General features: G+C 41.7%; 1 protein-coding gene across 3 annotated transcripts; it reads right to left on the bottom strand.

Annotated features, from left to right (window-relative positions):
• Positions 1–26,482: 26,482 nt before the first annotated feature.
• fyb1b (FYN binding protein 1 b) lies at positions 26,483–52,088 on the bottom strand. 3 transcript variants are annotated; one of them, XM_074689720.1, is made up of 19 exons: positions 51,949–52,088; positions 45,512–46,508; positions 37,692–37,821; positions 37,544–37,614; positions 37,198–37,220; positions 37,019–37,077; positions 31,851–31,974; positions 30,780–30,939; positions 30,454–30,574; positions 30,018–30,037; positions 29,864–29,939; positions 29,634–29,720; positions 29,184–29,224; positions 28,281–28,362; positions 28,048–28,147; positions 27,645–27,807; positions 27,297–27,330; positions 27,176–27,207; positions 26,483–27,091 (listed from the first exon to the last, which is right to left on the bottom strand). In XM_074689720.1, exons 1-19 carry the CDS (start codon positions 51,949–51,951, stop codon positions 27,069–27,071), a joined length of 2,346 nt encoding a protein of 781 aa, XP_074545821.1. In that variant the 5' UTR covers positions 51,952–52,088; the 3' UTR covers positions 26,483–27,068. The 3 variants fall into 3 exon arrangements, with proteins under 3 accessions (XP_074545821.1, XP_074545822.1, XP_074545823.1); XM_074689721.1 differs by having other exon boundaries at positions 45,512–46,503; XM_074689722.1 differs by lacking the exon at positions 29,634–29,720.
• Between the last annotated feature and the right edge of the window lie 397 nt (positions 52,089–52,485).

Raw genomic sequence — 52,485 nt, 5'->3', positions numbered from 1 at the left:
AGAATTCAAGCTGGAGAGGTCTACCAGACAGGGCTGCTGTCTGTCCCCTACACTGTTTTCAATCTTTATTGAGACACTAGCTCAAGCCGTAAGGCAAAATGAAGAAATAAAAGGTGTGGAAGTGGGAGGAAGGGAGCACAAGATTGGCTTATTTGCTGATGATGTTCTGATCCATCTAACGCAACCAGACATCTGTCTCCCAAAACTGATGAAACTTTTGGAAAGATATGGTTATATTTCAGGATATAAATTAAATGTGCAGAAAACGCAGATCATATAATTTAATTACTCACCAACTAAAGAAACACATCAAACATACAATTTTAACTGGAACAAGAAAGCAATTCATTACCTAGGGTTAAACATTACAAATACATCGTCCAAACTGTTTGAAATCAATTATAAATCCTTTAATCAGGAAATGTTTAAGGATTTGGATAGATGGTCAGTTTTTTTTAGATTTCAGTTCAAGAATTGAAATCATCAAAATGAATCTGCTTCCTAGACTCTTGTACGTGTTTCAGTGCTTGCCGGTACAGATCCCTTCCTCCCAATTCCAAGAGTGGGACAAAAAAAAATTCAAGATTCATCTGGATTGGGCATAAACCAAGAATTAGATTTTCTACACTTCAAATACCCAAAGATGAGGAAGGATTGGCACTGCCTAACCTCCAAGAATATTATTATGCAGCTCAACTCCGTCCCTTGATAGGTTGGTGTGATGCAAATTATTTTACAGGATGGAAGGAGATTGAGCTGAACATGGAAGGATGCCACGTACAGAGTTTGATTGCAAACAGAAATATGTATAAGGAAAAGGAGGGGTTATCAAATCCAGTCACAAGGTTCCCTCTGGGAATCTGGTTTAAAATAATAAAAAAAAAAATACAAATTAGAGAACGAGGCAAAGATTTTGAGTTGGATGGCCTATGACTCCAGTTTTAAACCAGGAACCCTAAACCCATCCATCCATCCATTTTCTATACCGCTTATCCTGTTTAGGGTCGCGGGTGGCTGGAGCCTATCCCAGCAATCATTGGGCGAGAGGCAGGGTACACCCTGGACTGGTCGCCAGTCAATCGCAGGGCTGACACATAGACAAACAACCATGCACACACACACTCACACCTAGGGACAATTTGGTGTGACCAATTAACCTGGTAAGCATGTTTTTGGACTGTGGGAGGAAGCCGGAGTACCCGGAGAGAACCCACGCATGCACGGGGAGAACATGCAAACTCCACACAGAAAGACCCACCGGCCGAGGTGGGGATTTGAACCGGTGACCTTCTTGCTGTGAGGCTGCAGCGCTAACCGTTGCACCACCGTGCAGCCCCCAACCCTAAACCAAAGGTTTAAACAATGGGCATCTAGAGGCATAACAATAATCGACAGATTAATTGAAAATGGAGAAATAAAAAGCTTCACTAAACTGAGGAGAGAATACGACTTGGAGAACAGAGATTTTTAAATGTACCGTCAAATAAGGGATTATTTCAACAAAGAGATAAAGCCTGATTCCCCATGTGAAATAAATGGATTGATTACAACATTATGCAATGCATATAGAGGCACAGTCAGGTGAGTAGTTTCAATGCTGTACCAAAACGTGATAAGAAACAGAACAACTTCCACTCTCTACATTCGAGACAAGTAGGAAAAGAACTAAAGAGTAAAATAACTTAAGAAGAGTGGCATATTATGTGAAGCAAAACATCAAGCTCTAGAACATGGAGGGAATATGGCTGGAGAAATATAATTAGATTTTTCATCACCCCAAAAATCAAAGGAAAATCCTCACTTGTCCCACAACCTTGCTGGAGACAGTGTGGGGTGTATGATGTGGACCACGCTCATGTGTTTTGGCAGTGTGTAAAAATGAACAAGTACTGGGATGAAGTGTGGAAAGCAATGAAAGCAATCTTGGGTTATGTAATTCCTAAGACATGTGAAGTGTTGTATTTGGGAAACTTAACACAATAAATTATTCAAAACAAAGACAGATACCTGGCTGGAATATTACTTGTGGCATGTAAGAAAGCCATAACAAGAAAATGGTATAAGGAGGACCCTCCCACTTTGAATAACTGGATGGACATTGTGGAGAATTTACATGACATGGAGAGCTTTACACACAATTTGAGACTTCAACAACCTATTTGTCAAAAAAAAAATGGAAAAAGTGGATGGACTTTAAAATCCACCTGAAAGACTGAGGAGAACTGACTATTTACAAGGAGGCTACATGAACTTTTGTTAACTGACACCAAGTTGTTATACAATTTGTTTGTTTGTTTTTTTGCTCTAACCTCATTAAAAAGCGAATAAAATATAAGTATTAAAAAAAAAAATTGTTAAAGTTGAAGTATTGACTTGAGTTTTTTTTACATAAGTAAAAGTGAAAAAGTACTGGTTTCAAAACTGTTCAAAGTATGAAAATAATGTAAGGGGGAAAAATGTCATTAAAGGTAAGGTGATCATATTTTTTTTCTAAGCATTTTTTTTTAATAACCGTCAAAAAGTCATCTATACACTGGTAGCAAGTCATACACACAGTGCACTGACACTGTGATAAGAAATGTCTGTGGTCTGTATCAGCAGCTTCCTTCCTTCGGTACCCTGGCTGCGCCTAGAAATTCTGTCCATAAAGTTATGAACAGAATGGGTGACAAAGGGCAGCCCTGGCAGAGTCCAACCCCCACTGGAAACGAGTCCAACTTACTGCCAGCAATGCAGACCAGCTCTGGCTCCGGCCGAATGGGGAACTGAGGTCTTGTAACAAGCAGCCTGACATACTATACCCCATACTCCCAGGGAACTCCCATAGGACTCCCCAAGGGACATGGTCGAATGCCTTCTCCAAGTCCACAAAACACATGTGAACAGGTTGGGGAAACTCCCATGTACCCTCGAGGACCCTGCTGAGGGTATAGAGCTGATCCACAGTCCCACGGCCAGGACAAAAACCACATTGCTCCTCCTGAATCCGAGGTTCAACTATCCTATGGATCCTCCTCTTTAGTACCCCCAAATAGACCTTACCGAGGAAGCTGAGGAGTGTGATGACCTGGAGTGGGAACACACCCTCCTGCCCCCCTTCTTAAAAAGAGGGACCACCACCCTGGTCTGCCAATCCAGAGGCACTGCCACGCGATGCCGCAAAATTGTGTCAACCCCGTCAGACCCACAACATCCAGGGCCTAAAGGAACTCTGGGCGGATCTCATCCACCCCCTGGGCCCTGCCACCGAGGAGCTTTTTAACCACCTCGGCGACCTCAACCCCAGAGATTGAAGAGCCCACCCCTACATTCCCAGGCCCTGCTTCCTCCAAGGAAGGCGTGCCAGTGGGATTGAGGAGGTCTTCGATGTATTCCTTCCACCGATCCACAACATCCCAAGTCGAGGTCAGCAGCGCACCGCCTCCACTGAACACAGTGTTTACAGTGCACTGCTTCCTTCTCCTGAGATGCCGGATGGTGGTCCAGAACCTCTTTGAAGCCGTCGGGAAGTCGTTCTCCATGGCCTCACCAAACTCCACCCATGTCCGGGTGTTGCCAACCCCACAGGCACCAACCACCTTATGGCCACAGCTCCGATAGACCGCCTCAACAATGGAGGCACGGAACAAAGCCTATTCAGACTCGATGTCCCCAACCTCCCCGGAACACAACAGCTCTCCCAGAGGTGGGAGTTAAAGCTCTCTCTGACGGGAGACTCTGCCAGACGTTCCCAGCAGACCCTTACAATATGTTTGGGTCTACAAGGTCTGACCAGCATCTTCCCCCACCGTCGGAGCCAACTCACCACCAGGTGGTGATCAGTTGACAGCTCCGCCCCTCTCTTTACTCGAGTGTCCAAGACATGAGGCCGCAAGTCTGATGACACAACTACAATGTCAATCATTGAACTGCGGCCTAGGGTGTCCTGGTGTCAAGTGCACAACTGGACACCCTTATGCTATGTTCGTTATGGACAAGACGTGATGCTTTTAGCATCACACAAAACTCTTGTTTAAGGAGACTGTTTGGGACAGCTTTTCAAATGCAAATAGATTACAAATTCTCAGTAAACAAGGTACACACTGTGGCCTTGGAGAATTCGGTCTAAGAAAAACCCAACTTTACATATCCCTCTTCATCAATATGCAAAATATGTGGGCTCTAGAGGGGTCTGAGCCCCCTAAAGTGATATATGAGACCCCCTAAAAGGCTCAATGGCAACATTTCCAGAGGTCTTTTAAGAAGTACATTTCGCCATACCTTGTTTAGCTGAGTTCATCTCTTCACATGCGTGTGAATTTGTGGGCACATGCCCCTGGGGGACCATGAGTGTTGCTGTCCTGTTTGGTTGCAGAGAAGAGCAGTACTTGCATTGTCCTGTAGCTGTACGCATGGTCACACGAACTCTCCTCCGCTCTCTAAGTAGCGCATGGCAAAGTTCCGGCCCGATGCACACACAGCCATAACCACGTGTGTGCGCACACACACAGAGACGAGCAGTCCGTACGGTGGACAGCTGCAGAGAAAATAATGATGAAACCATGGCATGCTTGTTTCCACACTTTTTGTGCTCAATGCTAGTTTGGACATTTTTTAATCATTATTATTATTTCTATTTTGTGCTTTGCTTTTTGTTCCTCTTATCACGCCTCCCCTGAAACTCCCTGGCGCCCCCTAAGGGAAGTGGGCCTCACACTTTGAAAACCAGTGCTCTATCACACTTAAAAGTAATCTGTCTTTCTCTGCAAGTTGTTCCTCACAGATTTGTACCCCTCTTTTTACTATTTTGACTCTTTTTCTGTACAGCCTACCCTTTTTGATCGAACTCATCGCATTTTACCACGACAGCGGTAACAAAAAAAAGGGAAAGATCCAAAATGTGTGGTTACTTTGTAACCTTGGTTCTCTGAGTGAAGAGACTATCTCTCCACTCCGTTACATATTCCATATGTACGGGGATGTGACCCCCGCTGCTTGTCAGGGTACTTGGATAATTCTTTAAGACACATCGGCTAGCCCGGCCACACCCTATCGCGTAGCTATAAAGCGCCAGCGCAGGCGTGCGTTCATTGATAGTTTGGTTGAAACGTGTCTCTGAGCCTAAGGACTGGAGAGATAGTCTCTTCACTCAGCGAACCAAGGTTACACAGTAACTACACGTTCTCTATCGTCTCGAGACTGTCTCCACTCCGTTACATATTCCATATATAAGGTATAGACCTTTAAGACACCCCGTGAGGAGACAGTGCAGCCCACAATCCCACACAATGTGCAACGAATGAACTATGTAGAAATATACAATATATACAAGACCCAGGAGTAGGCCCCGCCAGACGCTAGGGCCCATCCTGAGAGGGAAAGGGGCGCTATGGAAGCCTGCAAGACGCAAGACAACCAGCGGGAACCAGCCAGAGGCCCCGCAAGACACAAGGGCCAGCTGGCTGCAGGGAAGCCACTCACCCGTAAAGGTCGACGGGGATGGCCATGTGGCGGCAGAGCAAATGGAGGCAAGTGAGGCTCCTCGCCACAAGGCCCAGGAGGCAGCCACACCCCGAGTGGAGTGCGCCCGGACCCCTGATGGGACGGGCACGCCTGACAGAAGGTAAGCCTGACGGATAGCGTCCACCACCCAATGTGACAGTCTGGACTTAGACAAAGGCCTTTCCAGCGGACTGATCCTGCTAGGCATCCCCACCATCATCCGGAGAGGAGAGAGACCTAAGCTCAATCGATTGAGACAGGTGGAAATCAGTGAGGACCTTAGGGAGAAAGGCTGGGTTGGGTCTCAGAACAACACTGGAACCGTCTGAGGAGAACCGGCAGCAGTTCCCATGCACTGACAATGCATGAAGTTCACTCACCCTCCTGGCCGATGTAATGGCAAGCAGGAAGGCAGTCTTAATGGAAAGCCACTTCAGATCAGAGCCCCCTAGGGGTTCAAAAGGGGGACTCTGAAGAGCCTCAAGGACGATATACAAGTTCCATGAGGGAACTGCTGGACCAGCAGTTTGCACCGTAAGCCTGTGGGCCCCCTGTAGAAACCGAGAGATAAGGGCACAGTCCTCAGCGCCCAGTGCAACATCGCAGATTGGCACTGCTTTGATTACTTCCACCAATCCAGTGTTACCGCAGCCTTCCGGGCCTCCAGCTGAGACTGCAAAAACTGCAGGATATGCTGAGCTGAGGCTAAGTAGGGGTCTACCTGGTTAGACCCACACCAGGCAGCAAACAGTTGCCAACGGTAGGAATACGCCGCCCTTGTGGATGGAGCCCAGGCCTGCTGAATCGTTGCCACGACCGACTCTGGTAACCCTAAGGCCAGAAGCCTATCCCTCTCAGGGGCCAAGCCACCAACCTGAGCCCCACTGGAAAGGGGTGGAACAGGGCTCTGTCCGCCTGGGAGAGAAGGTCCCTCCAGCACGGGAGCTCCCATGGTGGTTCGTCCAGCAGAGGAGGAATGCCCGAGAACCATGCCATGTGGGGCCACAGAGGCGCCACCAGTATCACCCGCACATGCTCTACCTGGACTCTTCGCAGAAGAGGCTGGAGAAGAGCGAAGGGGGGGAAGCGTAGAGCAGAACCCTGGGCCATGGATAAGCCAGAGCATCCCAGCCCAAGGGGGGATCGTCCTTCCTCAGCGAGAAAAAGAGCTGGCAGTGGGACAACTCCCTTGATGCAAACAGGTCGACTTCTGCCCTGCCGAAGCGACGCCATATCTCGGACACTACTTCCGGATGGAGCCTCCATTCCCCCAGCTGAGGGCCCCCCCTCAACATGATGTCCGCCGCGGAGTTCAGTACTCCCGGCACATGCACGGCTCTGAGCGAGAGGAAGATGGGGTGGGCCCACTGCCAGAGAACTGTCGCCAGCTTGCACAGGACCAGAGAGCCCAGCCCCCCCTGCCTGTTGATGTAAGCGGCCATTACTGTGCTGTCGGTGCGGACAATCACATGATGACCCTTGAGTCTCGGCAAGAAATGACGCAGAGCGAGAAGAGCCGCCCTCAGTTCCAGGACATTTATGTGCTGACCCTGCCACCGGCCGGTCCAGACACCATTGACCCCCCAGCCTTCGTGTACCGGGCCCCACCCTGCCGGGGATGCGTCGGTGTACACCAGCTGGCGATATGTCACTGGACCCAGATCGCGGCCCGCCCTGATGTTCGCGGGGACCTTCCACCACCGTAGGGCCTTGTGGAGCCTCCGGGAGACCCGTACTTTGGTCTTGTGGGACCTCTGAGGGCACAACCCCAAGCTTAGCAGACACCTTTGTACAGGCCGCATGTGCAGGAGGGCGAGAGGAACTACCTGCACCATGGCCGCCATTAGGCCCATGAGGCGCAGGCAGAGGCCCCAGTTGACCAGATCTTGCAGCTGGAACAGGGCAACACAAGACGTGAAGGCCAGCTGCCTCTCCTGGGTCAGAGCAACTGTACCGCTCCTCGAGTCCAGGACCATACCCAAGAAAGAGGTCACCTGGGCTGGTTCGAGCCTGCTCTTCTTGTAGTTTAAGCGCAGGCCTAAACTCTGAACGTGGTCCAGCAGCAGGGCAACATGTTGGTGGCATTGCTCCTCTGAGACTGCGCAAACCAGCCAGTCGTCAAGGTAGTTCAGGATCCTGACGCCCCTGTGCCTCAGGGGGGAGAGAACCGCATCCATACAACGAGTGAAGGTGCGTGGTGCCAGAGAAATACCGAACGGCAGCACCTGAAACTCGTATATCTTGCCTGCAAAGCCGAACCACCGGAAACGCCAGTGACCCCTCCAGATTGGTATCTGGAAATAGGCGTCCTTCAGGTCTATAGTGGCGAACCAATCTCCTGCAGAGATTGCCTGCCTCACCCTGGGGACCGTCAAAATCCAGCATTGCAGGGGCCGGAGATACTAATTCAACCCCCTGAGGTCCAGAACTGGGCGAAGCCCTCCGTCCCTCTTTGGGGCCAGAAAGTAGCGGGAGAAAAACCCAGCCCGCTGATCCCCTGAGGCCACCTCCCTTAAAGCCCCTTTTTCCAGAAGAGCGGACAGCTCTGCCTGCAGAACCGCCCTCTGGTGAGGATCAGCCGCTGTTGTAAACATGGGTGTCCTTGTAACTGGCGGTCGGCTCAAAAACTGGATGCGATACCCGTGGTTCATGGTGGGAACCACCCACGGGTCGGCCTCCAGGGCCAACCAGGCCATCCTGCGAGCAGCGGATGGGGGAGCCTGGTTGGCCCGAGTCCGATAATTGTCAGGAGGGTTGAGGGCGCTTAGAGGACCCCTCTGCTTTAGCAGTCAGTCCTCTGCCCCTGCCCCTATTCTGCTGGGAGGCCTCTAGCTGGAGTCTGAGGTCCCCTTGACCCCATGATGAGGCCTCAGGAGCTGCTGCTGGTCGAGAGCGAGGCTGTCTAGGCCTGGAGCCTGCGGCACGCTTGACAAGGCCCCCCGAAACCTCCTTAGCACAGCTGCGGCTTTCCTGCACCTGCTGCAGTAAGGCAGTGGCGTGAGGGCCAAACATGGCTGTGGGTTCCAACGGTACCTTAAGCAGACAGTCTCTATCCCCCTGTTGCAGCTGGGATTGAGACAGCCACAAGTGGCAACTAGCTACCCAAAAGGAAGCTAAGGTACTGCCTGCCGCCTCAGCCTGCTCCCTTATCACTGAGGAGAGGCATGAGGAGGACATCTGCAGCTCCTCACCGATACTAGTGTCGAGCTGAACCTGCCGAGACAAGTCACGGAGGTAGAGAGACAAGATAGCCCCTGAGTCTGCACCGACATGGCTTTATGTAGCCTGGCGAGCAGACTATCCATGACCCTGAAATTTTTACTTGAGCAGGTGGCGTTCCCAAGTATGGCTGAAGAGGAGGTAATGGAGCCTGCCAGGCACCAGAACACTCCCCCCTCCCCTCCGAAGCCACAACCACTCTACTAGTTTTAGGCTGTGGTCCCTCATAAACCTGAGCACCCATACGCTTTGTAGCAAAAAATCTGCAACGGGCCTCTCTGGTACATGCAGGCAGAATAAAGCAGTCCACGCATGACTGAGGGTTTTCTCTTGAGACAAAAGCATGTTCATGCCCCAGACATAAAATGCAGCTATCATGCCCATCCTCTGACAAGCCGCAAGCAATACACTGGCGAGAGGACACCACCAGGGCCGGGAGCCGAAGCGTCAGCTCTGGGCCGACCCTCAGACGATCACACTGTAGCTGTCACAGTCAGTACCTCACCACCGAACGCGTCAGCTCACGAGCCGTGAGCAATACGTTGGGGAGAGAGCACCGTATCGAACAGTCAGCACCGGGCGTGTATCCACCGAGCGCGTTAGCTCACGATCCGCGAGCAATACACTCAGAGGAACACAGCCACCCCCCCCGGCAGCCGGAAGACCTCCGGCTCACCCAGACAGGATGACTTTGTTGACGAAAAACAGACAAGAAGAGCCCAAGACACAATAATCCAGGGAGGCTGCCAAAGACAGCCTCCCAGCCTCCCTGACTTACAACAGGTAAGCGGATTCGACAACTGCACCCTGGCTCTTTCTTTAACCTAGACTGAGAGATTCTGCACCCTGACGCACACGTGGAGATCAAACAATCAGTGATCACACGACTGCGCTGCGCTTTATAGCGATAGGGCGTGGCCGGGCTAGCCGGTGTGTCTTAAAGAATTATCCAAGTACCCTGACAAGCAGCGGGGGTCATATCCCCATACATATGGAATATGTAACGGAGTGGAGAGATAGTCTCGAGACGATAGAGAACTACCCATGACACAGCCATGACACAGCAAACCAAAAGTGGAAAAAAGGGACCATTACCAGGGAACAGCTGCTGCTCTGGGGCCCCCAGCACCTGTTAAGAAAAAAGAAAAAAGAAAATACAATTAAAACATGCAACAAAGGCAGCTCTCATACCACAATAACCACAATATGAAACACACATACCCAAACCAAAAGAACCCACCACTGAACAAATGATCTAAAATAGGAAACAATATAGTTAATAAAAAAAATATCAACCACTCAACTAAGGCGCTGTTTGTGATATTTAGAGAAAAAAACGTCAGGACTTGTGGCAACACAGCGAACCTCCTTAAACATTTTGGGTTGAATCACAACTAAGAATATGAGGCATGTATGATGAGGGGGGAAATCAATTGTATCAAACATCACTGGTGGCCATATTCAAGGACCGATTTTGCTTTAGTTGGGATGAATAGTTCATCCTACAGGATGAAATGTCTCCTGTGTCTGCTGAAAAAACAACAAAATACTGACATTCCCAAACTCGCCGTCAAACCTAAAAAAAAGCACATTGGGGTAAGTGAATAAACCAGTTGCAGTAATAAATATCATGTTGTCATTAACATAGTTTGCAAACATTTTACTCATTACCCCCACTAAGCAGCTAGGAGTAGCCATGCTAGCTTACAAGCCCAGTGCACGAGGGCTATTGATTGCATTAGGCAACATTTTCTTGTTTCACCTGTAAGAAAATGAATAGTGATGTGTCCCAGTTTGAAAAACGTTTGGTCCTTTCAACATATATGACATCAGTAATCTTACAGAGCGGTAACGTTTTACTCTGGTCAACAAAATCGTGCTGTGTGAACTTCAATAAAACCACTAGCTAACATTTGATCGGGTGCTCTTCCAGTACATAACGTTACATATGTTAGGAAATCGCTAATGCTGCTGTGGTGTGGCTGTCAGTATCAATTCATTCTGTTTAAGAAAGTTGTCAAACTGATTTAAATAACTGAAATATCACTGTTGGAAAAAAATCTTTGTCTGGCTGTCATTGCAATAACTTTTGTATCAAGTCTTGTATGACATATAAATCAGTTGAAAATTCTTATGCCAAACTAATATCTTTATGATCACCTTCATTTAATGCAGAGAAAGCATGTTAATCATGTAAAATGTATAAAGAGTTGACGTCACTAAAGAAAATGGCTCCCGATAGTGAGACTCCCTCCCCCAAAACAGACTACACTGGTGAATGCCAGATCCATGTCTCAGAGCTCAATCGACAAGGCCATGAAGTACATTGGCTCTTATCTATCAAACCCCGTATGCCTGAAAAACGGGTGTACCCTCCTTTCCATGCACACATCGGCATTTATCAATCTGAACATGGGCGTCTGGTACGCTCAAATCCCTCGCCAGGTCTGAGTTTGTGGATGCAAGTTTCATGTCAGTAAGGAGCGTGGTGCAGTGAGGGAAATTAGTCTGTGGAGAAGAATTATTCGATCATATGAGCACAAAACATTTTCAGAAAGAAAAACTGATGTTCTCAGATTAATATTTAGATCGCTGAATTAGATATGACACCAAGAATGTTTCTAACATTTCACTCTTCTTCCACAAATCTATAAAATACATCGCTATGAAAGAGCAGCAGCGCGAGCTGTCAGCTGATTTCTCCGTAAATAAAAAAGGGGTTCCCTCTATCAGTTTATTTTAAGAAGAAGAGAAAAATAGAGAGGCTGTTGTCAGTTTCTAATACACTCCCATGTCCATGATAAAGTCTCCACAGAGAACATCCAGAGGATGCTGGATCCAAATTTTAGCCTCGATTTTTTAAAGGAAGCTGTATCGATCACAGGATTTATAGTGAAGATGATTATTTCACTCCTCATAATACTATCATATAAACGTGAACTGTGTGCAAAAAAAGTGACTATTCCATAACAAAAAGTTGTTCATTTACATGAGATCAGAACCTATGTGCTCGTCTTGTGGTTCAAATAATCATAGAACTCCGGTCTACCGGTGGGTAATTGCTCTCGATCAACACGCTTCAGCTCCACTCCCTCCTCGGTCTGTGACAGGTTCAGGCTGGAGTCTGCAGCTTCTTTCAGAGCTCAAACACATTTTTAAAAGACAACTTACCATGTTTCTGGACCTGAACAGAAACATTTGATTATATTGTGGCTTCTTATAGTCAGACACCACAGATTAATTAGTCAATGTATAAACTAAGGCTGTGTAAATTAAATGTTTAAAGCTCTGCTGTATTTTACTTTGTCACATCCATGCTGCTGAATCACTGCAGTGATTTCCTTGCAGGAGAGTGGTTTCTGAATTTTTCTACTTTCCTGCCACTTTTCCGACTGCCAAACAATGCAGCGTCATTTCCTCTCTACTTCTGTTGCTATGGCTTTGCTGACTACCAGCAGGGGGAAGTTCCCTTTTTCCTCTATGTCGTAAATTCTGAGGGTTCCGCCAGTTGAACCTTGAACATTTAGGGGCATTTTATTTAAATTACGATTGTTTTCAGCAGCCACATTTATTAACAACTAATCAGGCGTACGCCATGATTGGCCCTGGTTCGTACATTTCATAAATCACACACGAACGTTGCCATAAGCAACGTAAGCAGTTTTGCGCCAATTCCCACGCAAGATTGATAAATGAGGGCCAGTGTCACAGGGCTCCAGCCATTTGCTGTTGTTGAACAACATGCATTTAGAAAATTTATCAGCGATCTTCAGCCTCCTGCAAAGATCATCTCCAGGCCCACCCTGCATTTAAGAATTGAATATGTTGCAAATAAAATGAAAAAGAGATCACTGAAGCCATGATGAATGTGGACCACATTGCCACCACCAGAGACTGCTGGTCAGCCTGAAGAAGGAGCTTTATTGGAGTGACTGACCATTGGATTGACCCTGACAGCCTAACTAAAAATTCAGCAGCACTATCCTGTTGGCAGCTGAGAGGCTCCCACACTTTTGATGTTTTAGCGTGCGCGCTCAGTGACAGGAGGAGCAACGTGGTTTCTATACTGGCCGTGGAACTGTGGATCAGTTCTGTACCCTCAGCAGGGTCCTCGAGGGTACATGGGAGTTTGCCCAGCCTGTCCACATGTGTTTTGTGGACTTGGAGAAGGCATTCCACCATATCCCTTGGGGAGTCCTGTGGGGGGTTCTCCGGGAGTATGGGGTGTCAGGCTGCTTGTTACGAGCTGCCAGTTCCCTGTACGATCGGTGCCAGAGCTTGGTCTGCATTGCTGGCAGTAAGTGGGACTCGTTTCCAGTGAGGGTTGGACTCTGCCAGGGCTGCCCTTTGTCACCGATTCTGTTCATAACTTTTATGGACAGAATTTCAAGGCACAGCCAGGGTGTCGAGGGGGTCTGGTTTGGTGACCTCAGGATTGGATCACTGCTTTTTGCAGATGATGAGGTCCTGTTGGCTTCATCAAGCCGTGACCTTCAACTCTCTCTGGATCGGTTCCCAGCCCAGTGTGAAGCAGCTGGGATGAGGATCAGCACCTCCAAATCGGAGTCCATGGTTCTCAGCCGGAAAAGGGTGGAGTGCCCTCTCGGGGTCAGGGAAGAGATCCTGCCCCATGTGGAGGAATTTTAGTATCTCGGGGTTTTGTACACGAGTGAGGAAAAGATGGAGCGAGAGATCGGCAGGCGGAGCAGCGTCTGCAGTAATGCGGACTCTGCACAGGTCTGTCGTGGTGAAGAGGGAGCTGAGCCGGAAGGCGAAGCTCTCTGTTTACCGGTCGATCTTCGTTCCCACCCTCACCTATGGTCGTGAGTTTGGGTAGTGACTGAAAGAACAAGATTGCGGGTACAAGCAGCCCAAATGAGCTTCCTCCGTAGGGTGGCCGGGCTCTTCCTTAGAAATAGGGTGAGAAGCTCGGCTATCCGGGAGGAGCTCAGAGTAGAGCCGCTGCTCCTCTGCATAGAGAGGAGCCAGATGAGGTGGCTCGGGCATCTGATGAGGATGCCTTCCTGGTGAGGTGTTCAGGACATGTCCAACTGGGAGGAGACCCCGGGGCAGACCCAGGACAAACTGGGGAGACTATTTCTCTCGGCTGGCCTAGGAAAGGCCCAAAATCCCCCTGGAAGAGCTGGTGCAAGGGAGAGGGAAGTCTGGGCTTCAGGGATGAACTACATCAAAGAACACATGGAGGATCCTTCTTTGTGGTCAGGAAATGCTCCTAAAATCTAGTTCATCTGATGAAGAGGATTTTTCTCTACCCTGAGGTCATCTCATACACAAGATCCAGGCCACTCCAAGCAACAAGATGCCTACCTGGCCTGTTCAGCAGATCATATGGACCTTCTGAAACCGTCCCCTGCTATCTGCAGGTTGTCTGTGAAGCTGAACACACCTTTAGCTGCATCTGCAGCCTGTGAGCCACTGTTCAGCATTGCTGGACTTGTATTCAGCCCACAAAGAGCACGACTGAACTCTCACAGCTGTGAAAACCAGCTTCTGCTCAAAATGAATTGTAGATTCATGGACTTGAATTAAGGGAGAAAGGGAGCAGGAAGAGGAAAGGAGAGACACAGAGAGAGGGAGTGAGTAGAGTAGAAGTAAGGAAGGGAGAAGGGAAGGAGGGAGCAAGAGGAGAGGAAGGGAAGGGAAGGATAAGAATTGAGGGATGGAACAAGTGCTTTTATTGTGGGTTTTTATTTATTTTTTATTTTTTATTTTTATTTTCTGCCAGGGCTGCCTGTTCAGGCTGCTTAACTTCTCTCTTGTGGAGAAAAGAACATTGGTTAAGTTGTTACCTGAAGGTGAGTTAGCTTCTGATGAGTCCTCATTGTGCGGTCTCCTGGCCTTGGATAAATCCTCCTCGTTGTCCTCCAGAGTGTCCCTGTTGAGATATTAACTACTTTGGGCAGATTAGGTTTAGATCGGTGAATGTTAAAGGATGAATGAATGAATACGCACACCTAGTCTGAATCTTCCGTCTCGCTTGCTTACCAGTAGGAAAACCAGGCACTCGGAGTAAACCTGGTATGAAAAGCTGCTTTTAGCTGTTTAGCAGCTTGTGGGGTCACATCACTCATGATGAGCCTCCCTCCTCCTCCTCTCCTCCAGCATTCTGGCTGCCCTAGGCCTCAAGGCCTGTCTGAACCTTTCCCAGCCAGAAGGTCTTGCTGTTTCATCCACCTCCTGGGCTGTGGGGCATTCTGCTCTGTGCTGCAAAGTCTCTGTTCTCCTTACCTCAGCCCCTGTCTCTGTTCTCCTGGCCTCAGTCCCTGTGTCTGTTCTCCTTACCTCAGTCCCTGTCTCTGTTCTCCTTACCTCAGTCCCTGTGTCTGTTCTCCTGGCCTCAGTCCCTGTGTCTGTTCTCCTGGCCTCAGTCCCTGTGTCTGTTCTCCTGCAGCAGTTCAACCTGATTGTGTTCATATTTTCAGTATCCCTCTCATGTGACTCATTGGCCTCTGCGAGTTCTTGCTGCAAAGTTTCTATTTGTCCCCTCGTCTGTTCCTCATTTTCTTTGAACAGCTGAATATTTCTTTTTAACTCAGCTTTTAGTTTTTTATTTTCCTCCCCAAGCTTGTGGCAATTTGACTCGCTTTGTTTCAGATCTTGAATATCCCTGTTTCGAAATGTTTCTGTCCTTGCAAGATCGCTCTGCAAAGCTTCTATTTGTGCTTCTGTCGCTGTCTTACTTCTACTATACATCCCGTTTGTTTCATGTAACTCAACCTGTAGTTGTTCAGTTTTCTCCTGAAGCCTGTGGCAGTTCGCCTTGCATTGGTTCAGAGCTGTAATATCCTTCCCATGAGATGTTTTTTCCTCTGCAAGTTGTTTTTGCAAATTTTGATTTTCCCTCTCCAAAGCCTCCACTTTTTCACTTTTCCTCATTAACTTTTCAGTTAAGTCTTTGTTTTGTCTTTGAGATTCTGCCTTAATCCTGTCCATGTCAGACTTGGCTTTTTCTAGGTGTCCAAGACAGCTCTCATGTGATTCCTTTGCCTCTGCAAGTTCTTGCTGTAAGGTTCTTATTTGTGCTTCGCTATTTTCCTCATTTTCACGGTGCAGCCTTTCCTTTAGATCTAACTTGTCTTTTAATTCATTATTTTCTTCCTTAAACCTGTTGCATCTTTCGTTCAGATCTTCAATTGTCCATCTGGCCTCTTTGAGTTTTGCTTGTAAGGCTACATTGTCATCAGTGTACTGCCTGTTGTCCTTCATTGTCCTGTTGTTTCTTTTGTTCAGGTCTTCAATTTCCTTCTTATGTGACTCATCGGCCTCTTTAAGTTTTACTTGTAAGGCTACATTTTCATCAGTGTACTGCCTGTTCTCCTTTATTGTCCTGTTGTTTCTTTTGTTCAGGTCTTCAATTTCCTTCTTATGTGACTCATTGGCCTCTCTAAGTTTTGCTTGTAAGGCTACATTTTCATCAGTGTACTGCTTGTTCTCCTCCATTATCCTGTTGTATGTTTCGTTCAGATCTTCATTTGTCCACTCGGCCTCTGTAAGTTTTGCTTGTAAGGCTTTAATTTCAACAGTGTACTGCCTGGTCTCCTTTATTGTCCTGTTGTTTCTTTTGTTCAGGTCTTCATTTGTCCACTTGGCCTCTTTAAGTTTTGCTTGTAAGGCTATATTTTCATCAGTGTACAGCTTGTTCTCCTCCATTATTCTGTTGTTTCTTTTGTTCAGGTCTTCATTTGTCCACTTGGCCTCTCTAAGTTTTACTTGTAAGGCTACATTTTCATCAATGTACTGCCCGTTGTCCTTCATTGTCCTGTTGCATCTTTCGTTCAGATCTTCATTTGTCCACATGGCCTCTCTAAGTTTTGCTTGTAAGGCTACATTGTCATCAGTGTACTGCCTGTTCTGCTTTATTGTCCTGTTGTTTCTTTTGTTCAGGTCGCCAATTGTCCTCTGGGCCTCTTTAAGTTTTGCCTGCAGGGTTTCATTTTCTTTTTTCATCGTTTCTGTTTCGTCACTGCCCTGCCTGTTCTTTTCCAGACTCATATTAATTGATCTCTGAGGTGCAGAACCAGACTGCTCTGCGGTGTTTTCCTGAATCTGCTCGTGCTCGTCCTGTGTTCCTACACTTGCTGTCTCTTGCTCTTCACTGCTCTCAGTTTGTCCTATTTTTTTATCCATTTTGAGGGTTGAACAGGGTTTTAGATCTCTGAATTTGTGTCAATGCTGTGCTCAATAAAGTGACTGTCAAACAGTGACTGTGACTTTATTTGTACGATTCTGTGATCCCTTAATCTCTGTTCCCTTCATCTCTGTGAGGCCCTTGATTTCTGTTCCATTCATCTCTGTGACGCTTCATGTCAGTGAGGCCCTTGATCTCTGTTCCCTTCATGTCTGTGATCCTTCATGTCAGTGAGGCCCTTGAGCTCTTCTGTTGCCATGGTGATCAGAACTTATCAAATGCTGTCTGCTGCTTTCCCCTTTGAAATGAATGGGAATTGACTCTTCCTACTAAATTTTCCTCAAATGAGATGTTAAAACTACAGCATACTTCCACTTTTCATTTTGTGCTTTGAAATGTTCACAAAACTTTCAGCAAATATCCTCAATAGTTAAAAAGATTTCTCTGTTTTAGCAACCTCAACTTTCACAAAAATGGCTGCTCCTAGAGTGAGGGACGTCTTCAGAGTGAAGGCAGCTGCAGCTGAGGAAGTTACAACTTTCTCAAGCAAATTGTCAGAACTTCCACAATCTTCACTGTACACTGAAAAAAAGGATTTTTCAGGACAGTTATTACTTTTGATTGCTGATTAAATTTTACATGGATTTCTTATTCCTATTTGTTTACTTAAAAAACCATAGTATTTTTCAGTGTGCTACTTGATATTTACTTGTATTTTTTTTAACCTTGTTATAAAACTAAATATGAATGAAATGATGAGGTAAGATTTACTGCGCTAATGTATCCAGTGGTCAACTTGTTAAAAGCAAGTAAACTTTACTTTGAAGAGGTGCACGGCAGCCTACTTTGAGGAGGTTGATGTTCAGGTAAGTATGTTTTTGTTCGTTAAACTGTATAAATCGCATGCAGCTCTTGTCAGTGTGGTGTTATTAATTCAGGACAAATGTTTACTAGCTGTGTGGGCTTTCAAGAACACGGTCTGTGCTTAAGTGAAAACAATAGCGTTTGTTGCCACAATTTACCAATTAACTCATTTTAGATGACATATTTCTGCTAAATAGAACTGTAACGCAGCAAAATTGCTCGTCACTTCAGCCTGTCTGAGCACCACGAGAGCAGTGAAGGTTTTTATTTACTTCGACCAACAAGTTATCAACTTAGCAGCAAAGCAGCATGTAGCATGGCGTCCATCAGAAGCTAAAATACGAAAACGCTTCAACACGCTCTTTCATGGCTGCGTGGATGATGCGTTAAAAGTTAAAAACAGAGTTAAAACGGCCGTACGTCCGGTGGAAAGGAGAGCAGCTTTCTGAAATCATAAAAATAAATTACCATACATCTGTATTCATAACCGGCTGAGAAAAAAACGTCTGCTAATATAATGTAATGTAAATATGGTCTTTTCTTATAAATGTAACTTCTGCCCGTTCAAAATAGTTTCTAAAAACTGTGCATTAAGTGTTTTGATCCGTGCTCCGTTGGCCAATTTCTGCACGTAAACGTCAGCAGAGGGGTGTCACAGCAACCTGTGTGACCCCTCAACGAGACAAACAGAAGAAAGCTGTGACAATTATGTGTTTCTTTATGAGAGTGATGAAACTAAATTTAAATTTGAATCACATTTGAATTGCACATTAGGTACGGCATGTAAAGGACATAGTTAATTATCTCTCTCTCTCTTTCCTTCTATAAAGATATATATAGTTTCAAAAGTAAAAAAAAAATCCAGTAAGTATTTAGTTTCATTCATTTATGACGTAGCTCAAATTGTCATTAATTTATTAGTTATCTGATTACAGCTAAGTATCTGTATTATTTGTCATAGCATATTTCAATTTATGTTTTTTTTTTTTTTCAGTGTGTCTTACTTGTCAAAAAAATTGCCCATCCATGAGTTAATTAACTTTCAGCTTGATTTTGAAATTAGTAATTGGGTGAAGAATCTTGAAAATGAGGTCTGATAAAATCTATTAATTATAGGAAATTGAGTGTAAAATAAAAATCTGTTAGATCCTAAACTACGTCAACAAGGGTGCTGCATTTTGTAAATATGAGCACCTGTTATGGTTGTAACCAGGAAAAGGTTAGCCATACTGCACGTGCATTTTAAAGCCATGACTGTACTTTTAAATATTTCTATTGGCGTTAATCTGGTATTGATACAGCTTGTTCAAGTACAGGATCTGAAAGTTTTAATTTGACATTTATATTTGTACTGTGTTTTCTCCTTCCCCCAGCAGCAAGTTTCTGCCGTGGGATGAAACAACAGTGCCTTCTCGAGGAGCAACTTTACCAAGTTCCACAAGTTGGACCTGTGGCTTTACAGGTGAGTAAAGAAAATAATGAAAATAATAATAATACAATGTGTGTGTAAACTATTGTGTAAAGCTGGGTACTTTATTAGAGAGTAAATCAAACCATCATCACTAATGTTTATTACAAAATATACTTTTGGTTTGTTTGAAGATTAATGTTGCTTGCAGGAAATTGGCCAGTTAAGCTGACAGTTGGCTTCCTTGTATTTACAGACAATCATTTGTAATTTGAAGTATTGAAAATAAACTGTAAATGACTTTCACTTTTTTAACTTGAGACTCATGTACAGGATGATGCTGTTTTAACTGTCTATGAATTAACGTGTGTACATTCTTCTATTCTAACAGCAAAATGTTGAAGCTCGACGGGAGGCCATAATCCGCTGCCTGATGGAATTCCTGGGGGAGTCTTATGGAGAGCTCATCAAGGACTACATGGTAAATTAAAACATTTTCAGATCACAAAAAAATCAGATGTCACTTAAATAGAATATGGATGGAGATTGTAATCTGTTTTTAAAGTGCTCTGTTGGTCATTATTTAAAATCCCAAATTCAATACCATTAAATCTTATGCTCAATCCTGTAATGCAGTAGTTTGCTTTAAGCCAGGTCACAGTGTTAAAGTTCATTCAAGGGTTATAAACATCAGCTGTCCAAAATGATCACAAAAAAAAAACTTGTGAATAAATTGAACTGCTAGCCAAAAGGAACATCAGCATTATGCAACCCTTTGAAATAAAATGCAGCACCTTTTTTTCCTATCAACAACAAATTGATTTTAAGTTGAAAGCTGACATCTATGTTGAATTGGCAAAATAAAAGCTAGTAAGCTTACCAAATGAGATGAGACAAGGTTACATGATATTTAAAAATCAGGTCATTAATATGACCATTTGAAATCAGTCAATAGAGTACAATAATGTGTTCAGTTGCATACCAAAAACAAAATTCAGAATTCAAAATTCATTTACTGACATTGTTTATTTTTTTTGCTGATATAATAAAAACTTTAAAATACTTGCTATACTGTCCATTTTTTTCTTTCCCAAGTCAACATTGTGACAATCTAATTTCTGCTAAAGTTACTCCTTTAACCTAACAAGTAACGTGTTTCATGCTCAACAACTGGAATAATAGTGAAATTATGAACCTGAATGAGGATATTCATGTTTTTTACAGGACAACAGCAGGGAAGCTGTGAAAGAGGACCAGGCTAAGCAAGTTTTGAAGATCTGTGTCTTCCACAGAAGTGAGGAACCATCCTATATTGATGTGTGCATTGTTGTCAAAGGAACTGAGGTACTTAATTGATGTCAGAGTGTGAGCAAGGCTTGCCTGCTGCTTATGGGCATCATCTACGCTATCAACTTGAGCTACCCACCAAAAGTAAAATACACTTTTGAAGTGTTTCAGGAGCTCTTTCTTGAGCTTGATGTTCTCAGACTGTCACCCAAAGTACAAACTTTGCGAAACAAACTTGAAGTGTGAGTGACACTGTTTCTTGGTTTGAAATACAGGTTCAGGTAGTGTATACAGTAGTGTAAATGTGTTTGAGCTTGTATTGTTCTTTTTTATTATTTTGTTAAATAATGTGTTTTTTTTTAGCATTAAACCGTCAAACCACAAAAGAAATGACATTGTAATGCTAAAACAAAGAGATTTGTTTACTTTATTACTTAGAATACTCTTCTTTGGGCTGATTACTTTAGATGCTGTGTAGCACAGTTCCTCTTGGTTGTAAAGGGATTAATAAATGTCAGTTTTATTTTGAAGTGTTAGTTAAAAAAATGTTTGTGAATTAAAGGCCAAAAAGCAGAAGTAGATGTTACATTTTCAGGCAAAAATAATGAAAAAGACTTGTCCATTCAGAAAATTGGAAAAGGTTTTCAGAAAAGTTTTGCTTACTAAGTTTTGGAAAATAAAGGTGGTGTTGTTAAAACACAGCTGCTTCATGTTTTGTTTTATTAATCTGTAGTAAATCAAGTATGTCATAGAACAAAGGCATTAAAAGAACACAAAATGTTGGACAAATGTTACTTAAATATAGCTCTTAAATAAATTCTCAATAAACAAATAGAAAAGATTCTGAATAGACATTTGTTTTAATGTGAATTTTGCAGTTTGATGCATAGTGAGTCTAAGTAAAAATGCTGATTATTAGAGGATAAAATTCAATACCAACATGTAAAGTTGCCAGTAAAGTCTACTTGAGTTTTTCTTGTAGAAATTACTTTCAAATTAAAATAAATTTTACTTGCATATGCCCCCTGTAAAATTTACTCAGAAAAATAATACAATACATTAAAACGTCTCCTGGCTTCTCCTGCTTCTCACAGAGGAAATATCTTAGTAAACGGTTATACTGTTTGGCCAAAAAAAGCTTTTACATACACTCATATACTGATACTATTTTTACTATTTCAGTGCCTCACTGGACCATACCATCTACTCTAACTTGCTCTGCTAGCTCCACTAATTATTATACAACTTTATTTTTATACTACTAATACTACGGCGAAAGTTACTGTTACTTCTCCTAGTTTGACTTGTATTTCTACTACTGTTACAACTCCTTCTGCTTGTTCTTTTTCTGCGTTCCACATTTTTAGCTCTGTTTCACTGCTTTCAGCTATTTAATCTCACATTTTCTTTCTTCAGCTTCAGCATTTGAAGGGATAGTTCAGTTTTTTTGAAGTGGGGTTGTATGAGCTCGATGTGACCACTAAGGACATTAGATACAGTAGAAAGGTGTCTCCTCTCCCTCAGTAAGACACAAACTGTAATCGCTGGTGATGAGGAAATAGACGCCAACAGGAAAATATCGTACCAAATTCAAAGGCTATTTTCTCTGCCTACAAGAACTAAAATCAAAAAGTAATTCCACAGTTTAAAAGTACGCTACATAAAATATTCTTTAAGTGCATTAAGTCTTCGGAAATATAAACATTTATCTGGACCTAACTAACTGGTCATGTATCCTTCTGCACAGCTCTAGTGCGCTCCGTCCCCCCTCCTCCTTTCAGCTGTAGGGAATGTAAACAAGCTATGCTTCGGGCGCCGGTTGTAGCCTCGTGTAAGTTTGATCAAGTATCGTAATTCTTTTGTTTGTACTCCAAGGATTGTGAGGCAGCGTAGGAAATTCAAAATGAGTGACTATGACAGCGACGATGAAGTTTCATTCACTTTGGAACCAAAAGGATACCTGTATGAACAGAAGTAGCTACACAGAAGAAGAGCTGCTACAGATGGCGACTGAAAGGAATACAGAGGAGACATCCACGGACACTGGACATCAAGATGCTGAGTGTTACTGCTGCCACGACTGTTGTTGTTGTTGTTGCTATTACAGGACACTCCAGAATTTAGAAGAGCAGGGATATCTGTGTGATGAGTTATACAGACGGCTTGAGAGCCAGCAGTGTCCTCAGACAAATCCTGAAGAGTGTCTGTAACCAAGTTCCACTCGTGACAGCAGTAACACTCAGTATCCGAGGGCATTGAGTCACAGCTCAGACATTTACACCACAGAGTATTTCCGACTCTATCTTGATATCTCCTCTGTATTCCTTTCAGTCGCCATCTGTAGCAGCTCTTCTTCTGTGTGCTCCGGTTCATACAGGTATCCTTTTGGTTCCAAAGCTAATAGAACTTCATTGTCGCTGTCATAGTCACTCATTTTGAATTTCCTACGCTGCCTCACAATCCTAAGAGTACAAACAAAAGAATTACGATACTTGATCAAACTTACACGAGGCTAAAACCGGCGCCCGAAGCATAGCTTGTTTACTTTCCCTTCAGCTGAAAGGAGGAGGGGGGACGGAGCGCACTAGAGCTGTGCAGAAGGACACATGACCAGTTAGTTAGGTCCAGATAAATGTTTATATTTCCGAAGACTTAATGCACTTAAAGAATATTTTATGTAGCGTACTTGTCTCTTTTATTTCTTTGTTCCTTAGGGTGATCACCATAAGGACGTCACATAGGCTACTGCTGTTTGTGGAGAAGGTGCGCTCCATTTGCTTACCTACTTGTCCAGGAATGATGCTGATACTTTCAATGACTATTCTGTGGGAACAAATTAGTATTTCATGCACATTTTATTTAAAAATTTTGTAGGCCCAAAGAAGTATTTTATGGGAATGAATTTGTATTTCATTCGTCGCCAGTGTTATCACAAAGTCAGCTCGTTTACCGTCTTCAGGTGGGTCAGCTGACCCAGGGATGACCTGGTAAACAAACGTTTGACGGTTGTCCTTACCGGTTTGAGCCTGAGTACACGGACGAGGAGCTCCATGAAAGAAGGATGCAGAGGGAGAGAGACGAAGAGCTGGCTCGAGAACAACAAACAGGAGCAAGTCCACGACTCAATGCAAACTGGTGGTGCTCTTGTGAACAGTGTTCGCCTATGGCAACAGAAGAGGAGCTGACTTTATGATAACACTGGCGATGGATGAAAAAATATAGCCAAAATGAGGGATTTTGCAGAGATTATGTCCTGCACTGAAGCTCTCTTGCCGTGGCCCCCGCTAAGTGCGGCTAAAATCAGCTGGATCTAAATAACTTCTGAAGGACTCCGAGCTGCACCGTGTTTGTCTGAGTGAGTATATGAACATGCACACACCTATAACTAAGGTCCAGGTGTCAAAAAACGGAGTTGCCCTTTAAGGGACTTTTCAGTAAGGCATTTTGTTTTCATAGTTTACCCAAATGTTGCCTCACTACAGCAAAGACTTCGCTTTTTTTTTATTAAAATGTGCTATTGCAAAAGGAACACCGTAAGAATAGGATCTGAGTCTATGAGCACTGGTGTCCTTTACAATGTGCTGAGTCGGACGCGATCTTAAGCCCGCCTTCTACACCCGTTAATTTTCACATTCACACATACACAGATGGGGTTGAGGGAATGAAAAGAAGAAAAAAAAAACAGGAGCAGTGTTTGTTAGCGCGCCAGAGTGTCATGCCTTGCTATTTTTAATCATTGCACCAAGCTACAAACTCCATACTTAAGTTTTTCACGAAAACAATTCGCAAAGTAAACATTTCATCTTTAATCAAAGGATGACGGGCAGATTATGTATGAACGGGATACACTCACCGACGAGTTAGCTTCTAGCATCCAAGCTAAACACTAATGCTCGAAAAAAACAAGTTATCCTCCACATGGCAAGAATGTAAATAAAGATAGCGTTTGGTCAAATGATTAAAGATATGTTTTATTATCTAAAAGGCAAAATTAAATACATTCTCAACAACTTACCAATTTGTCTCAGCGGTATGAAGCGGTATCGTCTCAGGACGGTCAGTTTGAATTTCAAATCCCGTAAAACATCGCGGGTCTCGCGAGTTGTTTGACTTTTCTCAAAACTCCGCCCCTAACGGTCACTTTCCAATCACACGTCCCAGCAACCGTTGCTAAGTAAGCGTAGTCCGACAAGCCTCAAAATCCCGTAAACAAACCGGGCACTCTGGAAGATTGTTAGAGCAAATTGTGCAGTCGTTTACGGCTGCTGAAAGATGTAAAAGAGCTACGCTATAGTCGTCTTAAATATACTTAAACATTTTTTTTTTTTTTTACATTTATCACTAAGTGACCCTCGATCGTATATTGTGATTTTTATTTATTTGTTTATTTATTTATTTATTTATTTTCTTAATGGCACTATTGTTTTTTGTGGTATTTAATGTTTAACAAAGAGTATTAAAAATCGAAACTATACAGACACACTCAAAAATATTTTATTTTTTCTTTTACATGTTCATGTTCGTTTTGTTTCTATAAAACTTTATATATATATATATATATATATATATATATATATATATATATATATAAATATATATATATATATATATATATATATATATATAAAGGGGCAAACAGTCGGCAGAACTCAGCAAGTGAAAAGGTAGCAAGTTGATTCACTGTATTGCCACCACCCTTGGCTTATTGCAGCACAAAAATTAAAGAATTTTGCATTGCAAACATCCTGAAACTGAAACAAGAGAATAAATATTATATAAAACTTGTCTTGGAAAAAAAGTAACGTCCTGGTTAAGAATACATAATAATTACAACAATAACGTAAAACCAACAATAAGTGGTAGAAGAGAATTAAAAAAAAGTCAAATGCAGAAACAATTTAAAAATGAAGAAAAGCCATTAATTATCTGACATTTGTCTGGATGAATAGCTTTGGTTTCCCAGTTTTTTGAGTTAAAACTTTTGGTGTTTTGATTAAAATTAGAACAGGTCTTTTATAAACAGTGACAGAAATTGGGCAAGACATAGAAACTGTTTTAAGAAATACTTAAGATTTTTTTTGGTATCAAACTGTTTAAAATTTACTCAACTTTAACACTGTCACCCAAAAGGTGATGGTAAACTGCATTTTCGGATGGCTGCCACTAGATGTCGCTGTATTCTGTTTTATACAGATAACGCAGGGAGAAAAGTAAGAATAAAGATATATATATATATATATATATATATATATATATATATATATATATATATATATATATATATATATATATATATATATATATATTGTTATGACCCTCGGTCATTTGTTTGTTGGTATATGTTCTGTGTGTGAGTGCGTGAGCCCAACAGGTGGAGATGGAGGACGGTTGCTGTGATTGGTGCTCGGCTGGAGGACGGGTTTTAGGGGGGAGAGCTCCGATTGGAGGGATCAGGAGTCTCCATCGTTAAAAGCCAGAGGAAGCCCCGCCCTCGCTCTCTCTCTGACTTGCCATGCCGAACAAAGAGCCGTGTGCCGCCTGTTTGTCCTCGTGTAACATGTTGAGATTTGTGTGGAGCCTGACAGATGAATTTTCAGGAGGGAGAAGCCCGTTTTCTTTTTTTGGTAGCCTGCTTTTCTCCTGTTTTTGTTAGATTTAGTTAGGTGACATACTTGTCATTTGTTTTTCCTTTGTTTATTTTCTACAGGTAAGGTTAGGTTTGTAGGAGCGTTTTGTTTGTTGTTTTGGGCTGCAGTCAATAAACCTCCTGACCTGATTTAAAACTTGTTTCGTTGGCCTTTGTTGGGTTGGGCAAGCGGAGAGGGCTCTGCATGTTGTGTCCTGGGCACCCCTAGGCCGGGGACGTAACAATATATATGGATAGATAGATAGATAGATAGATAGATAGATAGATAGATAGATAGATAGATAGATAGATAGATAGATAGATAGATATGTATATTGTATGTATGTACATACAGCTACAAACACATTGCTTGAGTTTGAAATCAAGAATCAAGAACCAAGAACAGACATGACACGCTCACACTTTAGCAGAAAAACATGTGGTCTGAATTTTATTTTCAACATTGTGCACATGTGAATATTTAGTATTTGAGAGACACTTAGGCAATAGAAGAATAAAGTCATGTTGATACAGAGCTGATCCCAGAGCTGTTTACTTCTCCAGGTTTTTGCAGATAGCAACTTCAAACGATATCTTAAAAAATGAAAATTGTTTTTTTTTAATAAAAACTATATTATTTTTGAAAAGTAGATTTAAATACACTGATATCTTAAAGTTGTAACATGAAAACATAAAATAACTCCAATTACAGTACATAAAAATATAAAGTAGCTGAATTTGTAAAAGCCCAAAAAGGGAAAAAGTATTATAACAAAATGAAATTATACAAATACTGTTAAAGTTAATTCAGACAAACTTTGTTGAGGTTCTAAAAACCTTTTTTCTTTTTGCATTTATGATACTGTTTATATATTCTCAAACTAACCGTAGCGATTCAGATTTGGATTCTTAAATAATGGAGTGTTATTTTACAATTGGATCAGGCTAACCCGTACGAGCTCCCAGTGTGTCATCAGTGAACAAAATAAATAACATTTGAGGAGGCGAAACTGAACCCAGCGAAGGAAGGTTCTTCAGTCGTTGTCATAGATGCAATCTGAGAAGAAAATATTAAAGTCATGAAAAAAGATCAGGAGTCTGTTTTTATTAGTTGAATGATTCAAAGTGGTGATGAACATACCATCTCCGATATCGTCATAGATATCACCGTCGCTGGAATCAAAGAATGAGACAGTCAGTACAGACCACATGGAGTTAAGCCCCTCTTTTTGAATCTGTGTTTGTCATTTTCTGATACTTACTCCATAGCAATGTGACTTGTTGAAACATAACCGACTGAAAAACACAGACAGACAGATTAAAGACCAGGACAGTCAAGTTTAAAGTAACAATCCTGGATGTTCATATGACAGATTTTCATAGCTGTGCCTCTACAGGCCTCCAGAGAGCTGGCCAATCAGCATTAAAGCAACAGTAGTTAAAAAAGGCATTTCAGACTGAGGCTGAAATAAAGGTTTCCTATAACACCAGTGAGAGAAAAATAGGGATTAACGGAATAAAGCGTGACAAAAAAACTATCCCCTCTTTAAACATACACATGTGTAGAAGATCTGAATGTTTGTGTTGATCTTTGATAAACAGAAACTCACACTTTCCATCTTCATTCCGACAGATCAGTTTGTTATCCACAGCTTTAGCAATCACATCAAGTTTCTCTCCAGCTTTGAGTGAAAGGTCCTTACTGCCCCACTTCTTATTAACCAGAGATGGGATGACGTTCACCTGGTACAACACCTGAATCTCCCCTTCAAACTGAAAGAGATCAAACATCAATATGAACAAACATTTTCAATTCTTTTTCTTGATAATTTTATGTAGATTCTATTATTTTTCATCAATATGACCCGAAATAGTTTTTTTTTTTTTAAATCTTAAATATGAGCAACATTTTTGTTTTTTAACACAAATGTCAGCAGAGTTTGTCTTAGTAACAGCTAAAAAACAAATTTTAAACCTGACTTTTAAGGTTTCAAAAACAAAAGCCAAACAAACTTTAAACTTCTTTCTGAAGTCCTTCTCTTCTTTCTCAAACTTTTTCTGCTTCTTTGAGTCCATCTCATCTGCTTTGTTTTTGCCTTTTAGGGTTGGAAGACTGGAGGAAAAACGACAAAAAACTTGAGATAATTTGAAAACATGCAACATGTCATGTGTCTAAAATGTTAAAAAGAATAATATCAAGTGGTTATTTTATTTTTTATCTTTTATAAATACTGACAGAGTTGTACCTGCTGATGGGAGGAAGAGGAGGCAGGTTTCCAGTGTCGACATCATCATATATCTCCTCATCAATTGCTGCTTCTGGCTGATCTGTGATCGAAATGAAGGAGAACTTTAAGGTACTCTAAATTCATAAAGGGCATATTCTACTATAAGCTATTATGTACAGAAATTGTTTTATCTATTTATTTTATTTAAAAAAAAAACAGAGAAGGGATATTTGTATTTATGTAAGTGAAGCTTTAAGGTCAGGGCTTGTAAAATTAGATACTAGATAAGGTGATAAAATCGCTTTATATTGTCCTTCTTGTGCTTCTGTAGGATCTTTACATTATTTACAGTTTTTAAAAAAAGGCTCAATATCTCGTATACCGGTGCTTTAAAAAAAAAAATTCAACCTCTGTCAAAAAAAAGATGTTTGAGTTGCTGTCCCTTTAAGCCTTTGTTCGATAGAAACCCCTTCCCTCTGATTGGTCAGCCGTTTGGGGGCCAGTTCAGAGATCCTTATTTGATGACATCTCGGCAAGTCTTGTCAAGATCTCATGATAGTTCTAGTTCTGACCTTTTAGATTAGTTCACAGGCAAATTCAGAGATTTCTAAACACAGGTTTGAAAAATCTGCACATCGTCTAGTGTTTACATTCAGCATTGTAACTTTATGTCCATATTTCATATCCATGTTTGAAATTTAGGAAAACAGAATACCCCCTCTTTAAGTTTGCAAACAGAAGTAGCCAAAACACTGGTTATAGCTATTTTATTGGTACAATCCATTATCCTGTACAATCCTAACTTCTGGTTAACTACAGGGTTATCTAGGGTCCAAAAAGGTCATTCATTGCTTTTAATAGAAAAGTAAGTCCAAATAGAAGATGAATGAGACACAAATAACAATCAGAGTGAAGAGATACCTGCATTCCCCTCTGCAGTAAACTGGCTGGGCGGAGGCACTCTGGCACAAGAGAAGAAGAATAATTAAAGATGGACATCACTGATATCCTCACAACATGTTTGTATGATTCAAAGCAGCCCAAACGGATTACATGCTCATGAGTGTTTCAGTGAGTAGTGTTTAAAAATTATCTTTAGGTGTTAGCAGATGATGACTTGATTTTATGATTGAGTCAAGAGATGTGTATGATTTACTGACATGCAAACACTTATTAATATTAGTCAGATTAAAGAAATCACACAAAACAAAAGATTAAATCTTGGTTGTCACCAAGAGATGATCTGATGTGATGAGAAAATCAATTTTTGCAAGCAAATTATCAGCAAATCTGAGAGGAGAGTGATTACTCTACAGATTAAAAACAGTTGCAGTAGTTTTTCGATCAGTCTTACAACTGAGTGTATTTTACACTTTAATGCTGAGGTGACGTCTGCTCAGCTCGAACATCCGCATTAAGCCTCGAGGCTTTGTTGGAGAAGACCTGGGATCCAAGGGACTGGAGAGCCAACTGAGTGTTAAAATCTGCACTTCCCTTTATCTTTTTTCATGTTTTATATTTTAGTAAAATTTTCAAACACTGACACCAGCATTCAGAATTCAGTATTCAGTATTGCTTCCACACTTAATATCAGTTCCCACCTGACTTCAAGGTTTGGATCAACAACATCATCATAAATTTCTCCTCCTTCTCCTCCTGGCAGTGGAGGAAGGACGACTACAGGGCAAAAGAAAACATGTTATGTACCTCGCTGTTCTGTACATCGATAATATTCTTAAAATAATTAAGACATACCTCCTGATCCTTTGATCCCACTGTGGAAGGGAAAGATAGAAACATTACTCAAAGTAAAGATGTGAACAATCCATTTTTATACATTTTTCATATATTTTCATTCATATATTAGTGGTGCACAGAGGTAGATCATCAGCCTCTCAGAATCCAAATGAAAGATTTTATTTTATTTATTCAGTTTTTAATTTTTTAGAACTCAAATTCCTTCTCCACAGTTAAATGGTAATTCTAATTTCATTCTTTGTTTATCAGCCTGAGTCTAAATGACCGTCACTATGAAGTGTCCGGATTGCAGGACGGCTTGTTCGGAATAAAATCAGGTTGTATTTCACATTCCCAACCCACTGTTTTTAAAGCTACTCCAAAAAGTACAAATAAACAACAACAAAAAATCTACATTACAGTAGCTTGAGTATATGTAATGAGTTTCTCTTACCTGTTATCAGCGACAGCTACATCGATGTCATCATAGACCTCAGGGTCGTACGACTGTTGAGCTTTGTGAGTCTTTAAAGAGTTAAAATCAATTTCCACTGATGTCGTCTTTACATATCCAACTGTTAGAAAGAGGGGAAATAAATCAATGGTATGAGTCTGTGTCGCTGCATTTCTGTAGCTTCAAAATGAAAAACTGAGTGAGAAAAGATGACACATTTGAAAGTTGTACAAAAAAAACACTTTGTTTTTGTATTTACACGTTGCCCAATAGATGTCATAGTAGACATTACAAAGGATCCGTGTGGATCCAATATTTGGACTTACTGGATCCGTCCGATGTTCGCCCCAGCCATTTTCCTTCTGGGTTGCCCTGAACTCGTATGATGTCCAGGCTGTCTCCCTGCTTCAGAGCCAGGTCAGTCTTACCGCCTCGACAGTCCACAGAGGCTTTCCCTTGGTGGATCGCTTCCAGGGGCCCGACCAGCTACCACACACAATCAAGCACAGATTACACAAAGAAATAAAGAAATTTAAAAACATGGGTTTAAATGTTGTTAAAAGTTTATCAATCAGCTGTAGAAACATCCTCAACATGTTTGTGAGCCTGTACAGGAAGCGAGAGCTATATTTGTTGTAGATGGTGTCAGATACTACTACACACTATTTAAGTTTTTGGGTTTTGCTGAAGCTTTGTGAAACAAATTACCCCCCTTTAATGTGTCTGATATGAAGCTCAAACCAAAATAGGGGGCCCAGCCTATTTTCTGAAGGCTGTTAGTCAGAGGGCCGTTAATCAGAAGGTAGGGTAGAGAAAATATTAGTTCGGATTATATTCTGATTTTCATGTATGTTACATGTCTTATATAAATTTATAGATATAACTTTCCATTGCTGTTATTCTGAGTTTTTTTTTTTTTTTTTTTTACTATAAGACAATGTTATTCTTTGATCTTATCTGTACCAGGGCTGTCTCAACAATATCACAGGCCCCTGGGCAAATCAATAAGCTGGGACCCTTTACATGCTGAACCTTGCTTGTCAACCACCAAATAAATAAATAAATAATTTGATAAATAACATAAAAACCTTTTCGCTGATCAGTGAGGCTCCCTGAACTCACGGGGGTGGACGGTCCCCGGGGTAACTGCCCACCACGCTCTTGTGTTAAGACAGCTCTGATCTGTAAGTTTCATTGCAAGTTCTGGAGTGGGGTTGAGCATTTTATTTGTATGGAGGATAATTTGATGTAGTTTATTTTCTCTCTAAATCTTGTTCCCATGTCAAGGCAGCAGTTTTCCTCTCCATTCCAAGGCTGTATGTTAAGCAGTTTGTTTAACTTTTCCAGAGCAACTTCAGACTTTAACCGCTGGTTTATTTCTACTCATGCTGACTTACTTTGAATTTCTTTCTTGCATCTTGTTCCTTCTTCTCACGCTCTTTCTGCTCCTTCTTCTCAGCCTCCTGTCGTTTCTTCTCCTCCTTCTCTTTCACCTTCTCTTGTTTCTGTCCAGCAGCTTCCCTTTGGATGTGGAAAAAGAGACAGGAAATCAGAGGTGACCTTAGACAGCACATTATTTAATATATGAATGGGCTAAAAGAGAGGTGAGCTAACAGCTCATGCTAGCATGTAAATGACATGTCTTTATTTATGCTGATTTTCAATCAAAGGTTTATCTTACAACACCTGAGTCTAAACTTACCTCGACATAATCAGGTTTTCATGTAATAACACTCAGAAAATCATGAGGAAGTATAGCTTTCCAGTATTTTAGCTAATTATAAGTGCTACCTTGTATCAATAAATAATTGTAGTTGTAGTTTTACTTAATTACCACTAGTGGGTGGTATTTGCAAAGGTTGGTATGAAAATCCTGAATTTGTATTGAGATGAATTCCAATGTAAGGACTCAAACAGCAGAGTTAACACAGAGTGTGAGCTTATTGCTAAAAAATGCCTTGAAATGTCAGGTTGAGCTGCATGTGTGAATGCAGATGGCTAAAATTTTTAACCCAGACTTAACCTGGATTTCTCTACCAGAGCCCTGCTCACATTTCCACAGGAAGTCAGAGTGAGTAGATAAGGGAGAAGGTAAAAGTCATGTAGTGTTTTATATAGCATATTTATAGATGTTTCTTTTGACTCGTGTAGGAGAAGGAACAAATGATTTGAATTGGGTAGAATCAAAACTGTCAGGTACTCTTACTGAAAGCTGCTCATATGCAGTGGTTTGTCCATTTAAAATGATAAAACCACATTTTAATCTAGTTTCAAGCATTTGTGGTCCAACTGTAGCAATCACTCGTCATGTTGTCTACCTCGGACAAACATCAGCGGCAGAACACATGAAGGTTCAGGGTTAGATTCAGGAAACAACCTAACCATCGCTGCAGTGAAAGAGGCTAAACATTCTGTTATTTCTGGTCTGGGTTCAGGTGAAATATTTATGACCACAGGAAGTGATTTTTTTCAAGATATAAAGTTTGAAATAAGTTCACACTGAAGCTTACGGAGTTATTATAAAAAATCAGACTTTGACCATGAAATGCTCAAAAATTAGCATTTCTCAGAGGATTTTATCCATTGTATGTTCTTTTTATTGCCTTGTTGTGAATTATGTTGAAGGTGATTTAAACTCTCAAACCAGCAAGTTTCAGATTCTTATTTTCTTTCTTTCACAAAAGAGACAGATTATTTTTTTGATTTTCACGTCAGGGGCATTTTTAGACCGTCATAACGAAACATTATAAGGAGTGCTTGTATTCATCTTCAGGTGGCACTTGTCGAGCTAGAAATAGTAATGAAAAAGGAAGCTAGGCAGGGTCTGGCTCCTGGCCGAGCTGCATTTCTGAAGCACTTTTCTCATCTTCTGACCACTCGAAGCGACATTACACATTACATTCATCCGTTAAAACACTAATAACAGAGGCTGCACACATCAAAAGTCACTAATCCCGTGAACATACATGACAACATTGATATCATGCAGCCAGTCTAGTACTGGTGCATGTTTCTCTTCACTCATCCAGCCTTTCTGGTCTGTGTAGACCTCTCAGACTGAACTGAAATGAGACAGTCTGGTCTGGTTCATGAAGGATTTCCTGTTCTCATTTCCAGCTGTTTCTGCCCTTTCACTTATGTCACATAGCACTTCTCTGCCACCTCACTACAAGTAGCTAGCTGGCTGTGTCATATAACTGAACCACCATCGTCATGTTGTTGTTGATAATGATCGTTGTGAGTTAAGGCTTAAGCATCTGTCTTTTAGGAAAAAAACATGGCTTGCATTGTTCAGTTGAAATCTAATGCTAATATTTTACACTTTATTCTTTTGCTGCTTTTGGAGTCCACAATGTCATCTGCATCTACTGTTTAGAAGAATTAAGCCTATTTGGAAGTGCTAAAAGTTGCTGTCCATTGAGAATCCTCACGAGGCTGGCTGCAGAAAGACTGGAAACCTGGATTTTGTTTTTACTTGTTCTAAGCAATTCAGACCTCATTTTTGTCTTTAGATAACTTGAAATAAGACCAGCTGTGTGGACTGTTCGGGTAAATGTTGCTCATATTAAGTATAATAAGACAATTTTGACTTAAAATAAGACAAAAAGACCAGATAAGATTTAATTTTTTTGCAGTGTAAAAAGGAAGTTCAAGGATCAAGGACCAAGGACTGCCTTCAGAGAACCAGCGTCCATGTTTTGTTCAGTCTATAGTCGGGATGGACGCCTCGGGTGCAACTTATGCTCTACTCCAGGGATGGTCAACCTGTGGCTCGTGAGCCACATGTGGCTCTTTTCCTTTCGGTGTGTGGCTCTTCTATCCACTATATAGTTATGAGTAACGTGTGCCAATCACTTTAAAATATTGATATACTGATGCCAAAGTTGGGATCAGTATTGATCAATACTTGAGTGATGAGCTTGATACTTAAGTTTCAGTTTCTCTTCTCTACATGTGCTCCTCTTAATGGCTCATCTTAATAGCTCATAGATAGATAGATAGATAGATAGATAGATAGATAGATAGATAGATAGATAGATAGATAGATAGATAGATAGATAGATAGATAGATAGATAGATAGATAGATCGATCGATAGATAGATAGAAAGATAGAAAGATAGATAGATAGATAGATAGATAGATAGATAGAACAGACATTTGTGGTTGACACAGCTCCAAATACAAATTTAAACACACTTACAAACACAATCAATCTCGTTCTGAAAATTGGAAACGTATTGAATTTCATTTTATGTCATTTCATATTTGTGTGAGAAGAAGTGTGTTTTGAAGACCACATGTTTGATGTGGCTCTTTGTAGTACCGTGGTGATTTTTGTGGCTCTTGGTCTCTGACTGGTTGGCCACCCCTGCTCTACTATCACACTCACTACCATGATGTTATCAGTTTACACTCTTGCCCTTTAAAGGATGCAGCTACTGAACTTGTCACCCGGCTGTTGACTTCAGCAGCATCCTGTCTGTCATGTCTTCACCTTCTGAGACTCTTCCCCCTTTCATCCATTGGAAACAGTCAATGTCACATCGCCCATCTTGGAGAAAACAATCTGCTATACTGCTAACACCTAGACTTTAGACTATGAGGCTAATGCTAACAAGCTATCAACATGGAGTCATCACTGTCAAATGACAAAGACTGAGACATGAACTAACTAAATAAAATAAAAAAAATAAACAGAATTTGATCAGATTTTTGTCCATATTTTATAAAAGACTGCTCCCATAAATAACATTTACAATTAAATACAACATAATTTGGCAAGCATGCCTTAATGAATTCAATGAAAACTTGTGTTGTAATTTGCTCATGTTATCTATTAATCCAAAGTTTATGGTGCTGTTTGGATTAATAAAAGCCACTTTAAGCATTTTAACTTTTCAGAGGTCACCAGGAACTTTTCCATGATTCATTGAATGTCAGTTCTGCCTCGTTCTGTGTGAATAGTCCTAGTAGACTTGCTGTATGTTTTATTAGTTTGGTCTCACAAAGTTTGCACTGAAAGCTTTGGTCTACGATTTGGAAGCTTTGTCCATCTTAATAACACCATTTATAGGGCTGTTATGGTCCTATGGTCCAATCTACACAATATAAAGACCAAAAAAAAAGAAAATAATCCATTCAGTATATCCGCTGCAAAGCTGCATACTAGTTGACCATCAAATCCCCTGTCTCCCTTGCTTCGCACCGTCCCGCCCATGGTCCCGCCTAGTCCTTCCCCACTACCCCTCTCACGTCAGCTAACTGCTCAGCTACCGAAGCGTCATGGAGCCAGAGAAGAGCGAAACCAGGAAGCTGGTCTGAGACTGAATATTGGAGAAATGTACGGCCGGTGGAAAAAGCTGCAGAGGGATTTGGGACTGAAGACTGACGCAGAGACAGCTGAGTTTCTGTTGAACAGGTAATGACTTTGTTTACCACAGTGGGAGATGACAGCTGAATAACTCTGGTTAGTCTGAGCCTGTACTGGCTAATGACTGAACACTGCTGGTCGGGACTGGTCGGCTCTGTCAATAGATTTTAGCATAAGTTAGCCACACAGCTTTAGCATTGTAAACTGAGCTAGAGAAGACACGCCGAGAAAGGTAAAGCCTCGTCCACAGACGGCTCTGCTCTGATCGGCTAGCAGTGGTGTTGTGCCAAGGTCCCTACCCCCACCAGGATTCCTACCCCGTTCCGTGGCACAGACTGCCCCAAGAGAGCGCCTGCGCTGGGTGACGACTATGTCGGATACAACAACAAAAGCGCCAGCACAGCAAAAGTAACTTTGGAGCGCGCCTGCTTATTTTCAGTAGAAAATATCTTTTTAAACTTAATATGAGACACATTCACCTAACCAGTCCAGGAAAATGTTTTATTTTGAAGTTATTTAAAGATCAAATTAGGTCTGAATATCACGTAACGAGTTTAAAAAAAAATTGCCAATGGAACAAGAGAAAAGTTACTTGTATTGAGACATGATTCTAGTTTATAGCAAATTTCCGGGTAAATTTTTTTTGTTCCATTCGCAGATTTTTTTACTTGTTACAAGCAATTCAGACCTAATTTTTGTCTTAAAATAACTTAAGACAAGACATTTTTCTGGACTGATCAGGTGACTGTGGCTCATATCAGGTATAATCTGAAAATTTTTACTCAAAATAAGTCAAAAAACACTTGATAAAATTTCATTTTTTTGCAGTGTATTTCATAATAAATGATTGAGGATTTGAAGATTATTAAATCAGGACTTATTTCTAGCTGGATGAGGTGAATCTACATTAAAGTTGCTGAATTCTTCTATGTGAAAAGACCAGAAGCTTGGCCAAAACCTTTCAGCTTGTGACAGAAAACTAAATCTGTTTGTTATTTTGAAATAAAACTGAAGAATTCATCCATGTATAAATAATCAAGTCAATCATATTTTGTTTGTAGACAAGGAAAAACTCAGCACCAGCTTTATTTTGTTTTGCCCCAAAGGACCATTATTTTGCAGAAAGGTTTGGACACAGAAAACTACATTATACCTCAGTATGTGAGGATGATGATGATGGAGAACAGTCTTACCATCGCTCATCAAGATCTTCATACATCTCCCCATCATCATCATCACTTTCCACTTGAGCCTGGAAACACATGAATCAGAAACAAAGAAAGATTTGATATTAAATAGAAGAAACTGTTTCACTGACCCTCTAAACCCATATCTGCGTGCTCTGATCTGTAAGTGTGTGTGTGTGTCTCACCGTTTGCTTCTTACTTGGATGACCTAAAATGGAACAAAGAATCAGCATTAGTACAGACTTTAATGTTAATGAAGTAGCTTTAGTATTAAAGCATCAAACAAGCTGAGCGAACTGTCAAACAGACGCTTAAACAACCAAAATAACCCTGTCAAAGGGAACAACCTGACGCTGTCTGAACATGCTAGTTAATGTAGTTCCTTCTCGGTGTTTCCTGTGAAACATATACATCGTGCAAAGTTCAGCATCACACAGTTATTTTCTATCTTCCTGTTTGACTAAAGCATCAAAAAACAGACATGTCTGTTGTGAAACATCACATTTGATCAGATGAGGAGTGTTTCTGAACCTGCAGTTGGTGGTAGAGGTGGAGGGCTACTGAACTCGTCAACATCATCGTAGAAATCCTCCTGCACAGGCCTGGAAGGGAAAGGTGTGATTTTTTTTAACTGAAGCAGGTTCATTTTGTCTTTGTTGGTGATGAAAGCAGGACTTACATGGTTCCAGGATGTCGTGGAGGCAGACTGGGGAGTACAGGTGGTGGGGGTTGAGCAGGGGTCACATGGTTGTTTACAGGGTGAGGGGTCAGGGGAGTTGTGAAGACAGGTTTTTTCAGGGTGCCAGGACCTGTGAGAAAACAAAAGAAGTCAAAGTGAAGGTTTTCAGTGTCTGGGAAAGCAAACTCTCTATTATGTGGACGGGGAGATAAAAAAGTTTATTTACAGCTTTCTCAGAGACAATAAGGAGAATGGGTTTAAATGAGCTGTGCTAAAAAACAAGTCAGACAGGTCTGGGAAAATAAGAGGAGTGAGTGATGATACCCTGTCACCAATAAAGGTCTTTTACATCATTAATGATGCTTTTGTTCCAGTGTTGTTTGACCCATGTAGGTGTCTCGCCTTTTTTTTATAGTAATGAATTTTTGTGTTAAAAAGTGTTGATAAATTATAAGCTATTGTTGTGTGAGGGCCGTAAGGTCCAGAATGGAAAGAAGATAGAAGAATAAACATCACATCAAATGCCCCTGGTGTGCAGTGGAGCAGGTGGCAGGGTTCAAATCCAACATGCAGCTCATTCCACATAATGTGTAACAGATTGATGCATGATGGATAGATCCGCTGTAGATAATAGACACCTGATAGAAGGAGGCATGGTAGGATAAATAAAGAGATGCTTGATGGAGAGACACATGATAGACAGAGGTGTGATAGATAAAAGCATGAGAGATGCTTGATAGATAGACACATTATGGATGTGTAATAGAAAGACGAGTGATAGACAGATGTGTCGTAGACAGATGCAAGATAGACTATCTAGCCATATGATGGCTAGATAGACGCATGATCGATAAAGAGAGTCTTTTTAGAAAGACAGACAGGAGATAGGCAGTTGATAGATGTGATACTAGAGTGATAGATGAATGATGATGATCTGCTGCAGTACAAACTGAGCATCAGAATGGAGAAGAAAGGGGATTTAAGAGACTTTGAACATGGCATGGTTGTTGGTCTGAGTATTTCAGAAACTGCTGATCTACTGGGATTTTAACCCACAACCATCTCTAGGGTTTACAGAGAATGGTCCCAAAAAGAGAAAATATCCAGAGAGCAGCAGTTCTGTGGGACAAAATGTCTTGTTGATGCCAGAGGTCAGAGGAGAATGGACAGACTGGTTGGAGCTGATAGAAAGACAGCAGTAACTCAAATAACCACTGGTTACAACCGAGGTCTGCAGAAGAGCATCTCTGAACACACAACACGTCCAACCTTGAGGCAGATGGGCTACAGCACCAGAAGACCACACCGGGTGACCCTCCTGTCAGCTAAGAACAGGAAACTGAGGCTACAATTCACACAGCAACACCAAACTGGACAATAGAAGATTGGAAAAATGTTGCTGGTCTGATGAGTCTGGATTTCTGCTCCTCATTCAGATGGTAGGGTCAGAATTTGGCCTCAACAACATGAAAGCATGGATCCATCCTGCCTTGTATCAACGGTTCAGGCTGCTGCTGCTGGTGTAATGGTGTGGGGGAGATTTTCTTGGCTCACTTTGGGCCCCTTAGTACCAACTGGGCATGGTTTAAAGTCCACAGCCTACCTGAGCATTGTTGCTGACCATGTCCATCCCTTTATGAGCACAGTGTACCCATCTTCTGATGGCTACTTCCAGCAGGATAACGCTCCATGTCATAAAGCTGGAATCATCTCAGACTGCTTTCTTCAACATGACAATGAGTTCCCTGTACTCAAATGTCCTCCACAGTCCCCAGATCTCAATCCAATAGATCACCTTTGGGATGTGGTGGATTCTCATCATGGATGTTCAGCCGACAAATCTGCAGCTACTGTGTGATGCTATCATGTCAATATGGACCAAACTCTTTGAGCAATGTTTCAGTACCTTGTTGAATCTATGCAATAAAGAATTAAGGCAGTTCTGAAGGCAAAAGGGGGTCCAGCCTGGTAATAGCAAGCTGTACCCAATAAAGGGGCCGTGAATGTACAAATGTTTAAGTAAAAAACGCTGAGATTTATTTTAACATGCATAAACACAAAGTACCAAAAATTGGTACCATTGAGTACCGATATAGATTGCCAGGCTTGGGCATTCATATCACTTTAAATGTGAAAGATCCCCCTCCCTATGTGTGATAGATGCATGATGGACGTGTGATACCTGTGTGTTAGAAAGATTAATGCATGATACTAAAATCCTCTTTATACTAATGGCGTGGTCATGTTGACCTTAAAAACGTACTTCCAGATGTTTTAGCACCAAACCCTCGTCAGGAAGTCAAAAAATAATCATAAAATCTTTAAACTAATTTGCTCAAATGAGGCCAGCTATAGGAAAGACAAAAGAAAGAATTTAGCCTGGAAACTAAAACAGAAGACTTTAATGACAGACTTTCTGACTAATTACACAGCTGTGATAGAAAATTGATTCTGATTGGCCAAACCCTTGAAACAACAGTGTCACATCAAATCAATCCTGGGAAATAAATTCAAGGTTATCTAATTCCTCCACATTGGCACTAGAATAAAAACATAAACACTGTGGAAACTTTAAATGGGTAAGTCTTCTTTATAACACAGGTAAAAGTTTGGAAATCACCTGAATTTATTAATCCAGGTAAGCTTTTGATTCCTCGTTACTGGCTGACCAGTCACCACCAGTGAGGAGACGGATAGAGGTGCTCAGAAATCAAGCTCACGAAAGAGCTGTGTGAAAGAGACGACAACCTCACTCAAGAAAACAGACCTGAAGCCACCACAAACCACAACAGGGTCTGTTTGGCTTTGACAGCGTCACAAGACCACCTTAGTGAGAAGAAAACACCCACAGCCTGAGACAGGTACAGCAGAGGAGGCCCTCTCAGATGCTGCTATTTTATGCCTCTGTTTTAAAAGATAATATTAAATCGCTGATGTTTAGACCTCACCATGAATAAAAATGTTCATTTTAATGTTAACTTATCATCTTCAGATTAACAAATAAAACAAACCAAGCAGCAAGGAATGAAGTTGCAGTGAAAGAGCTAAAACTGCAGGTCATTGAATGCCCATTTGAAGCCGGCAGAAGTAGTGGAAACCACATATACACCAATTAAAAAAGGCCCTTTCTACAGCAAAAAAATAAACAATGACTTCAGCCCAGTAGTGCTGGAAGCCTGCACACTGTTCAAGGGTGTGAAATTTTTTTTACAGTGTTGTAAATTTACTGACAAAAATGTTGTGTTTCTGTTTCTGTTTTTCTCACTGGTCTTACACTAAATGCAGATTAGTTCAGATCAGCTATTTGTCTAAAAACAGAGCCTCTCACCCGAAACTCTCCCTGTTTGCAGGAACTCACTTCCCCATGTGGTGAAACGGACTCAGCTGTCAGAGCGCAGGGCGAGGGGGGAGAAGAAAGCAGAAACTGGACAGGGAACTTGTCCGGGGCAAAAAGAGGAACTGAGTGTGTTTTTGTAACTTTAATCTTTAATGTGACGCTCTGAAGAATCACTCAATGCAACCAGGAGAACAAGTGTACAAAATCCATGTTCAGGTTCCATCTAAATGTCAGAAAGAGGCGTCTTCATGCCATCAGACATAGAGGGAAGTTGGTTTATGTTTGGACGGATAACCCTAAGTAAACTCAACACTGTGCTGACTTCACTGTGACCACAGCAGTTCGTGAAGCATCCCCCTCTCACACCTCTGACAAACTGTCACACAGAGTGGCCTGAGAGTCAGAGAGGAACCCTTTAATGTTGCAGACTTTAACCAGACCTGCACTCTGTTTACAGCTCTGAGATTCTGTCCTGATCACAGAAGTCGCAGAATGTTAGAGAGGGGGGATCATATAACTGCCTGTTTCTTTATGAGAAACAAATTATTCTGTTTTTTTTTCTCTTTTTTTTGCAGGTTTTGATTTGCTGTTTTTGAGGCACAATGGAAATGCAGCCAAAAGTTGTGCAAATATTCTAACCTGCAGGTTCACGTGTGTTCTAGTAAGTTGTTACACTGCAACAAACTGGAATCTTACCAAGTGTTTTTGCTTTATTTTCAGAAAAAAATGTCTTTTTAGACTTAATATAAGCCAAATTCACCTGACCAGTCCCAGAGAAATGTCTGATTTTCAAGTTATGTTAACACAAAAATGAGGTCTGAATTGTTTATAACAAGTTAAAAAAAAAAAAAAAAAACCTGCCAATGGAACAAGAGAAAAGTTTCTTGAATTTAGACATTTTTCTAGTTTCAAGCAATTTTCTAGCAGTTTTTCCTTGTTCCATAGGCAGATTTTTTAAAACTTGTTCCAAGCAATTCAGACCTCATTTCTGTCTTTAAATAACTTAAGACATTTTTCTGGACTGGTGGGATGAATGTTGCTCATATTGAGTATGATAAGACAATTTTGACCTAAAATAAGACAAAAACACTTGTTAGGATTCTGTTTTTTTGAAGTCTATTCCCCCTGTCCCAAAACACTCATTTAAGGATAGCAATGTGTTCAAAACTATCAGATGGAAAGGCAGGAAGGAGGTCATTTAAAGACGGGTAATCTGCGTGCCCTAATTTTAAACATTGATATGAAGTAACAAAGCTGGATTTCCACCCTGAATATGCTTGTTCATGTGTTGTAGAAATCCTTAAATCAATCAGTAAACTGTGAAAATCATCTGCTCAGTACAGAATGGCACGAGATCTTCAAAAGACTTGCTGAAATGATGAAGTCATCTCATAAGGATCTCCCAACTGGTTCATGATTCATTTGAGGAGCAGGTTTCAAACAACAACACAATCTCCCTATAGCTCCGCCCTGGCAGGCCTCCAGAAAGCTGGCCAATCAGAGAAAGAGAGGGGATTGGTGGAAGCTTTAAAGAGACAGCACCGAAAACAAAAGCCCATTTCCACCAAGCGGTCCACAACAGTTTGGTACAGGTCAGGGCCCTGTTCTACGAAGCAGGATTACTGCCTAGGGAGGTAGCTTTGAGGATAGGTTCCGGATTCCCTGTTCTACGACACGGGATCACTCCTCAGCAAGGCAAGTCTCCATGGCAACACATGCTGAATGGCTAACCTGCTCCTGGGCAGGTTAGGTTCCAGATTGAACTCGCGGACTATAAAAACCCCGCCCACTGACCAATGAGCCCTCACGAAAAAAATGGCTTGTCCGTTCTTTTTGGGATGACCACCTTTATGAAAGTTACCGGTTTTCCAGGGAGGGGTTGGTAGTACATGACACTTTCTACAGGTAGTTAAAGGGAATGAAGAACTCTCATTGCCGTAATAAGATCTTCAATGCCAACACTTCTGTTCCATGACAATATTTTATTGCCCGTATTAAAATTGTGACAGGAATTCATGTAGGGCTCATGTGGGCTACATATCACACAAAAAATGTAAACAGGATAGGAATGAACAAATGAATAAATTCATCTAAGAAATAAATTAGGTATGTTGCATGTTACAGTAAAAGTGCATGGTGAACAGTGCTATTTCAAGATGATAATAGCACAAAAGATTTTTTTTTGCACTACACTTGTGCATTTAGACTGTCAGCAATTTTCTGCCAGCATTCCTTCCGTGCTTTAGCAGCGGCGATGGTGTTGCTTTTAACGTTAATTACACGTTTCAGCTCGTCATACTTCCTCATGATCACCTCCTGCTCCTCCTGTGTGAAGTATGCGGTCCTTCTCTCTCCGGCCTGCTCTGACGCTCCAGAGTGCTCCATGTTCGCAATTGGTCAGATGCAGCGGGCTCCGCCTTATATGCCTGCACGCGCTCATTGCCTAGCTGGATCGACTGATGAGGTTGATAACCAGCATCGTAAAACCGTGTAGCCGAGACCACCGGCTACCGCGCTCAGTTCAGCGAGGTAGCTCCAAGGCTATCTCGCTAGACTGAACTTGCTTCGTAGAACAGGGCCCTGATCGGCAAAGCCTGATCCTGTTTGTTTTCATGTTGCCTAACAAGGTCGGCCAACCGGGCCGACCTTGTTAGATGTAAGCTGATAGCTGCCTCAGCTACGTAATGGCGTGACGTCATAGCAGAGCAACACAGTGTACCCTGCTCGTAATCCAACAGAGAAGAAAAACGCAACACAGTAAACAAAGAGGAACCTTGGAAGACATCCAGAAATTTGTCTTCTCTGTTATTGACATGTGGCTCTTTCTTACAAAGTGTGATCAAGCTTTGTTTCAGGGAAGACTGTGTGCCACCAGGAGAAATACAGCAGCTGCTGTCTCACAGGAAGTGACAATTCTTTCAACCAATTAATGGATTGCAGTGTGTATAGCTCCCACCTTCTGGGGTGGGATCACTATGTCTAGCACCCCAACAGAAGGGTACCAAAAGTGGGACGGTAAGAGTCACTAATTTGGGGACCTGTACTAGTTTTAGTCTATGGAAAAGCCATAAAATGTGTGGTGTACTGAGATGAACTGAACTGAACTACCTGGTGAAAATGGGGCTTATGTGATACTCGGAATGGTCAGAGTCATGATCAGTGAATCCTTTGTGGACCATACTGACTCAGTTCAGTTCTACCTGACAGAGTCTATGTGGGCTCTGTAGGCTGGGTCTTCCCAAGGCTGCAGCCCCTGGACCACGACACAGCTAGAAGTTTCACAAAGATCAAAACCTCATTTGCTCAAATCATGACATCTGAGATGGTGATTCTCTTTAAAAGCATTGATTAACCTTTTAATTAAAGAGAAACACAACTTGGTATGATGAAATTCTTTCAACAGACCCAATGTGAGGAGGGGATCTGCAGTCTCAAGGGTCACCTGCCACATAAGCATGTACTATGTAAGAAGGGGGTCTCTTGTCTCAAGGCTCATCTTTTACATGACTTATAATATGTAACTCCACACCACTATATAGTCTGCACTATTTACAGCTGATGCTCTCAGAGGCTATCTTTAAAGACACGATTAAACAATCTTATTGGTCACACTGCATATAAGAGAAGGAGGTTATAGTTTAAGAGGGGAGCTGAATTTCAAAATACACCATGCTAGGACAACATTAAAAAGTATGTGTTTGTCAATATCAGGGGTTAAATTATGGAACAGTTTGAGAGATGAATTAAAGAAAAGTAAAACTATAGGCATATTTAAGAGAATATTTAAAACACACCTTTTGAATAAATATCAGGATGAAGAACAGCAGTTTGACCCAGGGCGGTAATGACAGAGCCAATTGAAAATTAAACAAACAAACAAATAAAACATATACAGAAATTAAGTATCATATAAGGGAAATGTTATGTGAATGTGTATGAAAAGTATAAATATGTAAAAGTTAAGATATCACCGTAGGAGGTGTGGATAATAGGGGTAGGATTAAATAAGTTTAACTTCTTCCTACTCCTTTTCGAGCATGTAGATATGTAACACATGCAGGTTGTTGCTGCAGTCTTCGTTTTTCTTTTAAGTTTAGTATGCATGTGTTTGTTTATGGTGACGACCTATTTCTGCTTTTTTTTCTTTTTTTTTGCATGTTCGAAATAAATTCATTCATTCATTCATTCATTCATATATACCCTGCACACCTGAATAAAGTTGAAAGAGTCAGAGGACTGAACCAAGCACTCGTTTGCTGTCTCCTTTCTTTCTCCCTTTGATCAAAGATTTGGGCTAGGCCCTATGAGAAGCTTCTGTTTTATTTTGTTTTACTTGGGCTAGGCCCAACCTAGGAATTTCTAGTACAGCACAACTTTGTTGCATGGCAACAGCAATGGAAGCTTCTAGAAAGCAGGGTCTGGGGGGAGGGGTCACCACATATCATCATTATTTAACAAAGCTGTTTAACCAAATTGAACTCACCATTATCCGAGGCCTCTGCACCTCTCTTGAAGTTCTCCAGGTTGACCTTTGGTGGCCGGTTCGGTTTGGAAGGAGCAGGACCCAAAGCTAAACTGTTGGGAAGGGGGTTACGTTTTGGGCCTGAAGTGGCGTCACTGTTCGGGGTTGCGGTCTGATGTGGCCTCCTGATGCTCGGCTTTTTACTGGCTGGGGGTTTGGGAGGAGGGATGGAGTTTGTGGCAGCCAGCGGTGGCTTCTTGGCTAACTCTGGTTTCACATCAGCATCTGGAGGCTCAGGCTTGTCTTTCTCCTTGTTGAACATATTTTGAGTGTTCCTGAAGGTGGACGTTGGCTTCAAAGCAGGGCTTGGCACGGGGGCGGGTTTGTGTGTTGTGTCTGTGTTGGATCCTGACAGTTCTTCATTCTGTTGTCGTAACTTTCCAATGCTACTGCTTGGTTTTTGTTGTAATGGAAGTTTGGGGGGTGTGGAGCTGGTCACACTTCCACCGCTGTCTTCTTTAACCCAGCTGGGCTTGGAGACGACTGCCGGGGACGGTTTGGGAAAGGTCGGTTTGGAGTCGGATAAGGTGTGGCTGAGAGGGGGCTTGTTGAAAGGTGGCTTCTGAAGGGGGGGCTTGTTTTCAGTGGCCTGTGAAGGAGGTGGCTTGAAGGGTAGCTGCTGTTTATGACCGATGAAAGGTTTGCTGTTGGTGCTGGTGTCATCCACCGTACCTCCAAACCGGCTGGCCAGGGCTTTGGCTTTGTTTGGCTCATGTGCATCTGTGTCACTTTTAGTTGATACTGTGTTTTTAAGATACGAAGGAGGCTTGGGAGCGTTTATTGCACCCCCTGAGAAGCTCTCTGAGACGGGTTTCTTTGCTGGTATGTTGGGACCAGAGGAGAGGGTGGGGTGCAGGGGTTGTTTGGGGCGCCCCACTGCTGGAGTGGAGGTCTCATCAGCGCTCCCCCCAGCTGCCTGGAAGCGGGCCATCATGGCCTTCACATCGCCTTTGCTGTTCTGGGAAGAATCGAAAAAGAAGGAGAGTATGACTTGAACTGAACACATACTGAAGCTTAAAAAAAGAGAAAAGAAACTGTTGGATGAAGTAAAAGAGGAATAAAGAAAAACAAGGTGCAGACTCTCACTGACTTTGGCGTAATTTCCCATCTGGGGATTTCTCTCACTTATTTTTAAACATTTAGTCCAATCAGTGCAACGCCCACTGTCTCTACGTTTACCTTTTTTTCTTCATTCAAAGCCACTCATCATTCATGTGAAACACTCTTAAAAACAACCACACACGGTTGTGGTTCAGGAGGTTCAGGACTTCCTTCAATTGCAGGTTTTTCTATTAAGTCTTGAGACCCCAGAGCTCTCTGTACAATCAGGAAAAGCCTTAATGCTTCAAAAGCCAAAGAGGACCATCAGGTAGTTGATTCATTTTTACCTTTTTTTTTTTTTCTTTTTTTATATGTGTTGATGATGAAAAAAGGTTTGAGTTGGACAAAATGTACAGAACCCAGAACGAAAGCAGATATTTGCTCTCCTCTGTCAGTGTTTTTACGGTGATGAGTTTGTTTGTTCATTTTAAAGACACAGGAGTGTTTTTAAAAGTATTACTCAAAGTTTCTGGCTTACTGAGTTCAAAATTGAGCCAGTTCTCAGTGAGTGCCATTTACTGAATTGACTGTTTTGCCTGCCACTTTCGACAAAATCGTCTGCTAAATTAAATTGTAGAATCTTAAACGCTTCATATTGAGGATTAAGAAACAATCAAACTTATAACCAGTAATCTCATTTTTAAGGCTGAGGTCATGAGGGGAAATAGTGCTTTTATTTTTGGTCAATATTTTGTCCCTTTGGTGCCCTGTAGTTTACATGATTTAGAGCTTTAAAAAATACTTGTCTTTTATCTGTGATTTTTTTAAAAAAAACTTTATTTCTGCCTCTGTTTGAAACCCTTCATTTAAGTTGCTGTCCCTTTTAGGCTCCTAGCTCTAGAAGCCCCCATCCCTCTGATTGGCCAGCCTTAAGTAGCTATGGTCAGACCTTGGTGTTTGAGGCCCACCCCTCATATTTTATGGACTTGGAGTGCAGATGGCCTTTAACTGATTAAAGGCATAAAAAGCCCCAAAAATAACTTTATTCTTTTTATGTGTCATGAACCAATTGGGAGATCCTTGTGTTCTGTGCTCATTTTCTTAGTAAGTCTCATGAAAATCTTGTATTATTTTTGGAACAGACTATTTTCAATACTTTACAGACAGATTTAGAGATTTCTACAACTTACAGAGGAGCAGCAGTTGAAAAACCTGCAAAGGATTCGCTTGAATCTCCAGCGTTTCTTACTTTACATCCATATCTAAAATACGGGAAAGCAGAATGCATCAACAACTTTACCCACACAGTGAACCAGAATGAAAGTTACTGAGCCACACAGTGCAGTTGCAGCTGTAAGTAAACAAGTATGTCATTGTCACTCTTTTATTTGCACTTGAATGTTCTTTTAACCAACACAAGTATGAACACGCCAAATGGAAAAAATGCTAAATTTGGGACTGCATAGTCAGGAACTCTTCTTCACTGCTGTGCAACACAAAATGTTTTGCTCTTGAGCTTGGAATGTGCTGGAAAAGGAGGAGTCAAATCACCAATGTCAAACAAAACCCTGAACCGTATCATTCACCAAAATAAAAGTATCTCTTTTTTGGAACCTTATGAATGAGACGTAACTTTACAAGGATAAGAAATGGAAACTGGATTCATGTCAACTTTACATCACATTAAAATGCATATATGAGGCATGTGTGTAGAAGAAATGATATAAAAAGAAGTGAAACTAATGGGTGAAAGTATTTTAGTACTGAGCAGCAGGTAACAGCTTGGACTGTATTACCTGAGTCCGTATCAGCTGCCCAGCTTATCTTCATTATAAACCCATTGGTTATCATTACACCTCTTACATATTTCAATAAGTATACAAGCAGTACTTTCACCAGTGTGGGATAGATGATTATGCCTGGTTTAGAGTTCATAGGTTGGTGTTTCTGTTTGTCCAACATGTGGTGTGAACATCAGGCCTCTGTGGCAGTGTCACAGAGTGTAACCACAGCCACACCTTTTCATCAGGAGGCTGGTTTGACGAGGGTCAGGAGCACCAAACCAGGAAGAGAGATCGTGACAGGAGATAACAGTTACGAGGACTCACAGTCACAGTGATTCCTGCAGGGGGGCAGTGTCAGTGGAGAGGGAAGTACAAATATACCAAATGAAGCGTGATGGGAAGTAAAAGTGAAGTGAGGATCAGAGCGACTGTTTCTCACAGTAACTCCCGACCACTAAAAACAGTCAGTGAACTGCCACCATCAGCTAAGACGTGTTGATTTCTCTGAAAACATCACGTCCTTAAAGCCTGACACCACACATGATACACTCCTCTCACAGGGGATTTCTAATCCTCTTATCATCTGCAAACTATCTCCAATTTTTTTTTCACAGTTTGTTCACAGCTTGAGCTATCGTCATGCTACAGGCAGCTTCTGTCTCATACTAAATGGGTCTTTAAATAAGCGATGGGTGATAAATGGATTAAAGAGATGAATTGTTGTTTTGTTGATTGATAAAAACTAACTCAACAGTATCAGTGAACCATGTAAACATAGCAGCTATTGCTAACCATTTATCACTGCTCACAGCCCTAGTCCCCGCCATGATCATCTGAAAAACTGATTCAGTTTTCTCCAGATTTAAAAAACTAAATTCATCTATGCAGTATGTTACATCAGTGTTTCTCACACTATGGTTCGCCCTCTAGTGGCCTGCCAATTTATTTTATGGAACATTTAAAAAAAAAAAAAAACATGTTCACCAAGACTCACTCTCTCCTTGAGAAGACGGTCAAGCTAACGTCACTCCATTGGCGAGCCAGCAGGTAAAACCGTTATGTAAGACGGGTAAAAATATTAAAAAATCAGGAAGTCTCAGTCTCCAAAAAAGAAAAGTTGCTAGTCACATTTTTGAAAAAGGTCGCTAGAGGGGTTCTGAAAAGTGGCTAAATATATTGACAAGTCGCAAAGTTGGCAACACTAGGAGGCAAACATTTGTGCCAGTTTTGGTAGTGCTACTCTGCCTTACACTGTACAGTGTACAGTTTCATTTAGTAGACGCTTTTGTCCAAAGCGACGTACAACACAAGCAAAGGAAAACCTAGCAAGTTCAACAACGGTGCTACAAGTTATTCCGCTGCAGGTGCTGCTGTTAGGTGCAGGATTTTTTATTTTTATTTTAATTTTTTCTTTTTCCCTTTTTTTTAATTTTATTTTATTTATTTATTTATTTTTATTTATTTTTTTTGGGGGGGGGTTAAATAATCAACAAGCCAACAATTAATTGCTGCAACAGTATACTTAAATCTTCAACAACATTCAGTAATTAGTGCTGAAAATTCACTAAGAGCTGAGTCTGAGACCTTCTGACTCATTCTACCCCTGAGGACAAAGAGGAGAAGGGTCAGATTAAGGGCCTCATTGTTCCCTTAGCAGATGAGTTTTCAGACATCTCTTTAAGTAGAAAGAGACTCTGTGGATTGTATAGAGTTTGGTAATTCATTTCACCATTTGGGAACAACAGAGGAGAATAGTCTGGCTAGTGATTTGGAGCTGCGCTGGGCTGGGAGCACCAGTTGTCTTTCACAAGCAGAGCGTAGTGGGTGAGAAGGAGTGTAGACCTGGATGAGGGACCCCGGGTAGGCAGGAGCCATTCTTGTAAATGTTTTGTAAGCCAGAAGAAGAGCTTCGAATTTGATTCAAGCTGCAACTGGAAGCCAGTGAAGAGAGGTTAACAGCGGGGTGACGTGAGCTGTTTTGAGCTGGTTAAAGACCAGACGTGCTGCTGCATTCTGGGTAATCTGCAGAGGTTTGAATGTACACGCAGGGAGGCCTGCTAGGACGGAATTGCAGTAGTCGATGCGTGATATCACAAGGGCCTGTTGTGTCAGGTAGGGTCTGATCCTCCTGATATTATAGAGGGCATATCGACAAGATCGTGAAACTGAGGCCACATGAATCTTAAAGGTCAGCGGGACATCAATCATGACACCCAGATTTCTGACAGAGTTTGTGGGCACAAGTTGATTGGGATCAAGCAGGACATTGATCTGTAGTTGAACCGAGCCTTCATCAAGAATGCTTGATGCGAGTTCCAACATCTATGATGCAAGGTTATAATCATTAGTTTCTATCTAAGTTTATATGGGGTGAAAAGAAGTCCTTGGTCAATTTGAGGAACACTGTGTCTCATGATGTTTTGATGTGATTTAAGTTTATACAAGAGTCGTTTCAGAGAGCACTACTTTTAATTCATCAAAGTTTGAGTGATCTGTGCTTTTGATGGAGTACCCCTTTAAGGATGACAGAAATATCCATGTACTGGTGGCAAAACAAGGCATGTGAAAATAAATCGTGACAGAATATGAAATCGGCGGTACAGAAATAGAGGAAAGTTCCCTCATCACACTTCTGTTTCTTAACCACAGTGAACTAAAATTTACACAATACCAGACAGTTGCAACTACTGCTTCTCCAAATGTTCCTGCATTTGCAACTTTGTAAAAAACCTTCAAACTCTCTCAAACCTGGGAAACACCTTTGAGAGTGTCACAAAAGCTTTATCCACACCTTTCAGAAACTCTTGTTTACAAAGCTGGGATTGGTTACATGGAAGCTGCATTCCACAAATAGCTGTTGGTTTAGGAAAGCCGCAACATTCTCTTATTAGTGTAGCCTGTGTACGATCCACTGGTCATTCAGCAGGTCTTCATGTTTCCACTAATGTAGATAAAAGTTCTCATGTCAGAGCTGTCAGAGGGTACATAAATATTTTGAACCCAATGACTCTTGGTGGTGAAGAAAGAGAATTAAAAACTTCTTGTCAGCGCAAGAGGAACCAATGTGTCTATTTCCAGTGTGATGAAAGCAGTGGCTAAAGTCGTCTTGCTTAATGTATGTCATGAAACCCAAAAAGAAAGAAAGAAAAAAGAAAGAAAGAAAGAAAGAAAGAAAGAAAGAAAGAAAGAAAGAAAGAAAGAAAGAAAGAAAGAAAGAGAAAGAAAGAAATGGTAACTTCTCCTGTTGTACTCTTTGAATAAGAAGAAATATCTTTTGAATAATGAAAACAATGCAAAAACTGGTCTCAAAACTATCATAAAATGACTAAAAGCACTTAAATACCCAACACACTTTTAAGTCTAGACAATATTGTCGTTTGTAAGGATGTGATGTGTGTGACATGTGTGTTTGACAAATTCATGTTTTCAAGAACAAAAAGACAAAATTTCTACTTTGGGTTTTGTTTTAAAGAATTACTCGTTACAGAAAATAAAAAATGTGACTTATTCCAGCTTTCTGTCATTCTTTCTGTTTTTGAAAAGCAAACTTGATAATAGTTCATTTTAACTCACCATACTGAGGACAGCAGTCCTGCTCTGCTGGAGCGTCTGGTGTGAAGTGAGTGTGTTTTTTCAGCGTATCAGTTTGTGTCGCTGTGAAAGAGAAAGGCACCGAGAGGCAGTGACTGATAAATGACTAAGCACTCAGTGTGTGTCTGTCTGTGTGTTTGTGTGTGTGTGTCTGTGTGGGGGGATCTAGTTCATGAGAGACTTGACAACTTCCTCTCTGTGCAGCGTGAGTGTCACAGCCTGTGTTATCTGTGTGCTCACATCTCGGTGATTTGCCTATCCCTGGCAAACTCCACGCTGTGTCCCTGTGTGCGGGAATACTGAGGCCCACAACAGAAAAACTGTAATCCTTAGCAACCATGTGCCACATCCCATAATACTGTTACTGTGTTGAACTCAATATATCATGACAAAGGGCAGCTGGTAAAAACTGTTAACTATATTGAAGTATATCTGTCTGCTTGAGCCATAAACAAGGCAGTAAGCTAACTGGGACATCACTGATATGCAGATGATTAGCTGGTGTTTACATCTGGAAAA

Source organism: Halichoeres trimaculatus, unplaced genomic scaffold (assembly GCF_033239565.1).
Source record: "Halichoeres trimaculatus isolate MK-OKI-2021-1 unplaced genomic scaffold, fHalTri1.1 fHalTri1_scaffold_16, whole genome shotgun sequence".
Classification (NCBI taxonomy): domain Eukaryota; kingdom Metazoa; phylum Chordata; class Actinopteri; order Labriformes; family Labridae; genus Halichoeres; species Halichoeres trimaculatus.
This window is presented reverse-complemented; position numbering and strand designations above follow the sequence as displayed.

What these genes read in the sequence shown, in the direction of transcription:
- fyb1b (XM_074689720.1), bottom strand. An exon ending in TGGGATCAAAGGATCAGGAG is followed by an intron (nt 29,940 to 30,017) that starts GTATGTCTTAAT and finishes TTTGCCCTGTAG; the next exon opens with TCGTCCTTCCTCCACTGCCA. An exon ending in GATCCAAACCTTGAAGTCAG is followed by an intron (nt 29,721 to 29,863) that starts GTGGGAACTGAT and finishes TTGGCTCTCCAG; the next exon opens with TCCCTTGGATCCCAGGTCTT.